The sequence below is a fragment of the Medicago sativa genome, chromosome 6, assembly GCF_051527215.1.
Source record: "Medicago sativa cultivar Bolivia chromosome 6, Bolivia_mono, whole genome shotgun sequence".
NCBI lineage: Eukaryota > Viridiplantae > Streptophyta > Magnoliopsida > Fabales > Fabaceae > Medicago > Medicago sativa.
Window position 1 is genome coordinate 56387006 of NC_140754.1, and position 72089 is coordinate 56459094.

General features: G+C 36.5%; 1 protein-coding gene and 1 pseudogene across 1 annotated transcript; both read right to left on the bottom strand.

Annotated features, from left to right (window-relative positions):
- Positions 1-16636: 16636 nt before the first annotated feature.
- Positions 16637-27626, bottom strand: LOC146915818 (uncharacterized). Its single transcript, XM_085721446.1, has 6 exons — positions 27557-27626; positions 24626-24901; positions 24441-24532; positions 18028-18087; positions 17552-17887; positions 16637-16978 (listed from the first exon to the last, which is right to left on the bottom strand). Exons 1-6 carry the CDS (start codon positions 27624-27626, stop codon positions 16751-16753), a joined length of 1062 nt encoding a protein of 353 aa, XP_085577572.1. The 3' UTR covers positions 16637-16750.
- Positions 27627-35060: 7434 nt separating this feature from the next.
- LOC146915819 (uncharacterized) lies at positions 35061-43730 on the bottom strand (annotated as a pseudogene).
- Between the last annotated feature and the right edge of the window lie 28359 nt (positions 43731-72089).

Here is a 72089-nt window from a genome sequence, read left to right on the forward strand (position 1 = left end):
TTAGATTTTTGTTCTCCACCCAGCAACTTTTACTCGCACCCTGCAGCCATGCCGAAAATGCCCATGCGCTAGTTAACTTGCGCAAGTGTAAGTTTCTGCGCAAGTTAACTTACGCAACGCAAGTTAAGTGGCGCAAGGATACTTTTTCAAATTATTTTTATTAACTTATTCGAAATTATTTTGTTTATTTTAACTTTATTCAAATTATGTTATTTTCTTAACTTTATTAACTTTATTCAAAATTATTTTATTAACTTTATTTTGAAATTGTTTTGTTTACATTAATCTAAATTATTTTCTTAATTTTATTCTAAATTATTGATTCAATATTATTCTTTAAATTAATACAAATATAAATAAAGGTAAATACAACAAATATAAAACAAAGGAACAAAATTGAGGCATAGATAATCTCTCATTTTATTAATAATTCATAAATTACATTACAATAATTCATATGATAAAAAATAATCTACTTATTCACTAAATCTACTTATTTTATCCTTCTTGGGGTAAAAAGTGAACAATCTTCGTGGGGTAAAATAGTGAGCAGCCTTCTTGGGGAAAATACATCATCAACCCTTGGGCTAAATTTAAAGCTGTTTTTTTTTACCACACGAAGTTCTTTTTACCCACGGTAAAAAGTTTCTGCGGTTAAAAAAACAGGTTTAAAATTATCCCAAGGGTCGATTATTTCCCCAAGTCGGCTACTCACTATTTTAGCCCGACGAAAATTGATCACCTTTTACCCCAAAGAGAATATTGAAAAGAAAAAGAAGAAAGAAGAGAAATAGAGGGAGAGAGTGATGAGGGGGAGAAAGTGAGATGGTGTGAGGAATTAGGGAAATATGTAGATGTATTTATAGGTAGAAATGGTAGTATATGTGGTAAATACCATTAATGTGATCAAAAAACGTGTAAAATTTGGTAGAAAACGTGTGGATTGAATGTTGAAACATTGACCACAGACCAAAAAAACGTTTGTTCTTCAGTTCTGACCACCGGCCAACGTGCGTGACTTAACTCACGCATGGCTTATAACGTGCGTGACTTAAGTCACGCATTGCTTACAACGTGCGTGACTTAAGTCACGCATTGCTTACAACGCGCGTTAGTTAAGTCACGCTGCGTGACTTAACTAACGCAAGGGTATATTTGGAAGCAGTGCAGGATGCCAGTAAAAGTTGCTGGGTGGAGAGCAATTATCTTAAAATTAGATACTAAGGTAAATATTTAAATCAAATTAGCGGCTACCTATTTCCTTTGTATGGGTTATTCTACTAACATCACACGCTCCAACGGTTAGGGAGGAAGATCCATACTAGTCACCATGATCTCATCTACTATCAACAAGAAATTGAGGGTGATCAATTCCTCAATTTCTCAGTAGTCAACAAGCAACCATGATGCTAGTCTAGCCCATCCTGCCCAACGGTTTTATCACTCACAAATATAACAAATTTTCACAATCTATTCATAACTCCATGGGTTCCAAAAATAAATCTAACTTCTAACAATAATGAACACCAAAAATTAAATGGCATGGTCAGCACTAATCAAATCACCAAGCAACAAAGAAGACCAGTGCACACAACATACAATATCCACTCCAACCACCTTACATATTTCCTAATATATAATGTTTTTTTTAAAGCATCTCTAAACTCTGCACCAAAAGGAAAAAAGAAAAAAAAAATTCTAAATATCATCCGAAAATATTCATATACATCAAACCATAACTCCTTTAATTTCCTCTCAATAGATTCATTCGATATTTAGCTTAACCAGTAAATGTTTATTTTCATCATCTTAACTTAATAAAGTTATTTTATTATCTATCACAAAAATTAAAATTAAAATAGAACCATCAATAGGATAAAGAACTCGATACATTACCAAACAAAAGTACAACCAATTAATAGAGTTAAAATAAATTGAAAATTTTCTCAAATATTGCAAAATAAAGAAAGAGGAAAGAAAACTTTAGTTTATACACCGCATAAACACCCCACAACCAGCAATCACTATTTTTTTTCTCTAGAAAATAACACTAGTGTTTCCTTAAAATCCATAATTAATGAAAAATACAAATTGCCACACTAAGATTTTTTTGAATAAAAAATTGCCACTCTAAGATAGTAACAACAATACATTTCACTCAATAATACAGACAAATAGATTCCAATTATTATATATTTTTTATATAAAATAGAAAAGTAAAGTATTTCCTCAAGGTCCAATAAAACTACATATCACAAAAAAAAAAATTTAACATCTAGGCACTTAAAAAAAATATAAAATAATAATATTTATCTCCGACAACTCTAAATTTTCTACACAATTTAATTTCCAGAGCTGTATACTTTAATAAGAAAGTTGTTCTTAAAGATAGTTTGAGGTCATAACAAGTTAACAACAATAGACAATTTATATTTACAAATTCATAAAACTATCCCGACCACTCAAAACCGAAATATACATCTTCAATTTTGTATTACTGTTTGTCTACTCACTTCTAATCTTCATCTCTTGATTATCAATTGCTTTCTATGGCATGATAGAGTCAAGTTATTCTTAGATTGGTCAAATATTTAAGCTCAACTTTTTATTTATTTATATGATGTTTGTTAGTCTGTAAAGGATATTTTTATTTTAATTTGGTTGCATCGTTGTTGCTCAAGAATAAGTTGATGAAAAATGGTTGTTCATCATCACTCTCTCTATGAAACTATTGGATGGTAGCTCTTCAATTTGGAATTATAATTTTTCTTCTGTTTTTTACTCTTCATCTCTTGGCTATTATTTGGTTTCTATGACATGATAGAGGCTCAAGTTCCTTTTAGATCGATCAAATAGTTTGGATAAAATTCATCAATTTATAAATATAAATTTGAATGAATTATTTTAATTTTTGAATTTAGTTTATATGAACATAGTGATAATTATTATCATCTATATTTATTTTCTTTTTATCAAAAAAATATGTATTTATTTGCACATTTATATTTTAAGTATATTTTATCTATTTATCATGTTTATATACTTTTGAAAAGTATAGAACAGAAACATGTTACAGTTCATTAAATAATAATAATTTTCTCATGAACTTTGCAACTTAGATATTTTAATATTATGTAAAATAAAATACAAAATGACAAAATAATTTTTGCAGAAAAATGTTACAAATGAACAAAACAAAACGATCACTCAAATAATATATTTAGTCAAAAAATAATTATATTTCTTAAAATATTAAGAACAGTTGAAAAAAGGTTGATGAAAGGTTGTAAGTTACAAATTAAAATAATTATATTAATAAACTCATTAGTTACATTTTTATTAATTACTAATGTCTTATTATATTTTTATAAAGACTTTGTCACACCAACCTTTGAACTTCTATTTTTCATATTCCCTAGCTATAATTATTTACTCACTCATTGTATTAATGAAATTTTTTAATGAATAAATTGGTTAATTAGTTACAAACTTACAATTGATTAGTAAGTTTCTATTTTCATTTATAACCCTTAGATTGACCAAGAATTCTAGCCCTACTTTTTTTTATCGATATAATGTTTATTAGTCTACTTTTCTTATCTCCTTTTGTTACTTGATTTGGATATGATAATATTTTCTTGTGAATTTGGAGAAGAGAATAAAAAAAAAATTTGAAGGAAGAAAAGAGGATAAATGAGACTTCTATTTATGAATTAAGTATAATATATTAAAAAATGAAAACTACAATATATTTAAGTAGTCTAAACTTAGAGTCTTTATGTAAATATCAATAATATAGAACATCAAGTAAAGGTTCAATTCATTTTTATTCAAATATTTTCAATTGAATATGGAAGATTGCATCTTACATAAAAACAGTATTTTAGTTTATAAAGGTGAAGACTACAAGTGTCTACCATTTTTCGTATAAAAACAATAACAAAGATATTATAATATAATTAAGACATGAATTGAGAGAAGGCTAAAGGATATGATTCAAGTTACACATTTGTAGCATTGGCTAATGAAAAACATTAAATGAATAATCAAATTTTAAATTTATTGCACATAAAGTTGAAGCAATTCATTGAGAAAAAGGATTCAACAAAAATAAATTTAAACCATTAACTACAATTGACTTGAAAAATTTATATATGAAGGTGGTTAAAGGAAAATTATAGTCTCGATTGCATGTATTGGGCTAAAATCATATTCAATATGTTTTTTAAATTCAACATTTTTATTTTAATAAAAAAATTGTTTTGTATTTAGCACAAAAACGCTAAATATAATATGCATCCTTCGTATATGCTTAAATTAAATAGTGAAACTATAATTATTCAAATTAAATTTTAATAAATAAATTATTTATAAAAGGGAGGAGGAGAAGATGAATAATTAATTTTTTTTTTATCTAAAAACTATGTTGTCATGAAGTGTTTGAATGGTACATATGAAAATGACTCATTTAATTTATTTATTTATTTATTAAAATTGAGTTATTTCCTTTTATTTTCTTTAAATAAAATAATTTCATTCACTCAATTTAGAATATAAATTTGATAATATCTAATTATAATTCATAATTTTTTTCTTTCTGAAATCCACAAATGTATTAAAATAAAGGTAAACAAAAATAGGAGATATAAACTAAACCAAGAAAATATATTAAAAGAATTTTTCACCACTAATACATTGTTTTCTAAAGAGCTGAATGACACACTATTTAAGTCAAAAGTATTTTTTTTTTGTGAGAAAATCAAAAGTAATTTTTCTATGTAATTGAACCTTTTACTAAATAAACGTTTTCCACAATTAAAGTGGACTTTGATATCTCTTTAATTGAATTAAAAACTTAATTCCTTTCAAAAAAAACTTGAAGTCTGAGAAAGATTTATATCTCAACTTTAATAAACATCCACAAATTTCAACACCTATAAATTTAGTCAAAACTTAATTCCTTTCAAAAAAACTTCAAGTTAGAGAAAGAATTTGTAACATCCCGCTCGTCAGTTAATGAAATATTATCAGTCAAATGTGTCAGAGGACCAATGTTCATGTAAAGTATGTAACGGGGAATGTTTATCAAACGGTATCAATCAAGTATGGACTTATGTATCAGTCTCAGGCTAAACACGATTAAGACCAAGAGCATTTTGGGTATTCGCACGCAAGGAGTATAAAAGCAAGTTTGGACACAATTTATTCATTTTTCACTTCTCCTTCTCTCTCTAGGTTTTGGAGATATGAATTCTCTCCTCCCTCTCTCTAGAAATCGCCCATCTCTCCCTCTCTAAGCCATCAAAGTCTTCCAAATTCATACAATTGGTGATCAAGCATGGATTATAGAAGCTTCATGAGCAAGAAACATCAAGGGTAAGAGGTTCTAGTGTGATTGTGGAACTTGAAGCTAGGGTTTAAACTAGGGAAAGATGGATTTAAGCTTGTTAGATGCTGCAAAACATCATGTGAGTTCTTAGATAGAACCCTCCTTTGGGATTATGTGATTAATTGTGTGAGAAAACATGATTTATGCTAGTTTATTTTTGATGAAACTTTAGTACCCCCAAAGCAATTCTTGTTGATTATATGTTAAGATTGCCATGAAATATGTTTATATATGTTTCTATATGTTGCTGGATGTTTTGGTGCATTGCAGGATCAATTTGGATGAGTTTTGGGTCAAAAATTGCAAATTTTGCACCACAGACCCGAAGAAACTCGCTATTAGCGAAATATTTTGCTAATAGCGAAATTCTTCAGAGCCTTGCCCAGAAAAAGTCGCCATTAGCGAAACTTGCTGTAGTAGCCAACATGCTTTTGGCTTGTTGGCTCTTTCTAGGGCCGGTGGTGCATTCCGAAGGTTTTCTTTCATCGTTTTACAACTTTATAACCCCAAAACAACATGTAGACAATGCACATAACATCAAATGATTCTTGAAAAGAAAATCATGGCAATCTTAGATTAATTGGCAAGGACGGCTTATGAGAGTTTTATGTGAATATGATGGGGTAGCGATGAAGTAAGAAAATGGAATGAATGTAGAGCCTCGACATAGTTTGTCGAGAACTAGAATGATAAGCATGAACCTTATGTAGGTTAAGACGAGAAGTATATTCTCTTCGAACATGATTAAGAATGATTATGCACGCATGATAAGTCGTGGATTGAAAGTTAATCTCTCCACTATGATAAAGTATGAACATGAAAGAACAAGTATTTAGTTACCGCTAAATGAGAAAGCATGTATAGGTTTAACCTTACATGAATGATTAAGAATATGAAAATTATGAATGATGTAGGTGCCATGTCTCTTGTGATCCACACTAGGTTGGGATCTCAAGGGGTTCTCATCATGGGAACGGGATAAACTCCGAAAGGGGGCCCCGCATGTCACTGAGTAAGTAAGATGTAGATGCCGTGAGCATGGGATAAGCTCCGCAAGGGGGCCCACACGTCACTGAGGGAGTTCGATGTGCCTTAGCTAGGTTTTCATCGGTATGTATGGGATTGTGCTCGGGGTTACTCCACCCGGGGCTCTCCGTAAAATGAATCAAGATAATGATTTTTTGTTCAACGCTAACATAATGAATGAATGAATGAATATGACTATGTATGATATGATGTTATCCATGAACAAGTCATGCATTAGAGAAAGATATGAATGTTATTTCGATGGCGACCCTTGGTTTCCCTAATCGTCCGGTGTAGAGTCGTGTCATGAATATGTTATGTTTAGGCCTCGATGTGTTTAGCATATCTTGGCATAGCGGTCTTAGGATCCCCTTAACCGCCATGACACGTATGATGATAGTAAAGACCTATGACAAGTATGATGACCCGTATGAACTACCGTCAAGGAAAACATGATCACACACGTATAATCAACCGTCAGGTTGTATTGTAGACATGTGGTTACCATAGGTTTCCCCCGAGGTTACCTATAGCCTAGGATTAGGTAGAACTCACTGAGACATTATGTCTCATCCCAATCCTTATTTGTTTCAGATAAACAGGTATGCATTGCAAGCTCGAAGCCGGATGGATATTTCAGCAAGTGCGCGTTCGTATTCCCGCAAGATGTTATGGATTTTAAGGATGCATTTTCTATGTTTAGATGAGATGTCCTATATGATTTATTGTAAGAACGCAGATTGTTGTATAAAATATTCATTCGATGTATTTATGTTGTAAATTTTAATGTATCTAGTACTAAAGATAACGCACATGCTAAATTTTCTAGATACGTTTAGTACGGGTGTTAGATTTGGTATCAGAGCAAGTCGATTCAGATCGTGCTATGGGTCATTAAGTTACAACTAAGGTAGTGGGACCATTGAGTTTTGGGTAAATGTTCTAATTGTTGTTGTTAGTTGAGCCTGAACAACTCAATTTAACACTCGACGGTTAGGACGGATGCCTGACAGCTGAATAGGACCCAGGAGGAACGAAGTAAGTGTCGGAGATGAACTAGAAGGTAAAAACTCGGAGTAAGTAATGGTAAGAAGTTAATCGTGCCAGAAGGTGGCCGTTGAACTGAGCAGTCGAAGTTTGTTTCCTCCGGGAGCACAAGTATTGTTCAGAGTAAGACGAAGTGCCCCGACAATGTCAGACAAGTTGTTAATAGTACTTCGTATACACGAAAGTGAGGAGTTGTATTCTGAAACTTAAGTTCAAGGTTACAAGACAAGGAGAGTTTCAGAATGGAGAAGTCGGCATACGTTGGCGAAATTAGTAGACTCTCAGGGATAGAAGTATGAGTAAGGTTCTGACGTTTGGAATGTAGTGTGAGGCGGAAGAGTAATGATATGAGCTATTCGTAATGGAAGAAGTTAAGGATTTATGTTAAGAGTTAAAACGACTAATGAGCAATGAGGTGAGTAATGTTTCCATGGATTGATGTTGATAAATGATGAACTCTGTCGATGACTTGTTTAAATATGTCTGTTATGCTATGATAATAATGTGATAGCTTGAGTTGCAAGTAATGGGGGATAATGATCATATGATACTAGTATTCTAGGAGGGATGGTTATGTATATGTGATATGTATGAATCCTTGAATGCTATGTTTGTATATGTTGATTATGATTAATGTAATGCTTACCCCCAGTGGTTTCGACCGCCTACCTGTCTGTATGGATGGGTAGACGTTGTGCAGGATTAGTCGTTTGGTGAGTTGCTTGTGGATGTTTGGATAGCAGGAGCTATCTCCGCTATCATTTTTGGCATCATAGTCTTGGGCTCTGATTAGGTTGAGTCGGTGTCCTAGTTTTGTTGGATTATTTTATTTTGAGATGTACTCATTGTTGAGATTTGGAGGATTTTTATGTTGATGTTATTTGACCATGGCATATGTATTGATGGAGATATATGTTTGTATCCGCTGCTACTGTTGAGATATTAGTATATATGCATGTTTGTTGTTTAGATGAGACGTAGCGTCTATTTCTTGAATATTTGTTATATTCGCGTGTTTTATCGCTTTAATAGAAATAGGGCGTTACAACATCTGTGTAGGCATCAGAGGGACATCTGACAGATGTCTGGGAACGTCCAGCACAAAGGAGAACTGCCTCTTTACCCGCTCAGGTAAATGACAGTAGACCCTCTCCTTCCCGCACATGAGCCATCCCGAGTAAGTGCACAAGATCTGAAATGGGTGCACGACTCTGTGATCACCATAGGTAGAAAATCTGACGTCATCCATCTTTATGCGATACAGGCGTGAGCGATAATGGTGCACACTCTTATGCCCTCTGCTAGTAAGCCATCTCCCAGCACATGGACTCCGCGGATCCCACTACGGGTTACGCTTTTAAATTCCGGCAAACTAGCTTTCACGTGTTTTATACGATGTTATGAACATAATGTCGAGAGAGATGTTTTAACATCGAGCTAGCAGAAAACAGACAGATCAAGCCAAATATAACAGATGTAGAATTATAGCATATTAGTTATAAGCAGTTTTTATGTGATGTTTCAGTTCCAGATCCGCAGAAAGGAGATGTTCCGTTTAATGTTCCAACATCATTCTAGAAGTAAGCATAAATAAACAGCAAAATAAACGACAGGGAAGTAAAAGGCACAATGAGTATGTTGACCCAGTTCAGCACAACACGCTTACATCTGGGGGCTACCAAGCCAGGAAGGAAATACACTTGTGTAGTCCTTATTCAATAGCTCTCAGCAAACTCCTCGTTTACACTATATGACCTAGGACCTACACTTATAGACTTCAACCTAGGAACTCCTAGATCTTAGATCCCATCTTACTATCGTAATGGTCAGTCACTGCCCCAATGACCTATCAGACCTCAAACACAACAAAAAGTAGAAGTTACCTTCCAAAACAATCTACCTAACACCTTGTTTCACAACTTTGGTGGAGTACACAATCTACCTAGCTCCTTGCTTCACAACTTCAGAGTAGTGAACACAGTAACCAGTCCTAAACTTGCATCACAAACGATATAAGAGAAGAATGCACAGGGAAGACGACTCAAAACCCTAAAAATCTATTCTTTTACAAATCTATGGTTTTGATACATTACAACTCAACTAAAGGTCCATCTCGATGCATCAAGGTGATACAAAGAGAGGCTCACAAATAACGCCTGAGTTGAAACCCTAAAAGACTCAATCCAATACTCTTGAATTGGTGAATAAAACTAGGGTAGAAGTCTTCCTTATATAGCCTTTCAAAGCATGGGTATTTTCGTAATAGGCTAAACATATATTTGTATCAAATATTCTCATCAGAAATATGTTGAAACAAATATTCTTCAAAAAATATATTTTCTAAAATCTGTTTTGAAAATATATTTTACAAGTATGGTAACTCCTAAAAAGTAGGAACATTTTTAGGAACTTCCATATACACCACCAAGGAAATCTAAAATATTGTTTATATTTTAGAAACAAATCTTCCAGTTTATTCTGGACAATAACGCGCTGCTTTGTGAACAAGAAATAAGGCGTGGTTTCCTTACTGAGATAAGGATTGCGTGAACCAAGCCACATGAACCGGGCACACTGAACAGTGCCAAGACGTTGGAACATTTTATCCAACATACATGAGTATTTGTTTTAGCAACAATGAAGCCAATACACAAATACTCAACAATCTCCCCCTTTGGATTTATTTGTTGTTAAAACAAATCTTAGACCATTCAGACAAGGTAGAGAGATACCACAAATACATTTCTCCATCCGCAACCATGAAGAAAAGTAACTGCAAAATGGACATGTTAAATCATCATCCAGCACATTTATCCAACATCTTGCAGAGATGCCTAACCTCATGTTAGAACATTGGTTCTAACTTACAGAATATGGAAATTTGTTTTAGCAATAATGCAGCCAACACAAATACCCAACAATCTCCCCCTTTGGCAAATTTTTGGCTAAAACAAATTAAGGCCAATACTTATAAAACAGAGGGATACAGAGATACCATTCCTCCAAGAGCATGAGAACACACCAATGAAGAAACAACTAGCACACAGAATCCAAAGAGACACCATAGATACACTTCCTCAAGTCATCACGAATACATATTCAAGAAGAAGAAGTAGCAGGTAGTATCACTCTAGAAAAAGTAAAAATGTGCATACATAGAATACCTCGCATATCTTCAATCTCAGCTTAAGCTGGCAGAGGTATTACACTGGATCAGAGACATGCAGCAGCGGATCAGATCAGTAGCATAGTCTCAAGAGTTGAGGAATAAATTCCTAAGCTACAACTAGGGAACATAAGTTCTTGTGCAGAAAGAGAAACAAGTTCTCTCAAGAGCAGAGGAAAAATAAATTCCTGTGCTACAGTCACGGAAGATAACTTCCAACACAGAAGTGGAGAGAAGCAAGATCTCTCAAGAGCAGAGGAAAAAACAAGTTTCCAATGCTACAGACGTAGGAAGTTCTAACATCCTTTAGCACATCAGACAGGAATACCTGCCACACATAGAGGCAAGGGAAAAAGTAAATTTCCCATACCTACAGAGTGCTGTCACCAACCAACCATAGAAGCATAGAAGAATAAATTCCTATACTTACATGTGACAGACTAGGATGCTTTCAGATAACTATTACCAACAGCAAACAGAAGTTAGGAAACACAGGTTCCCAAACTTACAAGTGGTAGACGCAGATGTTTAAACCTCTGACTCAACATCCTTCACCCAGCTTGGACTAGCACAAGCACACATAGAAGTATCACTCCCCCTGAATATATGAATTTATGAGTGACTACTTACAGGAATATTCCAATACTCCCCCTGAATACATGCATACATAAAGTTTGAACCTTTTAACAAGCTCCTAATGCATAAACAGATAAGATTCAGGATCTGGGCATAAAAAATTCTTAGGAATATTCACAAACTAGCAAACTATCAGCAGATATATGCTAGCAGACCTATCAAAGGTCACACATAGAACTTTGACTTAGGAAGTCATCCAGATAGGTTCCATAATATAAGATAGAAGTAGGAAACCTGTACACTAAGAATTCTAAGAAAAATAAATTCTCAGAACTACATCAAGATGTTGCAGCTGAAGTGCCAACATCTGCACAGAATCTCCTATACATGTTCCAACCTTGTATAGAGAATTTGCAGGGAACATGTACATCATCTGAGAAAACCAGAATATCAGAAGCATCACAGAGATGTTCTAGCACAAGTGCTAACATCTACATCAGTCTTCATAGACATGTTCCAACATATCAAAGGATGTCAGCAAGGAACATGTATAAGCAAAATTACTGAGAACATATTCTCAGATATCATGAAGACCTATCAAACCATCAAGATTTTGCAACATGAGGGGCAGCATCTACACATAGTCTTCTTAGACATGTTCCAGAATTCTAGAGAACATCAACAAGGAACATGTACAACAGAAGTTCTGAGAAAAGAGAATTCTCAGAGCAGAACTTTAAGATGTCTCAGCTTCAGTGACGACATCTTCACAAAGTCTCACAGACATATTCCAACTTTCTAGTGAACATGTACAATATAAAAGTGCTGAGAACAGATTCTCAGATCATCATTAAGAACAACAAGACATTGCATCATGAATCTCAACATCTGCACACACCAGAGAATAGTTGCAAAATAAATGCAACACCAGAGAATACAGGCTTACAACCATACCATTTTTCTCCCCCATTTTAGCCACAAAATATGCCAACAATACCAGAGTCTTGAATAAACCCCTAGGAGTACTTTCTCTGTCATCTGCACTGGCTGCCTAGTTAGCATCACAATATCCAATTAATTTGGAATTTTCACTTATCGAATGTCATAGTCACTATTCCCATTGATGTGCTTCAGATGACTCATCTTTCAGCTAAGCTTGATATCTGGCACAAACCCCTACAGCAAAGGTTATATCAGGTCTGCTTGTAGTAAGATCTAACAGACTTCCAATCATGCTTCAGTACATGATTTGATGCTTGAAGTGAGATATAACAGACTTCCAATCATGCTTCAGTACATGATTTGATGCTTGAAGTGAGATATAACAGACTATCAATCATGCTTCAGTACTTGATTTGATCAACATCAACCCCTTTTACATCTTTTGACAACTTCAAGTGAGCGGCGGCTGGTGTTCTCTTATGACTAGTGTTGTCCATGCCAAACTTCTTTACTCTGGGAAATAAATATGATGTCTTTCACCTATTTGACTTGCAGACCCAGATAGTAAGTCAGCTCTCCCACAAGACTCATTCAAATTCAAATTGCATTTGATTATCAAAATGTTGGACCATCTGTTTCGACATTCCTCCAAACACAATATCATCTACATATATCGGGGTTATCATAAGTCTCCCCTTTTCTTCTTTGAAAAACAAAGTCTTGTCATTCCCTTCTTTTCTGTATCCTTCATTGATCAAGAATTTTGTAAGTCCTTCTTAAGTTCTTCATGTATATATACTTCAGGAGGTACCAGAAGTCCACAAATTAGAATAATACCATATCGTCCAAGAAATGCACAGAACCAGAAGGCCAATCAAAGTACAGAATACCATAAGGAATATAGACAAAGGATGTGTTACAGGAAGAACTTCATGAGCCAAAATGAAATTTAGACAGATGAGATGTTTCAACTTCATTGGGCACATCAGTATGGCATTAGGAAAAATATGAATGTTCCAGAGTGCATACAGATAGAATACTACCATGCAACATAAATGCAGAAATGACAGAACAGAATACTTTCAACAATCTACTGCCAGAAGATATCAGACCTGCAACAAGAGTACTTCCAGATGTTCCAACAATGTCTGGAACATAATCCACACCACACAACTTATAGTGCAACATGAGAGGAGATTCCCTCTTCTCAGCAATAACATTGGCAGTCTTAATACTAGGGTGCTGGTCTAAAATAATACTACTCAACAAGGCAGAAAAGCTATGAGGTACTTAACAACATCAGGTTCGGTATGCTTAATAGTTTGTTCTAAGATATAACACAAAAATCCATTTTAGTCTTAGAAACTAAAACATAAACAAACTTACCCAACCATGTGGCAATATCAGTGGAATGAGTGGTAGGGAACCAGTTTGCTACAACAATCCTGTTGAGAATAGCATAGTTCACAGACAATTTGCAGAGGAAATCTTTTTCTTCTTAGGAAATACTTGGACCTGATTGGTAGCGATCTCCTTGAAAACCTGATTATCAGTCACCTCTAGCTTAGCTATATTGATCTCTTCAACCCCATGAAACTTGCAGAAGTTCCTTCATCAGCTTTCTTTCCCGGGCTAGCGACTCACTTCATTTATACAAGGTTAGAAAAACTGCCATCGACTGTTGTGTACTCAGATCCATCAGTAGATTGGGACACATAACAATGATTCTCATAGACAAAGAGATTTGATTATTTCTTGAATAGAATAATATGAGATCATATAGACAAACTAGTGAGAGGCAATCATACCTTCTTTCATTTAAACACCAGAATTCATCTTGAAAGAGAGTAACAAACTTTAGCATTACTTCAAAAGAACATCTTTAAAATAATAGTAATGCATAGTTGGTCATGTTGAAGCGTTTCCAAGAACATCAGAGGCATATACAGCAGAATAGAGATAGATTCCAGCCTCACAGTGAAACCCAAGGAAAAATGAACTCCAACAAGCAACCAATTTCAGAGAAAAATAAATTCTCACAATATGATGTTTGAACATATGGTACGACATCAGTTCACCAGAATACACATACCCACATCCAGCCATATTTTAATAAATCAGTATCATATTTTAATAAATCAGTATCATGACATCATCAGGTCAGTTAAAAGTAATGCTCCCCTTCAACAGCAGATTATCAACACAAAAGCATACTACTCCCCTTTAATAGGCATATATATGAATGAAAGAACAACTCAAATACCTCTTTCCTTGAATCTGTCCAAGAGTCCAGAATTTATCTTCCCTGGAGCTCACCCAGTTGTAGGTCGGGTGCCTGCTCTGATACCAATTGAAATTCCGGCAAACTAGCTTTCACGTGTTTTATACGATGTTAAGAACAGAATGTCGAGAGAGATGTTTTAACATCGAGCTAGCAGAAAACAGACAGATCAAGCCATATATAACAGATGTAGAATTATAGAACATTAGTTATAAGCAGTTTATATGTGATGTTTCAGTTCCAGATCCGCAGAAAGGAGATGTTCCGTTTAATGTTCCAACATCATTCTAGCAAAAAGCATGAACAAACAGCAAAATAAACGACAGGGAAGTACAAGGCACAACGAGTTTGTTGACCCAGTTCAGCACAACACGCTTACATCTGGGGGCTACCAAGCCAGGAAGGAAATACACTAGTGTAGTCCTTATTCAATAGCTCTCAGCAAACTCCTCGTTTACACTATATGACCTAGGACCTACACTTATAGACTTCAACCTAGGAACTCCTAGATCTTAGATCCCATCTCACTATCCTAATGGTCAGTCACTGCCCCAATGACCTATCAGACCTCAAACACAACAAAAAGTAGAAGTTACCTTCCAAAACAATCTACCTAACACCTTGTTTCACAACTTTGGTGTAGTACACAATCTACCTAGCTCCTTGCTTCACATCTTCAGAGTAGTGTACACAGTAACCAGTCCTAAACTTGCATCACAAACGATACAAGAGAAGAACGCACAGGGAAGACGACTCAAAACCCTAAAAATCTATTCTTTTACAAATCTATGGTTTTGATACATTACAACTCAACTAAAGGTCCATCTTGATGCATCAAGGTGATACAAAGAGAGGCTCACAAATAACGCCTGAGTTGAAACCCTAAAAGACTCAATCCAATACTCTTGAATTGGTGAATAAAACTAGGGTACAAGTCTTCCTTATATAGCCTTTCAAAGCATGGGTATTTTCGTAATAGGCTAAACATATATTTGTATCAAATATTCTCATCAGAAATATGTTGAAACAAATATTCTTCAGAAAATATATTTTCTAAAATCTGTTTTGAAAATATATTTTACATGTATGGTAACTCCTAAAAAGTAGGAACATTTTTAGGAACTTCCATATACACCACCAAGGAAATCTAAAATATTGTTTATATTTTAGAAACAAATCTTCCAGTTTATTTTGGACAATAACGCGCTGCTTGGTGAACAAGAAATAAGGCGTGGTTTCTTTACTGAGATAAGGATTGCGTGAAACAAGCCATATGAACCGGGCACACTGAACCGTGCCAAGATGTTGGAACATTGTATCCAACATACATAAGTATTTGTTTTAGCAACAATGAAGCCAATACCGAAATACTCAACAATCTCCCCCTTTGGATTTATTTGTTGTTAAAACAAATCTTAGACCATTCAGACAGGGTAGAGAGATACCACAAATACATTTCTCCATCCGCAACCATGAAGAAAAGTAACTGCAAAATGGACATGTTAAATCATCATCCAGCACATTTATCCAGCATCTTGCAGATATGCCTAACCTCATGTTAGAACATTGGTTCTAACTTACAGAATATGGATATTTGTTTTAGCAATAATGCAGCCAACACAAATACCCAACACGATTCCCTGGGTAAGGACCTGGCAAATGCTCCAAAATCCATCCCTGCAACAAAATAAATAATACAAAAAAATAATTATTCGAGTTAAATATTCAATAAATCTAAAACATTATAAAATAGTCTAACATGATAATAAAATTTATAAAATAAATTCATAAAGAAATTAAGATAAATATTAAATTATTATCATAAAAAGAGTCGTAGAACCAACGATCGTTCTGTTATTCAAGATAACAGAATCATCTAGATACGTATACAGGTAGGCTAAGGTCATCCCTCCGCATGACCACTTCCCGATCGCCCCCAAGTCCGCCATGCAATCAAGATATATCAAGTCAATGTGTCTGTTCGTTTTGTTAGTGAACAACGCACAACCGACGAGATATAGAAGGAAACTCCTCACACACCACGCCCTCCTCATGGCTCTCTCCTGCATCTCCTCCCTCGTCTGTGGATGCTCAAGCCGTCTAGCCTCTGTCAGGTGCCCCTCATAAACCCGCTTCAATGCGGGATAACTGATATGACCAGCAGACTCATTCCTAACCTCAGCCCTGGCATCATTATCTGACATGCCCAACAACCTGGTCATAAGATCATTCGATCGGTCCCGATCAATCGACTCGTCGTGGTCTAGCATGCAGCCATTAATCGGAATGTGCAGGAGATTATACACATCGTCTAAAGTAATCGTCATCTCCCCACAGGTAGATGAAAACTACTAGTCTCTGTGTGCCACCTCTCGCAGAGAGCACGTATCACTGCATGGGTCATAATGGAATACCCAGTGTGTATCAAACCCTGGAGGCCAGACCCCTCCACAGGCTCCCAAAACCACCTCAAACCCGCCTCCGGCTTATCAAGCTCTTGTAACCTTTTCCCTGCATTTATGCTCTTGTAACCCACTTCATCATGCCACATCTGAAATTCAAATTAAATAAGACATTGTCACTATTTTAAATGATTCAAACACTTACGCTACATAATATTAAATAAATTAAATCACTTACGCTACATTCTTTTAAATAAATAAATCACTTACGCTACATTATTTTAAATATATATATCACTTACGCTACATAATATTAAATAAATTAAATCACTTACGCTACATTCTTTTAAATAAATAAATCACTTACGTTACATTCTTTTAAATAAATTAAATCACTTACCTTACATTCTTTTAAATAAATAAATCACTTACGCTACATTCTTTTAAATAAATAAATCACTTACGCTACATTATTTTAAATAACTAAAACACTTACGCTACATTATTTTAAATAACTAAAACACTTACGTTACATTATATTTAATAACTAAAACACTTAAGCTACATTATTTTATTTAAATAAAACACTGACGCTGCATTATTTTAAATAACTAAAACACTTACGCTACATTATATTTAATAATTCAAACACTTACGTTACATTATATTTTAAATAATCACTTCAAAACATTTAAAGAATTTTAAACAATTTAAACACTTACATTATTATGGTTCACCCAAAGAGGGTTCGCCACGTGCCTCGTATAATCGGACAATAGTGACGTGGTCTCAGGTCCTCCAGGAAAGGGAGGCTCTCCAGCAGGATAGGGTGGTATCAACTGAACACGACGAAGTCGTGGCTGAGTCGCCGCCTCAGGCTCACCCTCAGGAACATGATTATCTGCCTCAAGATAATCCTCCATAACATCTTGTGACACCCGCTCATCCTCTGCCTCGTCCTGCGGCGGCGGCTGAAAAAACATGCTCTCCTCCTGCATCCGATCATATCCAACAAAACCCTCATCCGCATAATCATGCGCTGGTGTCGGATCAACAACCTGGGAGGAGTAATCCACATGTGCCTATGACTGTGAGCCCTCTCCATGTAGCCTCGGGTCCCTGCGCCTCCGAGTCTTAGTGACATACGAGTTTTCATCCCCCTTTTCTCTCTGAGCACTAGCGGTACTCGCCTCTTTACCTTACCGCATCCTATCCTCTCTAATAACCCACTGCTGCTCATCCGTATCCCTAGCCATATCTGTACAAATTTTTTTTTAAAAAACATAAATAAGTTGCCAAAAAATATATACTTTTAAGGCATTTATCATTCAACTTAGACATTTCACATATTCATAAAAAAAAAACCATATTAATATAAGTTTGGAAATCCAACATAACATATTCACATTTCACATAGTTTGTACATATTTCGCTTAGGCATTTAATAATTCACATATTCACATATTCAACTTAGACATTTCACATATTTAAAAAAAAACCATATTAATATAAGTTTGGAAAGCCAACCATATTAATTCAACTTAGACATTTCACATTTCACATATTCACATATTCAAAATCCAACATAACATATATACATTATTAAATTTAACATATTTGGAAAAGAAATCACAAAAAAAGCAAGATTATTTCACTTAGGCATTTCATCAAACACCTTAAGTGCATTTTAAAATACTAGCACAATTAGTGTTAATTCAACATCAAATTCAACTACATTGAACAAAAACCTACTCTAAACAACAATGTCAGCATAAACAAGCCTAAACAACATCTAATTATATCATAATTTGCAATTTTTAAACCTAACCTAAACCTAACCTAAACACTAAACATTTTGCTAAAATTATGAAAACTAACAACCTAAACAGCCTACATTACATGTTAATTACTTGAAAGGTACTTACTTGTTAATTACTTGAAGAAATTTGCCAAAAATCAGTGCAAATGAATGTTGGGTGAATTTTGAATGCTTTTGAAGTTGTGTTGAATGTGTTTCTGTAAACCAGAAACTGCAGTTTCTGCATTCTTAAGATGCAGAACGCAGCGGTAGTTAACAATCGCTGGGTCCAGCGGCAGTTAACTACCGGTGTGTTTATCAGCGGTAGTTAACTACTGTCAGGGGCATTAAGGTCATTTACTTGTGTCAATTGGAAGTATTCTTTGTCAAAAAAGCAATTTTCTTAGAATAATGAGGCTTTGGGGCAGAATTGGAATTAAGAGAAAATAAGTAGGTTAAGGATTTATATATAAAGAGGAAAGTCAGAGTTAGAAAATAAGGATTACGTGCAAACTATTTTTGGGAGAAAGAGGAGAAACATAGAGAAAGAGGAGAAACCTAGAGAAGAGAAGAACCAGAGAAGAGAAGTATGTAGAATCCTTGCAATCAATCAATCTAAGGTAAGGGTGGGACTATCATTCAATAATCTTGAGTCTATGATTCTGAAATTTCATTTAACATGTTGTATGTTTAGTTTTTGAGAATTGGAGAATTACGGTTAAGAGTGATAATTGATGATTTATGTTATGTTGTTGTTGATTTGTGGTTGTTGATGATTGTTGTTGTTAATGCCATATTATGAATTTGGTATGAATTATGTTGAGTTGTTGTTGTTGATTGTGATGATTTTGAATGAATGTGAAGTTTGAATAATATAAGTTGCTTTTCCTGATTTTTTCTTATGTCTGTCCCGAATTTTGAAATAGAAACTGGTATTGATCGGTACAGAATTTGTCTTAGGTGTGAACATGAAAGTTGTAGGTATGGATGTTAGCTTTCTATTGCCGTTGGTCTGATGTCAAAATGATTTATAGAACTTGAGTTATGGTCAAATTACTGCATGTAGGTCACAGTGAATTTATATGGACTTTCCGCACAACTTTTTTGAATTTGAAACGAAAACTGGTATTGATCGGTACAGAATTGGCCTTGGGTGTAAACATGAAAGTTTTAGAGGCTTTGGTTTGACGTGAATATGATTTTTAGTTTTTGAGTTATGATGAAAATACTCCAAAGGGGGTGTTAGCGAAATTTTACGGTGACAACATTGTTTTTTTCATGTTTTTGCGTCTGTTTCACAAGTTTTCTGTTTTGAATTGGTCTTTGGTATAAACATGAAAGTTTCTTGATAATTGTGATATCTTTCTAGTAGCCTTGGTTTGACATGAAAATTTGTTGTGTATAATTTATTTTGTTTTTACAAAGATGTTATATGATGAATTGTTGATGTTTAAATATGATGTTATATGATGAATTGTTGATGTTTAAATACGATGTTATATGACATTGTTTATGATTGATGAATATGAAATTATGATGTGAAGTCGCTGTCGTTGTCGTTACCACAGTTGTCGTCAATATCTTCAAAGTTGTAAGTAGTTTTTCAATGTCGTTTAAGTTGTAAATTGTTTGTCGATGTCGTTGAATTTGTTGGTCGTCAAAGTATTGTTGTTGAGTCCATGCATACTCATTTAAAGATGAGGGCTCATGCCCTAAGTGCTTTTGCTCAATAAAGACGAGGCCTCATGCCCTAGGAGCTTTTGCTCAATAGTGACGAGGGCTCATGCCCTAGGAGTATATTTATGCTCACAAGCGACGAGGGCTTATGCCCTAGAATGGTACCACATGCATGAGTAAAATAATAGAGTTGCATAATCGAGTTAAGTTGCATTGTCGAGTCAAGTTGTTAAGTTGAGTTATGAAGTTGATATTGATGTTGATTATGAAGTTGATTATGATGATGATAATGATACTACATGACTATTGTTATGATATGTTGATGATGTTTATGTTGTGAAATATAATTGTTGAATTATATGCTTAACATTATTGTTTGTGAATCTCACCCCTTCTGCTTGAAAATGTTGCTCTTCGTATGAGTAACTTGCAGGTGATCGAGAATAAGTAGATGTTGATTGTTGTCGTGAGTGGCTATCTCTCACTGTGTCTTTAGGTGGTCTGATACGTAACGGGATGGGAACCTTTGTGGCTATTTTCTATTCCTTACGTACTGCTTATGATTTTACATGACTATGATTTAGTTTTTGGATTTTTACGAGATGTTTTGATGAGGCCTTCGTGCCAAGACTAATTATGTTGTTGAATTAAAATCGGCTACGAAGTTTTTGAATATTTATGTTGACCAAATTGTGAAGGATGAATTGTTATTTATTCCATTTATTATTTTTAAGAAGTGTGACATTCCATTTATGTTGAATGACTCTGATTTATATGTGAATTTTTTATGTTGGGAAAACGGGGTGTTACAAAAGCCACACGTCAAACCAAAACCATTGGAAAGCTAACAAAATTATCTAAAACTTTCATGTTTACACCAAAAGCCAATTCAAAACAGAATCGTGTGAAAAAGACGCAAAAACATGAAACAGAGTATGTTGTCAGAGGTAGCTCACGGGAAAACTCCATTTTTCACCCAAAATCCCAAATTTCATCTACCCAAATCCCAAATTTGATAGGAAACCTAACCTATGATTATTCTACAACCTGAACATCGATTATACACAAATTCAATGGATTTTCTACTCTATTAACAACCAATTACGACTTCAAAACCTAATTCCTAAATTCAAAAATTCACAAACAACAACATGCTAAACTCAATTTCAGAATTATACAACCTAAAATTAGAAAAAGTTAATCCCACCCTTACCTTAGATTGGTTGATTACAAGGTTCTACATGCTTTCTCTTCTCTGGCTCTTCTCTTCTCTTGGTTTCTCCCTTTTCTCCCAAAAACTTGTTTTACGTGAAAAACTCTCTGACTCTTAGTTTTCCTATTCTTATTTCCTTAACCAATTCTCTTAATTCTACTTAATTCCACTGAACTCGTCTAAATTCTAATTCAGCCCTTCAAGTCTAATTATTCTATTTTTAATCATATTCTACTAAATAATAAAATAAAGCCATTTAACAAAATAACAACATACCACATAATCAATTAAATCATATAATTGGACTCTAAACCCAATAAAATAGTTAAATAGATAAATAGGGCGTTACAACTGTGCAATTGGTCTTTTCAAACATCACAACATAACCATTGTCACAAAACTGACTGATACTCAATAGGTTATGTTCAAGACCATCTACCAACCACACATTATTAATTGAGCTAGAGGAGTTACCAATAGTTCCTGTACCAATGATCTTGCCAGACTGGTTGCCTCCAAACTTCACATTTCCTCCTTCTTTCATTGTGAGGCTGATGAACATTGACTTCTCTCCTGTCATATGTCTTGAGCAACCGCTGTCTAGGTACCATGATTTTTGCTTTTCCTTTCCTCTTAGACATATCTGCAGTATTGACATTTTCAGATTTAGGTACCCATTGTTTTATGGGTCCTTTCAGGTTAGTACTGGAAGTTTTACTCTTCACTTCTTGTACCTTATGTTGTAAGTTTTTTAGCTTCTGGTTAATCATTACCTTAGGTTTAACAACCTTTGGTTTTGATTCCCCAGGAGCATTAACTGCTTTGTTCTTCTAATACTTAGACTTCAGGACCTCAGATTTGTGTTTCAACAGACTCTGAGGAATAGGTTCTGATCTCTTCAGAATCCTGATCTTTGAAGTTTTAGAATCAAAGTTTATCATTGCCTTTGGCTTAGAGTTCTTTGGCTTTAAAGTAATCTTAGCCTTAGAGCTGGAAGCTTCAGGTTCTGATTGAACCACAATTTCAAACTTAGCACCTTCAGGTACAAAGAAGGTTTTCAATCCTTCCTTGATGCATTCATTGAAGGTGAGAAAAACACAAGAAGGGGGGGTTGAATTGTGTTTTGGAAAATTCTTTGTTTCTCCTACAAACTGAACACACTTGATCAGAAGCTAAGTGAGACAGCTTCTGAAGTGGTAATCAGAATCTAAATGCAGCGGAATAAAACAGAGAGAGAGAAGAAGAAAGACACAAAGCAATTATACTGGTTCCTTCCACAATCCGGAAGTAGTCCAGTCCCCCTTGCGCTTCCAAGGAGATTTCACTAAGAGTAATATCTGATTACAATTGCTCAAGCACACAAGCAAGAGACTTCCTTTGCTCAAGCACACAAGCAAGATACTTCCTTTGCTCAAGAACACAATCAAGAGACTTCCTGCTCAAGCACAACTGCAAGAGACTTCTAACTAAACAAAATTACACAGAAAATTGTTTAAGGTTGAACACTTGATATACAATCAGAGGTGCTGACAATACAAATCAGATACAGACTCAATGGACTTGAGAATTTCTAAGATATGACTTTGAGACACAGAAATTCTAAGTGAATGCAGAACAATTTCAGCAGAGGTTTGGCACTTGTAATAATGTTGTGAGTCGTTTGTTCAGCATTGCCAAAACTCTAAGTCTTCACTCCTTTATATAGAGGTGTGAAAGAGACGTTGTGAAATTTCCAGCACATCAAAGAGTCGTTGTTGAAGCTTGATATTTCACCTTTGATCTTTTTCCTGATTTGGTTGTTGTCCTATGAAGAACCAATTTGAAATCCATTCCTTATCCAAAGGAACATCTATGCAGGCGAAGCCGTATTCTGGAGCTGCTTTCTTGTCTTGTAGCGTGGACACAAAACAGAGTAGTGGAGAACGTGGTTGTACAATTCGTACATCAGTACAATGTCAACGCTTTTGTCCAAATTGCAAGCACATGCCTTCAAACACCTTGGAAATGACCGTTGCAAAATTCCACTAATCTTTTGTTGTGTTTTCGAATCCAATAGACAGCTTTTGCAGTGATGATTCTTCAATTCTTGAATTTTTGCAAATCCAGTTGATATTCAGCTTCTGGTGAAATGACTTCTGATGAGGTAGCTTGATAACATAGCTTCTGATGATGCAGCTTCTGAATGATACAGCTTCTGATAACGCAGCTTCTGATGATGTGGCTTTTGGACCTCTTGTCTTCAGGAGCACTTTACTATCTTCAAGAGCGGCTTTACTTCAGGAGCGCTTTTCTCTTCAGGAGCGAGTTGCCTTCAGAAGCACTAAGCTTCATTTTATGTTGATTCCTTTTGCTCTTTATTTGCTCATTCAGAACCAATAAATGATGTATCCTTTTTAAATATGGTCATGTACACTTGAACAAATATTAGCTAGTCCAATTTACAATTTTTAATACCTTGTTATCATCAAAACTCTTTAAGGTTTATTGTTAAACACATTTTGTTCCAACATTCACAACATGCTTTGAGACTGATTTCATTAGGTTTCCCTCCAGAAAATCCAATCCCTTTACCATTGTTTCTGTAAATGCTGTAAATCATTGAAACAACTTTGCTTCTGTCAATACCAGATATTATAAAATCTTCAAGATCAATTTCATGTTTGCTTAAAGACTTTCCATTACACTTTTCCTGCAGCTTCTAATAAAGATACTTGAGCTTCTCTTCATAAGTTTTATAAATGAAGTCAGAGCCTCTAAGTCCTTCTTCAGAAGCTTTCAGATCCAATTGAGTTGATTCTTGTTGTTTCATTAAATCAACATATTTTTCTTTTAGATCAATCAACTCATTGGTTTTCATTTCAAAATGTGTAAGGAGTTCTTTAAGAGACTCAATAAGTTCTTCTCTTGGAATTTTAGAGTATACCTCATTTTCATCTTCAGAGTCTGAGTCAGTATTTGCTTCTGAAGTCTCAGTAGCCACTAACCCCACAACTACATTTGCTTCATCTTCAACTTCTTGCTTTTAAGACCCAGATTCACTGTCTAAATCTTCCCAGGATGCAATTAAACTCTTCTTAATCTGCTTTCTGAATTTCCTTGTGTTGAAACTTGATTTCTTTGACTTATCCTTTGATTTATCCTTCTGAAGATCAAGGCAATCAGCAATAAACTGTCTAGGCTTCTTACAGTTGAAGCATCCCTTCTGATCTTCTTTCTTGGAGCTCTTGTATCCACCTCTCTTACTCAGAAACTTCTTGTTCTTCCTTGCCAGATACTCAAGCTTGTTGGAAAGCAAAGCCATCTTCTCAGTAGGATCTTTTTCAGAGTATCCATCAGGCGACTCATCTTCAGATTCAATAACTTTAAAAGCTTTTGATGACTTCCCTTTAGATGGTAGAGCAATAGATTTACTCTTCTTAGCAGGTTCATTTTCATTAAGACTTATCTTATGAACTTTGAGAGAGCTGACAAGATCTTCAACAATTAAAGTGTTTAAATCGTTAGCTTCCTCAATAGCAATAACCTTAGGTCTCCATCTAGCAGGCAAGCTTCTTAGTATCTTGCTAACATGACCAGAAGCAACATAGCTCTTCTTCAGTATTTGTAGTCTAGAGACTAGGGTTTGTAACCTTGTGTACATTTCCTCAATAGTTTCATCATCATTCATCTCGAACAACTCATATTGATGAACAAGCATATGAGCTTTTGCTTCTTTGACCTTCTTGCTCCCTTCATAGTTAGAACAAAGAGAATAAAACATAGCTTTAGCAGTGGATTTGTCACTCATGTTCATGAACTCTGCTTTAAGTATAATAGTGACAAGTGCTCCTCTGATAATATGATGCTTCTTGTAAAGTTTCTTCAGAGCAGGAGTATGTTTCTTTCTGTCAACAACAACTCCATCTTCATCAAGGACCAAGTCAGCAACACCATCTTCAAGCATGTCCCATAGTTCTTCATCTAAACCCATGACATAGCTGTAGAAGTTGGTTTTCGACCAAGAAAATTCTTTAGGATCTCCATTAAACTTAGGAATCTTTCCAAAGTTAAATTTCTTGTCACCATAATCATATGGAACAGCATGATTGCGCGCAGGTCCAGAACTGGGGGAATCACCAGACATGTTTTTCTCAGATCTTTTTCTGTTACACTGTTAAGTGTTAAGACAACAGACCAAGGCTCTAGATACCAATTGAAGGTGAGAAAAACACAAGAAGGGGGGTTGAATTGTGTTAGATTTTTCTTCGTTTTCTCCTAAGCTGAAAACACTGGTCAGAAGCAAATTGAGTTATGCTTCTGAAGTGATGTTCAGACTAACTTACAGCGGATAAAAACAGAGAGAGAGAGAGAGAGAAGAAAGACACAAAGCAATTATACAGGTTCCTTCAACGAATCGGAAGTAGTCATGTCCCCCTTGCACTTCCAAGGAGAGTTCACTACAATGTAATATCTGATTACAACTGCTCACTGCTACAACTAGCAAGAGACTTCAAATGCTCAAGCACAACGGCAAGAGACTTCCTATGCTCCAGAACACAATCAAGAGACTTCTATTGCTCAAGCACAACTGCAAGAGACTTCTAATCAAACAGAATTACAAAGAAAAATGTTTGAGGTTGAACACTTGATATAAAATCAGTGGTGTTCACAATACAAATCAGATACAGACTCTTAACACTCTAGAATTTCAAAGATATGAACTTTTGAAACAGAAATTCTAAGTGAACTTTGAATGCAAAATAATTTCAGCAAAGTTATGGCACTTGTAAATTGTTGTTGAGTCTGATTTTATTGCCAATCTCTAAGTCTTCACTCCTTTATATAGAGGTGTGAAAGAGACGTTGTGAAATTGCCAGCACATAAAAAAGAGTCGGTTGAAGCTTTGATCAATCATCAACGATCTTTTGCCTGATATGGTTGTTGTCCTATGAAGGATCAGTTTCAAATTCATTTCCCATTGTGAAGGAACATCGTTGCAGGCAGAGCTATTTTTCTTGTCCTGTAGCAGAGACAAACACAGAGTAGTGGAGGTAGTGGTTGTACACTTTGTACAATTGTACTTTGTCAACGCTTTTTGAAGATAAGCATCCAATGCCTTCAAATCCTCTCAAAATGACCGTTGCTTTACATTTCCAGTCTTCTGCAGTGTTTAGACGAGTTTAAAACCAATGAACAGCCCTTGAAGCTTTAAGTCTTGCATCTCCTGATGAACTCCAGGTTCTAGTGATCCTCAGCTTCTGATGAGATGCTTCTGATAAACATGCTTCTGATGACGTCATCACTTCAGGAGCACTTTGTCTTCAGGAGCACTTTTAACTTCAAGAGCACTTCTCTTCAGACTCTTTAAGCTTCGTTTTTGTTGATTTCTTAGCTCTCTTTTGTTCATTCATAACCTATTTAAGATGTCAAATTTTGTCTATGCTCCTGTACACTTGAACAAATATTAGCTAGTCCAATTGACAATTTTTAATACCTTGTTATCATCAAAACTCTCAAAGATTTATTGTTAAACACATTTTGTTCCAACACAATGACTAATCCATATTTACTTCCATATAAAGATGTAGTGTTAACTGGTCCAAACAAATCAACATGGTAATTCTAAAGGTCTGGAAGTTGAGACAATGTCTTTAGTTTTAAAAGATGATTTAACAATCTCCCCTTTCTGGAAAGCACCACAGAGTGCATCTGAATGATAGTTAATGTTTGGTAGGCCTTTAACAAGTTATAACTTACTAAGCTTAGAGATTAATCTCCACTTAGCATGTCCCAACCTTCTGTGCCACACCCATTTCTTATCATTCACTGATAAAAGGCAAACTACTTTCTGATCATCCAGTTCAGAGAAGTTAATTTTATAGACATTATCCATCCTCTTTCCCTTGAATACTATGGAGTTGTCATTTTTGTTAACTACTGTGCAGTTGGTCTTATCAAGCATCACATCATAACCATTATCACAGAACTGATTGATACTAAGTAGGTTATGTTTAAGACCATCTACGAACCGCACATTATTAATAGAGATAGAAGAGTTACCAATAGTTCGTGTACCAATAATCTTCCCATCTTGGTTGCCTCCAAATTTCACATTTCCTCCTTCTTTCATTGTGAGAGTAAGTAACATAGACTACTATCCTGTCATATGCCTTGTGCAACCGTTGTCTAGGTACCATGACCTTTGCTTTTCCTTTGCTCTTAGGCATACCTGCAACATTGACAATTTCACATTTAGGTACCCATATCTTTATGGGTCATTTGAGGTTAGTACTGGAAGTTTTACACTTCTTTCCCTGTACCTTGTGCTGCAAGTTTGATAGCTTCTGATCATTCAATACCTTAGGTATAACACCTTTTGGTTTTGGTTCCCAAGAAGCAGCAACTGTTTTCTTCTTCTGAAACTTAGATTTTAAGATGCCAGACTCTGGGTTCATCAGACTCTGAGGTACAGGTTCTGATCTCTTCAGAATCTTGATCTTTGGAGTCTTAGAAACAGAGTTTGTCACTGCCTTAGACTTAGATTTCTTTGACTTTGAAATATTCTTAGCCTTAGAACTAGAAGCTTTCGATTCTGACTGATCAACAGTTTCAGAGCTAGCACCTTCCGGTACAAAGAAGGTTTTCAATCCTTCCTTAATGCATTCACAACATGCTTTGATGCTGATTCCACTAGGTTTCCCTTCTGTGAATCCAATCCCTTTACCATTTTTCTTGTAATTGCCATAAATCATAGATGCTACTTTGCTTATGTCAATGCCAGATATAATAAAATCTTCAAGAGCAATTTCATGTTTACTTAAAGATTTTCCATTACACTTTTCTTGTAGCTTCCTACAAAGATACTTGATCTTTTCTTCATAAGTTTTTCAAATGAAGTCAAAGCCTCTAAGTCCTTCTTCAAAAGATTTTAGACCCATTAGAGTTGATTCTTGTTGTTTTATTAAATCAACATATTTTTCTTTTATATCTTTCAACTCATTGGTTCTAAGTTCAAAGTGTGTAAGAAGCTCTTTAAGAGGCTCAATAAGTTCTTCTCTGGGAATTATATAATATACCTCATTTTCATCTTCAGAGTCTAAGTCAGGTTCAGCTTCTAAATTCATTGTAGCCACTAACCCCATAGCTACATTTGCTTCATCTGCAGGTTCTTCCTTTTTAGACCCAGATTCACTATCTAAATCTTCGCAGGTTTCCATTAAACTCTTCTTAATCTGCTTTCTAAATTTGCTTGAATTGAAGTTTGGTTTCTTGGACTTATCCTTTGATTTCTCCTTCTGAAGATCAGGGCAATCAGCAATGAAATGTCCATGCTTCTTACAGTTGAAGCAACCCTTCTGATATTCTTTCTTAGAGCTTCTGTAACCACCTCTCTTGCTCAGGAACTTCTTGTTCTTCTTAGCCATATACTGAAGCTTGTTGGAAAGCATACCCATCTTCTCAGCAGGGTCTTCATCAGAATCTCAATCAGGTGATTCTTCTTCAGATTCAATAACTTTGAGAGCTTTAGATGACTTTCCTTTAGATGGAAGAGCACTAGATTTTGTCTTCTTAGCAGACTCATGCTCATTAAGACTTATTTCATGAACCTTGAGAGAGCTTACAAGATCTGCAACACTCAAAGTTTTTAAATCTTTAGCTTCCTCAATAGCAGTAACTTTAGGTCTTCATCTAGCAGGTAATCTCATGATTAAGTCACGCTTAATATATTATTACACGAACTATCTATTCTAAGGACTTTATTAACATTACACAAATATAATAAAGAGTGCCATATATTATTCAATAATAAAAGTCATGATACATAAGATAATGTTTAACATAAACTATTGGCCTCTAGGGCTTACACCAACACCTCCACTACTCTGTTTTTGTATCTGGTACAAGACAGTAAAAACAGCTCTCCCTGCAACGATGTTCCTTCACAATGGGAATGGATTTGAAATTGATCCTTCATAGGACAATAACCATATCAGGCCAAAGATCATTGGTGATTGATCAAAGCTTCAAACGACTCTTTTTGATGTGCTGGCAATTCACAACGTCTCTTTCACACCTCTATATAAAGCAGCGAAGACTTGAAGACTCAACAACAGTTTACAAGTACCAAAACTCTGCTGAAATGGTTCAACATTCAAAGTTCACTTAGAATTTCTGATTCGAAGTTCATATCTTAGAAATTCTAGAGTCTTAAGAATCTGTATCTGATTTGTATTGTGAACACCACTGATTGTATATCAAGTGTTCAACCTCAAACATTTTTCTTTGTAATTCTGTTTGATTAGAAGTCTCTTGCAGTTATGCTTGAGCACTAGAAGTCTCTTGATTGTGTTCAGGAGCATAGGAAGTCTCTTGCAGTTGTACTTGAGCAGTTTGAAGTCTCCTGCTAAGTTTAGCAGTGAGCAGTTGTGTTGGGTATTTGTGTTGGCTGCATTGTTGCTAAAACAAATATCCTTGTTCTGTAAGTTGGAACCAATGTTCCAGCATGTGGTTAGGCAACTCTGTAAAATGTTGGATACAATGTTCCAACATCCTGGCACGGTTCAGTGTGCCTGGGTTGCTGCCTTATTTGTACGTGCGTATTTTATCGTTTAAGGAAACCATATTTCCTTTACTTACTGACCAAGTAACGCGCATATCTTATAAGAATCAGCTGTGGAATATTACTAAAATAGATATTTTATTTTAGGAAATATTTGTTATGATTTGGAATGTTTCTAAATAGGTTCCAACATATTAGGACTTTCCAGAATTGTTTCTGATTCTGTTTTGCAAGTTTGCTGAACCGATCTACAAGTTTACTTAAGCCCAATGAATTATTTAGCCCAAGCTGCTTCAGTATAAAAAGAAGACTTCAAGACCTAATTGATTATTCAATCCGTCATTCTAAAAGTTAGATTTTTAGCCCAAGTTGATTCATGTATTCTGTTCTTGTGTCGTTTGTGATGCAAGTCAAGAATCTTTACTGTGTGCCTTTCTTGTGACATGTTAGATACTTGTTTAGCACTGAGTTTGTGAGTATTGATACTCTTGTGCATCAAACCAAAGTTGTGAAACAAGGTTTGGTTGTTTGTGTTGTAAGGTAACTTCTATCTTGTTGTGTTTGAGGTCTGATAGGTCACTGGGGCAGTGACTGACCATTAGGATAGTAAGATGGGATCTCAGATCTAGGAGTTCTTAGGTTGAAGTCTATACAGGTAGGTCCTAGGTCATATAGTGTAAACGAGGAGTTTGCTGAGAGCTATTGAATAAGGACTACACTAGTGGATTTCCTTCCTGGCTTGGTAGCCCCCAGATGTAAGCGTGTTGTGCTGAACTGGGTTGACAAACTTCTTGTGTTCTTTATTTTTTGTCCTTTATTTGTCTTGTTTTATTTCTGTTTATCGCGTGATGTTGAAACATTAATCAGAACATTGCAAACGTTAAAACATCTGGCAGAACGTGTTAAAACAAGTACGCGAGAATTTTAATTGGCATCAGAGCAGGCACCCTACCTGTTGTAGGGTGAGCTCTAGGGAGTTCTATTCTAGCACTATGGACAAAGAAGGTGGATTTGTTAACAAGCCCCCTCCGTTGGATGGCTCAAACTATGATTACTGGAAATCACGCATGAGTGCCTTGCTCAAGTCTATTGACAACAAAACATGGAAGGCAGTTCTGAGAGGTTGGGAACATCCAGTACAACTTGGTGATGATGGCAACAGGACTGATGTGTTGAAACCTGAAGAAGAATGGAGTGATGATGAATATGAATTGGATCTTGGAAACTCAAAAGATTTGAATGCTCTGTTCAATGGTGTGGACAAAAATATGTTCAGACTGATCAAGCAATGCACTGTGGCTAAGGATGCTTGGGAGATTCTCAAAACTGCTCATGAAGGCACAACTAAGGTAAAAAGTACTAAAATCCAACTTCTTACCACTAAATTTGAGAATCTGAAAATGTTAGACGATGAGAGCATTCAGGATTATCACTTAAATATCCTAGACATTGCAAATTCGTTTGAGTCCCCTGGAGAGAAAATCTCTGATGAAAAGCTTGTGAGGAAAATTCTCAGATCTCTACCTAAGAGATTTGACATGAAAAATAAAGCTATTGAGGAGGCACATGACATTTCTAGCGTGAAGGTTGATGAATTAATAGGTTCACTGCAAAACTTTGAAATTACTGTAAACAGTAAGACTGATAAAAAGGGGAAGGGTATTGCCTTTACTTACAGTGTGAGTTCTAATGATGCACAAGCAAGTTTTGAAGATGATGAAGACATGGCAGAGTCTCTGGCACTACTTGGGAGATAGTTTAAGAAGATCTTCAAAAGATTTGACAGAAGGTCCAGATCAAATGGGCAAAACATCCGACCCAAAATTGACAGTCAACCAAGTAAAGAGATGATGACTAGACCTGATGAAGTAGATTCTCACTACAAAGGGGTACAATGTCATGAATGTGAAGGATATGGTCATATCAGAACAGAGTGTGCCACTTTTTTGAAGAAACATAAGAAAAGTTTGATAATCTGGCTCATATCTCAGAACAACTGTTTTTGGCCATCAGGCCATGGTAGGATATAGCAAGCTCTTCATAAGACATTTCTTCCTCACAAGACTCAGTGTCTGACATTATTCTACCAGCTATGGCAGAGACATGATTTGTAGATTCAGCTTTCACTTCATCATCTGAGTCATCCCCATCTGACCAAGACACAACCAAACTTTTCTTATGTTGAACTATATCCTACCATATCCTGCGTTGAATAATGTCAGAGGACTAACTACAAACTTGATTAGCATTAGCCAGCTGTGTGATCTAGGTCTGAGAGTAAACTTCACCAAACCAGAATGTCATATCTCAGATGAGAAGGGAGAAGTTCTTATGAGAGGTACAAGATCCAAAGACAATTGTTATTTCTGGGTATCTCAGGAAGAATCATTCATCTCAACATGTCTCTTGAGCAAAGAGGAAGAGATCAAACTATGGCATCAAAGGTTGGGACATTTGCATCTGAAAGGGATGAGGAAGGCCATGTCATCTGAAGCCATCAGAGGCTTACCAGATCTGAAGATTGTTGAAGGTAGCATATGTGGTGAATGTCAGATTGGAAAACAAACGAGGATGTCTCATCCAAGGTTGGAACATCAAACAACCTCTCAAGTTCTTGAACTTCTGCACATGGATTTGATGGGACCTATGCAAGTTGAAAGCATTGGTGGAAAGAGGTATGTTCTTGTAGTTGTTGATGATTTTTCTAGGTTCACTTGGGTTAACTTTATTAGAGAAAAATCAAACACCTTTGATGTATTTAAAGAATTGTGTACAAAATTGCCAAGAGAAAAGGGTTGTGGTATTGTTAGAATCAGGAGTGATCATGGAAGTGAATTTGAGAACTCTAGGTTTAGTGAATACTGTACTGAAGAGGGAATCAAACATGAATTTTCATCACCTATAACTCCTCAGCAAAATGGTGTGGTGGAAAGGAAGAATAGGACTCTTCAAGAATCTGCTAGAGTCATGCTTCATGCTAAACACTTACCATATCGTTTATGGGCTGAAGCCATGAACACAGCTTGCCACATTCACAACAGGGTGACTCTGAGAACTGGTACAACTACAACACTCTATGAGCTTTGGAAAGGAAGAAAACCTACTGTTAAATATTTCCATGTGTTTGGTAGCAAGTGCTATATTTTGTCTGATAGAGATTACATAAGGAAGATGGATCCTAAGAGTGATGAAGGAATCTTTCTGGGCTATTCTACTAACAGCAGAGCCTACAGGGTCTACAACACCAAAATTGAATCTATGATGGAATCTATCAATGTAGTAATTGATGATGTGCCTAAAAAGAAGGTTCCGGATGTTGATGATGATGTTCCAACAACTACTCAGGAAACTAATGCACCTACCCAGGTGATTGAATCTGAACCAGAGAAAGAAGAAGATGAAGATAATGAGCCAGATCAGATGTCCACTAAGAAGGGTCCTTCAACAAGAGTACAAAAGAATCATCCAATAGACCTTGTTATTGGAAATCCTGATAAAGGGGTCACTACCAGAAGATCAGCTCGGGTCATTGCCAACTCTTGCTTTGTGTCCAAGATTGAGCCTAAAAATGTTAAAGAAGCTCTGACTGATGAGTTCTAGAATGAAGCAATGCAAGAGGAACTTAATCAGTTCAAAAGAAGTGAAGTGTGGGACTTAGTTCCAATACCTGAAGATGTGAATCTTCCAGATCAAGTCTGATGAACATGGGATTGTGACCAGAAATAAGGCAAGACTAGTAGCTCAAGGCTACATACAGATAGAAGGTCTGGATTTTGATGAGACATTTGCTCCTGTTGCTAGACTGGAGTCTATAAGATTTCTGCTAGTTGTATCTTGTATTCTCAAATTTAAGTTGTTTCAGATGGATGTTAAGAGTGCCTTTCTGAATGGGTACTTGAATGAGGAAGACTATGTTGAGCAACCTAAAGGATTTATTGATCCTAGTTTTCCCAATCATGTGTACAGATTGAAGAAAGCTTTGTATGGATTGAAGCAGGCACCTAGAGCTTGGTATGAGAGACTCACTCAATTTCTTGTCGGTCAAGGCTACAAGAAAGGAGGTACAAACAAGACCTTGTTTGTAAAAGATAACAATGGTAGACTGATGATTGCTCAGATATATGTTGATGACATTGTTTTTGGTGGAATGTCGAACAAGATGGTTCAACATTTCGTACAACAAATGTGATAGATCTCTGGCAAGTGCACCAAATACTATCGAAGTAGTAAAAATATCGATCCCACGAGGACTGTTTTTAACTTCAATAATTCAATTTCGTTATATAATTAGGATGTGTAAAGTTTATTTTTAGTTTGCCACTAGGCAGAAGATTTGGTTTGATTTTATGAAATCAAATAAAAGAAATTAGATTTGATTAAGAAAATATGAGAGAAAGATGAGATCAGATCCGTCGAATCCTCTAAGTTCCCCTAATTGGTCTACTGCACCTATTTGTTATGAACCCTCTTCTAGTTTACGATGATTAACAAATTAGCCCTAATCAATCCCTTGAGTTAGGACCCTCTTCTTAAACTACAGACCCTAATTCCTTAGGTGGTCTAATAATTCTTGAAGGTTTTACCGAACGTTAACCTATTATCACTAACAAACGATTATCTATTCCTAGACTAACCCTATTTATTAGAACAATTCAATTAGGTCTAAGTTGAAAGCCATGGTCAGTGGTCATTCATTCTCACGAAATCAAGTTATATGTGATCAAGATATAAAAAGCATTAAGAACAATTGAATTGAATAAACTAGAATTGAATTCATAAACAAAATAGAGTTTCACAGCAACATGTGTCAATTAGGGTTACAAAGATTCATCTCGGATCTAATCTCTAAGAGATTTAGCTACTCATAATCGAGTTTACAAATAGCATAATCAATGAAATAATTAAAACATACATGAATTGGTAAAAGGATGAAGAAATCGCCCTTCTAGCCGTCTCCGATGTCTCAAAATCGCACTTTGCTCTCCAAAATCGTAACCCTTGTTCTCACCAAAGAGTGCAGTATTTATAGGCAAATAACAAACTGCCAGCACAAAATCGCGCCGCGCCACTTTTTAGCCGCGCCACGATTTTGCCTTTACAGAACATAGTGAATTTTTCAACCAAAATCGCGGCAAGGCTGTAAATTGGATCAGCGCGATTCTTCTTGGCAGCACACACCAGTTTTTCATCATTTTGCACTCCAAAACAGCTTAAATTGCATCAGAACTCTATCAAAATGTCACAATAAGTCCCTAATATTACGTAATGACAGGATGTCATCACAACCCCAAACTTAAACCATTCCTTGTCCTCAAGGAATTTGCTTGCAACAGTGACAAACGATAGTAAAATAACAGTTACCTGACAAAACGATAGTACCCAAAAGTTCATTATCCTTCTAGCTAAAGATGAGCTAGTTTGACTTGTTCGCATCCACCAATTCACAACTCCACGCATTCAAATTGAAATAGGGTTCTACCAGTCGACATGTAGGTCTACATATTACCATACGCTTGAAAAGTTTCTAAACATCAATCAAAGTCAATATCATTACACACTTTTGAGGTCTTTAGGGTTATAACGGGGCTTAGGTGAAGGTGGGATATATTTGGATAAGTAGGCTACACAAAATTTGAGTTAGGCATTCCTACGTAAGTTAAGGCACAAAATTCAATCCTTCATTCATTCACCTTGTGGAAATACAATCAATGCAAAGGTACTAGAGAACATTTTTAACATTTAGGGACAATCGAGTTTGAAGTTACTGAGATTTTCAATGTTTTGTCCCTTTTTCATCATTCAATTTCTTTTTTTTTTTGATACACCATTTTTGTGTGTATTTTGCGTGACAATTTCATATTTCTTTCATTTTTTGTTCTCTTATTCTCTAGTACCCCCACCCCAAACTTAGCTGGTTGCAAATTCCAATAGCAACCCCAAACTTAATCTTTAGCAACATTCTACAATGCCTTAACTCAGAAAATACATTAAGGGACAAGTCCTAAAAGTCTCTAGGCTTGTAATGTAGTTTGTCACCGAACAAAAAGTTCTAATCCTACCGGCTCACAATTGGTTAAGAAAGGATAAATTCAACAAATTAAAACAGGGTAGGCTTCAAAAAGGCTCACAGGACCAAGCACTTTTGCCTCAGTGTGTAATTGACAAAGACCAATCAATAATAGAGAAACAATGCAAGTTCTAGAAATGTAGTTGCATGGAAAACTAATCTAAATATAAGTAAATTGAAAAACAAATTTGGCAATGAACCTTATGGCTGAGATTTCTGGGAGTATGTGACTACCTAGCAACGCCGTACACTTCGCCTTTGAATCAAGTCACCCCTCCTTTAGAACTTTTGGAATACCGTTTCATCAAACAACTGTTACTAAACTAGAATAGGTCACATGAAACAAAACAAATTCATTAATTAAACAAGTGCAGGAGCAATTACAATAGGGAAATAAGTTCAATGGAATTCGACATAAAAAGAAAATAAAGAAAATACATCAAAAGAAAAATAAGCAAAAATAAAATACAAAGCAGGAAATGCTAATCCATAGTAGATCAGCCCATGTTCACATCATCATCCGGGTGTCCAGCCCCCGGTGTCCTAAATCCCTCAAAGATGCCATCCCCTTGATCTTGCTTGGTGGCATTGAAATCGTCAGTGATTTCCCTCCTCAGTTTCTCAACCCAACACTCCTCCGGCGGTTGAACATTCAGCAATGCATTAAGGGCTTCAGGGCTGAAATCAATGATCTTGCCCCAAACAAAAGATTGAAAGGGTGTATCGGAAACCCGTGCATTTGCAAAGAATTCGACGATCACGGTTTTGTTGTTCGCTTCATAGATCATCTCATTCAACTTCGTCCACCCTCTCCTTCGTAACTCAGCCTCAAAGAACGGATAATTCACAAGCTTTGTGAATTCAAACTTCCTCTCCCCCACAACTTCAAAATTTTTCATGGCTTTGTGGAACTCTTGGGCTTGGTCATTGATAAAATGAATGGCGTTTTCGGGTGGTTCGTGTAACACCCTATTTCTATTAAGCGGTAATACGCGCGAATACATCAGAAATATTCTAGAAATAGATGCTACGTCTCCGAATAACCACAATTCATACATGCATAAGGATCATGTTATACCACATAGCAGCAGAATAATATATAATTCATAAACACTCTGGATCTCTAAACTAAATACAAATGTATCATCCAAATCTCAAATAACAGAATATCTCAACAACTCCAAAATACAAAGTCAAATAAACAACATGCAAAGACTATCCTAGATCAGAGCCCTAATCTAGACACTTGCATGAACAAGAGGAACTCCACTCCTCGGCATCAACTAGCAACAACTAAGCATCCTGCACTCCATCTACCCGTCCATATGGAAAGGTAGGTGGTAAACCACTGAGGGTTAGCGTTACATCATCATAATCCACTTAAAATTAACAAGAATCTTTGAGAATGAAAGATACATTTAAGAACGATGAATAACAAACTACACATGTATTCACAGGTATTTCTTAACATTCACATCATTCAATATCAACATCTCAAATTCATATCCACAAGTGTATCATACACACATCACAAAATCAACCATCTTAATCAACAATTAACAAATTCAATCATCATTCGCAACTCAAATGTATTCCAATTCACCAACAAGTATGCAATGGCTCTAGACTCATCTAGATGCATGTGGTACCAATTCTCCTCAAGGTCGTCACCCATGATGCAACAAAAACATCATTATCAACGGCTATAGTCAATGGCAATATGGATATAACATCCGACACGACATATGATGCATGAACATATGACTCAATTCACTATGCATATGTTCACAACAATTCAACGGCTATAATCAACGGCTATAAGTCAACGGCTATAATCATCATTCAACTATATCATATAGTTCATATATCCACATAGTTCCTTACATTCCAAATAAAAGAACAATTACAACATATGATCACAACATCATATTAATCACCTAACAACCATTCATACATCATCTCATAATCATATCAATCTAATCATAGAGGGTTCATAAGCAATTGGCCTTCAATGATCATTATCAATCAAGTTCGTCTCAAAAATCACAATATTGAAAATAATTGAGCACCTAAGCCAAAACCAGGTAAACAAGTTCAACTGCCTATGCCATGTATTCTCATAAGTCACATATGCATGCAATAGGGATTACATAAGCAATTCATCGGCCAAACACAACGAAATTATACGATTCACTAAGTTCGTCTCTTAATTAATTCATTTCAATGCCAAGCAACATAAGAACTCAATAGACCCCTTTAAACAAAGTTATTTCCTTCATAAAACACCCCTAGATGGTTAGGATAAAGCCCCTACACTATGGAACAAGTTTGGAAGCAATTGGATTGAAGAAAAATGCATTTTTAGGGTTCCTTGTCAAACAGGATCGTGGCACGTGGGTCTCCCATCGTGGCACGATTTTTCCAGAGTCAAAAACACTAAAATTTCTGGGCAGAATCGTGGCACGTTGGTCCCGCATCGTGGCACGTTCTTAGTTTGACAGACAACATCAGATTTTTAACCTTCACGTTTTCGAGCATAAAAATCAAACCGTTAATCCGTTTTCGATGCCGTTTTCGCCTACATTCTCCTAACACTTAGCTCTATCATAATGTACAGAAAAATTCAAGTTTCAAGCATCCCAAAATCATTGTCCAAAACCTCACATCATACTCATTTTTCAAAACGGTTAACACTCGAATTTTCACACGAAAATCCCGTTTTCTCCCAAACGACTCGACTAACAAAATCGCAACATGAAAACAGAAATTCTACCAAGTTCAGTTCATCCATCAACATCAAAAACTCAGCCAACAACTTCATGTATCAAAATTTCATTTTGGTCCTTCACATGAACAACTTAACACAACTTCACAAATTTGAACCACAACAACAAATCTCATCATAATTCTCCAATTCATGATACCCAATGCATCAATTCATCAACAACACATCTAACAACAACAACAACAACATCTAATCATGAAATCATCCACAATTTAACAACCACAACTTCATTCTTCATCAATTTCACACAAAATCATATCATATTCATATATATCCATTTTGACATACAAATTCAACAACAACAACACAATTATCATACAAATCATGTTCTCAAACATAACAACAACAATTATGCACGAATTTACATCAATTAAAACCAATTCATCAATTTCATGAAAATGGGTAAAAGAGAAAAGTTATGAAGTTATGAGTGAAGCCTAACCCTCTTACCTTAATTCTCCACAGTCAATAGCTAGTGCCTCACTTTAGCTCCAACCCTTGATTCTCTAGCCTCTTCTAGCTCTCTCTAGTCTCTTCTCTTCAAAACCCTTTTTCTCCTCTTGAGCTTTTCTCTCTAACTCTCTCTCTAATTGTGAAATGAAATGAAATGAAAATGTTTGTAACCCTATCTCTTCACTAACACAAGTTTATAAAGGCTCACTTAATGGGCTTATCTCACAAACCTTAATGGGCCTAACCCATTTCTAATTCAACCTCAAAAATGTTACTACTCACTTACCTGTAAAATATAACACCAACGGTCACTTAACGGTAAATAAAATAATTACTACACTCTCCGACACTTAGTAAAATAAAACCCTCACTAAGCACTAAAAATAACCTTCGGCAAAAATTACAAAATTACCCCTGCCCTCAAAATGACCAAAATACCCCTAAGTCCAAAATGACTAAAATATCCTTCTAACACCGAATTCTACGAACCCCAACCAAAAATACACACAGAGGCAATTAATCACATAAGAGCACATATAACAAACACAAATAAATAATAAAATAAATCTAACGAAAATCGGGCTGTTACAACTCTCCCCCACTAAAAGAATTTTCGCCCTCGAAAATTACCTGAAGGAAACAACTCCGGATACGAAACCTTCATCCTACTCTCCGATTCCCAAGTGGCACTCTCACCCGTCGGTCCAACCCAAATCACTTTAACCAAAACGATCTCCTTGCCACGCAAACGCTTCACTTCACGATCCTCAATCCTAACTGGCCAAGTCTCAACAGTCAAATTATCCATTACTTCCAAATCATCCACTTGGATCACATGAGACGCATCATACACATACTTCCTCAACTGAGACACATGAAACACATCATGAAGATTCGACAAAGATGGTGGTAACGCAATCCGATACGCTACAACCCCAACCTTCTCAACAATCTCAAAAGGTCCAACAAAACGAGGAGCTAACTTCCGACACTTCAAAGCACGTCCAACACCGGTTACAGGATTCACTCTCAAAAACACATGATCACCAACCTGAAACTCAAGGTCTTTCCTCCTCTTATCATGATAACTCTTCTGCCTACTCTGAGATGCTTTCATCTTCTCTTGGATCATCTTAACCTTTTCCGTAGTCTCTTGCACAACATCCGGTCCTAACAAAGCACCCTCTCCTGACTCATATCAACACAAAGGAGTTCTACACCTCCAACCATACAAAGCCTCAAACGGTGCCATTCTTATACTAGAATGAAAACTGTTGTTGTAAGTAAACTCAATCAACGGTAAACATTCAACCCAACTGACACCTTGCTCCAAAGCACAAGCCCTCAACAAATCTTCCAAACTCTGAATAGTCCTCTCCATCTGATCATCAGTCTGGGGATGATAAGCGGAACTCAACCTCAACTTAGTCTCCAAAGCAACTTGCAAACTCTCCCAAAACTTAGAAGTAAACCTCGGATCCCGATCCGACACAATACTAGAAGGAATACCATGCAATCTAACAATCTGCTCAATGTAGATCTCAGCCAACTTCGCCACAGACATACCGGTCTTAATAGGAAGAAAATGTGCCGACTTCGTCAACCGATCAACAATCACCCAAATTGAATCAAAACCCTTAACAGTCTTCGGCAACGCTCCCACAAAGTCCATTGATATACTATCCCACTTCCACTCTGGCACAAACAACGGTTGCATCAAACCTGACGGTCTCTGATGTTCAATCTTGGACTTCTGACAAACCAAACAAGCATACACAAACTCTGCGATCTCCTTCTTCATTCCAGGCCACCAAAACAACCTCTTCAAATCTTGGTACATCTTAGTCGCTCCTGGATGAATACTCAAACTACTCCTGTGACCTTCTTTCAAAATCTGCCTCTTAAGCTCAAGAACACTTGGTACACAAACACGATCACGAAACATCAAAACACCGTTCTCATCCAACCTGAAGTCTCCACCCTTACCTTGGTTAACCAACACTACTCGATCTACGAGTTCCAAATCTCCCTTCTGACCATTCTTGATCTCCTCCAGAATATTACTTGTCAGCTTCAACATTCCCAACCTCACACCATCCGGTGTCAACTCACTAACCAAACTCAAATCTCGAAACTGTTCAATCAACTCTAACTCTTTTACCATCAAAGCAGACATATGCAACGACTTCCTACTCAACGCATCAGCAACAACATTAGCCTTCCCAGGGTGATAACTCAGCTGAAAATCAAAATCCTTAAGATACTCCAACCACCTTCTCTGCCTCATATTCAACTCTTTCTGGTCAAACAAGTACTTCAAACTCTTATGGTCACTGAACACTTCAAACTTAGAACCATACAGATAATGCCTCCAAATCTTCAACACATACACCACGGCTGCTAATTCCAAATCGTGAGTCGGATAATTCTTCTCATGCACTTTCAACTGCCTCGAAGCATAAGCCACAACCTGACGATTTTGCATAAGCACACCACCAAGACCCATCTTTGAAGCATCACAATACACAACAAACGATTCCTTCGGATTCGGCAAAATCAACACTGGAGCTGAAGTCAACCTCTTCTTCAACTCTTGGAAACTCTTCTCACACTTAGCATCCCAAACATACGCTTGCCCTTTCCGAGTCAACTGCGTCAATGGCAACGCCAACTTAGAGAATCCCTCAATGAACCTCCGATAATAACCTGCCAACCCAAGAAAGCTTCTAACTTCAAAAACAGACTTAGGTGATTCCCACTGCAACACTGCATCAACCTTCGACGGATCCACGGCAATACCACCTTTAGAAATCACATGACCAAGGAAACTCACTTCCCGCAACCAAAACTCACACTTCGACAACTTAGCAAACAACTTATTCTCCTTCAAGACTCCCAACACAATCCTCAAATGCTCGGCATGCTCTTCTTCAGACTTCGAATACACCAAAATATCATCTATGAACACCACCACAAAACGGTCCAGAAAAGGATGAAATATTCTATTCATATACTCCATGAAGACACCTGGCGCATTAGACACTCCAAATGGCATCACAGAATACTCATAGTGTCCATACCTCGTTCTGAACGCAGTTTTGGATATATCTTCCGCCTTTACTCTAATCTGATGATATCCTGACCTCAAATCAATCTTACTGAACACTTCTGCACCAACCAACTGTTCCATCAAATCATCAATCCTCGGAAGCGGATACCGATTCTTGATTGTCACCTTGTTCAACTGCCGATAATCCACACACGATCTCATGCTACCATCCTTCTTCTTAACCAACAATACAGGAGCACCCCACGAAGAAACACTCGGTCTGATAAACTGTTTCTCAAGCAACTCTTCCAATTGCTTCTTCAATTCACCCAACTCTGATGCAGACATCCGATAAGGCGCAATCGAGATAGGACTCATTCCCGGAACCAAATCAATTGCAAACTCAACTTCCCTCTCCGGCGGTAATTCGGTAATGTCGTCCGGAAAAACTTCTGGAAACTCTTGCACTACCGGCAAATCACCAACTCCTTTCTCACTACTTTCCTTCAAGGAAGCAAACATCATGAACACACTAGCTTCACCATCCAAGGACTTCTTCACTTGCTCCGCGGTCAAGAACTTCCCACCTTCCTCAGCCACCGGCTTAGAAAACGTTACACTCTTGGTCAAACAATTAATGTTAACACCAAAAGTCAACATCCAATCCATACCGAAAATTACGTCCATATGCTTCAATGGAAGACACACAAGATCCAACTCAAAATCCACGTTACCAAAACTAACAGGACACTTAGCACATACTAAGGAAGTAGTCACCGAACCACTAGCCGGGGTATCGATAACCATCCCTCGCGACAACGGAGTCACAACCAAACCCAAACGCTCAACACAACTAGCCGCAATAAAAGAATGAGTAGCACCAGTATCAATAATTGCAATCAAAGGAGTACTATTGATGAAACACATACCTCAGATGAGATTATCCGGATGCTCCACCTCTTCCGCATTCAATGCAAACACCTTCCCCGCCGCCTTCTTCGGGTTGGTACACTTAGTACTATGATGACCCTCTTCACCACAGTTGAAACAAGTAATATCCTTCTTGCACTCAAATGCCTTGTGACCCTTCTGTCCACACTTGTAGCAACTATCACCCTTGCGACAATCACTAGAGTAATGACCCAAGATTCCATACTTGTAGCATCTCACATCAGCAACATTCGGCTTAGAGCCTCCACCAGATTCCCTCTTCTTTCCTTTGTCCTTGTTGTACGGCTTCCCAAATCCATGACTTTTTCCTTTCTTCTCATTCATCGCCTTATAATGATTCACCTTGACCTTTTCAGCTTCATCAAACATGCGACACTTATGCACCAAAGTATCAAAGTCTTGGATCTCCTGAATACACATGTACTGATAGATATCAGGCCTCAAACCGCTCTCGAACTTCACACACTTAGAGACCATAGCATCCTCCGCATTGATGTACGGACAAAACCTCGAAAGCTCCTCAAACTTTGCTGCATACTCAGCCACTGAACGGTTCTCTTGCTTCAAGTTCAAGAACTCAACTTCCTTCTTAGTCCTCAAATCCTCAGGAAAGTACTTCCTCAAAAACTCAGTCTTGAACCTAGCCCAAGTCACAGTTCCACCAGCCTCAAGCCTTCCCTTAGCATTGGTCCACCAATACTCAGCCTCTTCAGCAAGCATGTGAGTAGCCAGTCTGACCTTCTGATCCTCACTAGTCACCATAGCACGAAAGATCCTCTCCATGGCTTGCACCCAACTCTGAGCTCCATCCGGGTCATATCTACCCTTGAACGTCGGCGGACTGTTTCGCAAGAAACGATCCAACCTTCGCTCCTCAGCCTCACCAGGATCACGATGACCAACCGCCGCCTGCTCATTAGCCTGAGCCAACACCTGAGCCATCGAAGCCAAAGCCTGCGCAATTGCCGCATCATCTCTACCACCAGCCATCTCACTTCTACACAAAACCAACCAACAGATAAGAACAACAGCACAACAACACAAGAACAAGTACCGAAGGTAACTCATTACCATTCGCATACGAACAGGGTAAATCAACAAACACTAGTCTACTAGTCTATTAGTCCAGACAAGACTGACCACGGCTCTGATACCAACTTGTAACACCCTATTTCTATTAAGCGATAATACGCGCGAATACATCAGAAATATTCTAGAAATAGATGCTACATCTTCGAATAACCACAATTCATACATGCATAAGGATCATGTTATACCACATAGCAGCGGAATAATATATAATTCATAAACACTCTGGATCTCTAAACTAAATACAAATGTATCATCCAAATCTCAAATAACAGAATATCTCAACAACTCCAAAATACAAAGTCAAATAAACAACATGCAAAGACTATCCTAGATCAGAGCCCTAATCTAGACACTTGCATGAACAAGAGGAACTCCACTCCTCGGCATCAACTAGCAACAACTAAGCATCCTGCACTCCATCTACCCGTCCATACGGAAAGGTAGGTGGTAAACCACTGAGGGTTAGCGTTACATCATCTTTGAGAATGAAAGATACATTTAAGAACGATGAATAACAAACTACACATGTATTCACAGGTATTTCTTAACATTCACATCATTCAATATCAACATCTCAAATTCATATCCACAAGTGTATCATACACACACCACAAAATCAACCATCTTAATCAACAATTAACAAATTCAATCATCATTCGCAACTCAAATGTATTCCAATTCACCAACAAGTATGCAATGGCTCTAGACTCATCTAGATGCATGTGGTACCAATTCTCCTCAAGGTCGTCACCCATGATGCAACAAAAACATCATTATCAACGGCTATAGTCAACGGCAATATGGATATAACATCCGACACGACATATGATGCATGAACATATGACTCAATTCACTATGCATATGTTCACAACAATTCAACGGCTATAATCAACGGCTATAAGTCAACGGCTATAATCATCATTCAACTATATCATATAGTTCATATCTCCACATAGTTCCTTACATTCCAAATAAAAGAACAATTACAACATATGATCACAACATCATATTAATCACCTAACAACCATTCATACATCATCTCATAATCATATCAATCTAATCATAGAGGGTTCATAAGCAATTGGCCTTCAATGATCATTATCAATCAAGTTCGTCTCAAAAATCACAATATTGAAAATAATTGAGCACCTAAGCCAAAACCAGGTAAACAAGTTCAATTGCCTATGCCATGTATTCTCATAAGTCACATATGCGTGCAATAGGGATTACATAAGCAATTCATCGGCCAAACACAACGAAATTATACGATTCACTAAGTTCGTCTCTTAATTAATTCATTTCAATGCCAAGCAACATAAGAACTCAATAGACCCCTTTAAACAAAGTTATTTCCTTCATAAAACACCCCTAGATGGTTAGGATAAAGCCCCTACACTATGGAACAAGTTTGGAAGCAATTGGATTGAAGAAAAATGCATTTTTAGGGTTCCTTGTCAAACAGGATCGTGGCACGTGGGTCTCCCATCATGGCACGATTTTTCCAGAGTCAAAAACACTAAAATTTCTGGGCAGAATCGTGGCACGTTGGTCCCGCATCGTGGCACGTTCTTAGTTTGACAGACAACATCAGATTTTTAACCTTCACGTTTTCGAGCATAAAAATCAAACCGTTAATCCGTTTTCGATGCCGTTTTCGCCTACATTCTCCTAACACTTAGCTCTATCATAATGTACAGAAAAATTCAAGTTTCAAGCATCCCAAAATCATTTTCCAAAACCTCACATCATACTCATTTTTCAAAACGGTTAACACTCGAATTTTCACACGAAAATCCCGTTTTCTCCCAAACGACTCGACTAACAAAATCGCAACATGAAAACAGAAATTCTACCAAGTTCAGTTCATCCATCAACATCAAAAACTCAGCCAACAACTTCATGTGTCAAAATTTCATTTTGGTCCTTCACATGAACAACTTAACACAACTTCACAAATTTGAACCACAACAACAGATCTCATCATAATTCTCCAATTCATGATACCCAATGCATCAATTCATCAACAACACATCTAACAACAACAACAACAACATCTAATCATGAAATCATCCACAATTTAACAACCACAACTTCATTCTTCATCAATTTCACACAAAATCATATCATATTCATATATATCCATTTTGACATACAAATTCAACAACAACAACACAATTATCATACAAATCATGTTCTCAAACATAACAACAACAATTATGCACGAATTTACATCAATTAAAACCAATTCATCAATTTCATGAAAATGGGTAAAAGAGAAAAGTTATGAAATTATGAGTGAAGCCTAACCCTCTTACCTTAATTCTCCACAATCAATAGCTAGTGCCTCACTTTAGCTCCAACCCTTGATTCTCTAGCCTCTTCTAGCTCTCTCTAGTCTCTTCTCTTCAAAACCCTTTTTCTCCTCTTGAGCTTTTCTCTCTAACTCTCTCTCTAATTGTGAAATGAAATGAAATGAAAATGTTTGTAACCTTATCTCTTCACTAACACAAGTTTATAAAGGCTCACTTAATGGGCTTATCTCACAAACCTTAATGGGCCTAACCCATTTCTAATTCAACCTCAAAAATGTTACTACTCACTTACCGGTAAAATATAACACCAACGGTCACTTAACGGTAAATAAAATAATTACTACACTCTCCGACACTTAGTAAAATAAAACCCTCACTAAGCACTAAAAATAACCTTCGTCAAAAATTACAAAATTACCCCTGCCCTCAAAATGACCAAAATACCCCTAAGTCCAAAATGACTAAAATATCCTTCTAACACCGAATTCTACGAACCCCAACCAAAAATACACAAAGAGGCAATTAATCACATAAGAGCACATATAACAAACACAAATAAATAATAAAATAAATCTAACGAAAATCGGGCTGTTACAGTTCGGATGCTGTACGAGGGCGTTTGGCTTTGCTTGTGGATGGCTTGGGGTTGGTGGCTTTCTTTGAGCGGGTGTTTCGTGGATTGGAGGCCATTTGTGGTTAAGGAAGATGGTGAAAGGGAAGTTTTGTGAAGTTTGGGAAAATTATGATGGATTGTGATGGATTGTGAATGATAATGGTTTGGATTGATGAATTTGTGATTGGATTGTGGTTTGATGATGTTTAGGAAGTGATAAGGTAGATTAAGAATGGAAAAATTCGTGAATGGGAAGTCTAGGGAAATTTTTGGCAGAGAAAAGTAGGAAAAATGGAATGAAAATGATGATGAATAGTGAGGTTTTTATAGGCTGAGGAGAAAAATTGCGCTGCGGCCATATACAGGCGCGGCGCGATTTTGTAGAAACAGGGAGTTCTCTCATTCCAAAACTTGTTTTCTTGAAAAATGCCTGAGTCTTATTGAATTTTTTGAAAAACTTTTGAAGAGAGAATCATGCAAGACATCAGTACCTTGCATGATTTTCTTGATAGGAGGTACTAGAACAAATTTTCGAAAACTTTCCTGCCTCATATTAAAAAGAAAAGAAAAATATTTTTGTGTTTTTATTTTTGAAAGCAATAAAATCATACCTGAAAATTAAACAGTGGGTTGCCTCCCACCCATCGCTTTCTTTTACGTCATTGAGCTTGACGCTTCAACCACTGTTAGGGTGGCAAATATGTCAGAAAGAATATATCATCCTTCTTCTTCCTCTTGTTTGGTAGGAATTCCATGAATTTGTAGCAAAGAAGTAGATGCTCCCATGCTCTCACTGTTAAACCTTTAGAGTTTAAGCTCTCCCACCGTAGAGAAGGACGTGCATCCATCTGCACACGAGTGATTTCCTCAACCTCTGTTGGTTCAGACTTTGGGAATATATCAACACTCCTCACTTTGGGTTTTTCTTCCACCTCTACCTTGTGACACTCACTCTTCATCTGAACCAACTTCCTCTGAGACTCATGTGCTTTCTCAACAAGATCACCACACTGAACATCAAACTTCTCAAATGAAACTTGATTTGACACCAAGAAATCATCTAAAATATTCTGAAGTTGAGTATTGTAATCGATGTTGATCATCTCTTTCTTCCCTTCACCATCACTACATGGTTGATTTGCCTCATGATGATCACAACTCGAGATTTTGTTGTCCAAAATTTTGATCTTAAAAGATAGCATATATTTTTCATACTGCAACTTAGCAATCTCTTCTGTGTCATAGAGGAGTACCCTGTCTATCATAGCTGCAAAACTTGGATAAACTTTTCAGTAGCACAGTACAATGAGAAGAAAACAAAGAGCATAATATTTTTTTTTTAAATATATATATATATATACAAAAATATAAAAGACAGAAATCCTAAATAATAACGTAATTGCCTTGTTGAAATAATTCAACAGTCCCCGGCAACGGCGCCAAAAACTTGATAGATCTCTGGCAAGTGCACCAAATACTATCGAAGTAGTAAAAATATCGATCCCACGAGGACTGTTTTTAACTTCAATAATTCAATTTCGTTATATAATTAGGATGTGTAAAGTTTATTTTTAGTTTGCCACTAGGCAGAAGATTTGGTTTGATTTTATGAAATCAAATAAAAGAAATTAGATTTGATTAAGAAAATATGAGAGAAAGATGAGATCAGATCCGTCGAATCCTCTAAGTTCCCCTAATTGGTCTACTGCACCTATTTGTTATGAACCCTCTTCTAGTTTACGATGATTAACAAATTAGCCCTAATCAATCCCTTGAGTTAGGACCCTCTTCTTAAACTACAGCCCCTAATTCCTTAGGTGGTCTAATAATTCTTGAAGGTTTTACCGAACGTTAACCTATTATCACTAACAAACGATTATCTATTCCTAGACTAACCCTGTTTATTAGAGCAATTCAATTAGGTCTAAGTTGAAAGCCATGGTCAATGGTCATTCATTCTCACGAAATCAAGTTATATGTGATCAAGATATAAAAAGCATTAAGAACAATTGAATTGAATAAACTAGAATTGAATTCATAAACAAAATAGAGTTTCACAACAACATGTGTCAATTAGGGTTACAAAGATTCATCTCGGATCTAATCTCTAAGAGATTTAGCTACTCATAATCGAGTTTACAAATAGCATAATCAATGAAATAATTAAAACATACATGAATTGGTAAAAGGATGAAGAAATCGCCCTTCTAGCCGTCTCCGATGTCTCAAAATCGCACTTTGCTCTCCAAAATCGTAACCCTTGTTCTCACCAAAGAGTGCAGTATTTATAGGCAAATAACAAACTGCCAGCACAAAATCGCGCCGCGCCACTTTTTAGCCGCGCCACGATTTTGCCTTTACAGAACATAGTGAATTTTTCAACCAAAATCGCGGCAAGGCTGTAAATTGGATCAGCACGATTCTTCTTGGCAGCACACCAGTTTTTCATCATTTTGCACTCCAAAACAGCTTAAATTGCATCAGAACTCTATCAAAATGTCACAATAAGTCCCTAATATTACGTAATGACAGGATGTCATCAAAATGCAATCTGAGTTTGAAATGAGCTTAGTTGGTGAATTGACCTATTTTCTTGGACTTCAAGTTAAACAAATGGAGGATTCAATCTTCATTTCCCAGAGTAAGTATGCCAGGAACATTGTGAGGAAATTTGGCTTGGATAATGGTGGTCACAAAAGAACTCTAGCTGCCACTCATTTGAAGCTGACAAAGGATGAAGGAGGCATATCTGTTGATCAAAGCATGTATAGAAGCATGATTGGGAGTTTATTATACCTTACGGCTAGCAGGTCAGACATCACCTTTGCTGTAGGGATGTGTGCAAGGTATCAAGCTGACCCAAAGATGAATCATCTTACTCAGGTGAAGAGAATACTAAAGTACATCAATAGCACCAGTGACTATGGGATTTTGTACTCATCCTGTGGTAATACTAAGCTGATAGGATACTGTGATGCTGACTGGGCTGGAAGTGCTGATGACAGGAAAAGTACCTATGGAGGATGTTTCTTTCTACGAAATAATCTGATTTCCTAGTTTAGTAAGAAACAAAATTGTGTGTCTTTATCTACAGTTGAAGCTGAATACATAGCTGCTGGGAGATGTTGTTCTCAACTTGTTTGGATGAAGAAGATGTTGAAGGAGTATAATGTGGAACAAGATGTTCTGACCTTATATTGTGACAACCTAAGTGCTATCAACATTTCAAAAAATCCCATTCAACATAGCAGAACAAAGCACATTGACATTCGACATCATTTCATCAGAGATCTTGTTGAGGAAAAGGTTGTGACACTTGAGCATGTAGACACAGAGGAGCAACTGGCAGATATTTTTACTAAGGCTTTGGATGCTAAACAATTTGAACATCTAAGAGGCAAGTTGGGAATTTGCCTACATGAGGAAGCCTAATCATCTGCAGTGTGGGGCGTGCTGACAAACTTCTACTTTTGCACGTCTTTGTTATGTGGGGTATACAAACAATGATGTACTCCTAATGCTCTAAACACTTTTGTTTGGCATATCTTGTGTCTAAAACGGGGGAGAAAAATTTAAATTGATATCTATACTCCCTATCTGTTCTGTATATGTGCTCTTGCATGTATCTATAATATGCCTGTTTCTGTATGCCTGAATGTTATATTCATCTTCTATGTGTTGCATTTATTTTGCAACCATTTCAGGTTATGTGTAGATGTTGGTCCTCATGTTGCAACATCTTGAGGTCTTCATATTAATTTTGGTTTGTACATGTTCCTTGCTGACATTCTCTGATATGTTGGGATATGTCTAAGAAGACTAGTGTAGATGTTAGCACTTGTGCTAGAACATCTCTGTGATGTTTCTGAGATTCTAGTTTTCTCAGATGCTGTACATGTTCCCTGCAAATGCTATATCCAAGGTTCGAACATGTCTGTGAGACTCTGTGCATATGTTGGCACTTCAGCTGCAACATCTTGCTGTAATTCTGAGAATTTATTTTTCTTAGAATTCTTAGTGTACAGGTTTCCTACTACTGTCTTATATTATGGAACCTGTCTGGACGACTTTCTAAAGTCTCAGTGTGTGTGTGACCTTTGATAGGTCTGCTAGGATGTATCTACTGATGGCTGCTAGTTTGTGAATATTCCTTGAATGTCTTTGTCCAGATCCTGAATCTTTTATGTCTATGCATTAGAAGTTTATCTGTTCAGATTTCATGAATGCATGTATTCAGGGGGAGTAATGGAATATTCCTGTAAGTAGTCACTCATGAGATCTTATATTCAGGGGGAGTGATACTTCTATGTGTGCTTGTGATTAATCCAAGTTGGGTGAAGGATGTTGAGTCAGAAGTTTAAACATTTGCGTCTATCACTTGTAAGTTTAGGGAATTTGTGTTTCCTGACTTCTATATGTTGTTGGTGATAGTTATCTAAAGGCATCCAAGTCTGTCACATGTAAGTGTAGGAATTCATTTTTCTGTGCTTCTATGGTTGGTTGGTGACAGTACTCTGTAGGTATGGGAAATTTATTTTTTCCCTTGCCTCTATGTGTGGCAGGTTCTCCTGTCTGATGTGCTAAAGGATGTTGGAACATCCTATGTCTGTAGCATTGGAACTTGGTTTTCCTCTGCTCTTGAGAGAGCTTGCATCTCTCTACTTCTGTGTAGGAAGTTATCTTCCCTGACTGTAGCATTGGAATTTATTTTGTCCACTGCTCTTGAGAGAAGTTGGTTCTCTCTTCATCTTCTGTACAAGAACTTATGTTCCCTAGTTGTAGCTCAGGAATTTATTTTTCCTTAGCTCTTGAGACTATGCTACTAATCTGATCCGCTGCTGCATGTCTCTGATCCAGTGTAATACCTCTGCCAGCTTAAGCTGAGATTGAAGATACGTGAGGTATTCTATGTATGCACACTTTTGCTTTCTCTAGAGTGATACTGTCTGCTACTTCTTCTTGAATATGTGTTCGTGATGACTTGAGGAAGTGTATCTATGGTGTCTCATTGGTGTGTACTCATGCTCTTGGAGGAATGGTATTTTTGTATCCCTTTGTTTCACAAGTATTGGCCTTGATTTGTTTTAGCCAAAAATTTGCCAAAGGGGGAGATTGTTGGGTATTTGTGTTGGCTACATTGTTGCTAAAACAAATATCCTTGTTCTGTAAGTTGGAACCAATGTTCTAGCATGTGGTTAGGCAACTCTGTAAGATGTTGGATACAATGTTCCAACATCCTGGCACGGTTCAGTGTGCCTGGGTTTCTGCCTTATCTGTACGCGCGTATTTTATCGTTTATGGAAACCATATTTCCTTTACTTACTGACCAAGTAACGCGCATATCTTATAAGAATCAGCGGTGGAATATTACTAAAATAGATATTTTATTTTAGGAAATATTTGTTACGATTTGGAATGTTTCTAAATTGGTTCCGACATATTAGGACTTTCCAGAATTGTTTCTGATTCAGTTTTGCAGGTTTGCTGAACCTATCTGCAAGTTTAATGAAGCCCAATGAATTATTTAGCCCAAGCTGCTTCAGTATAAAAAGAAGACTTCAAGACCTAATTGATTATTCAAGCCGTCATTCTAAAAGTTAGATTTTTAGGGTTTAAGTCTTCATGTATTATGTTCTTGTGTAGTTTGTGATGCAAGTCTAGAATCTTTATTGTGTGCCTTTCTTGTGTCGTGTTAGACACTTGTTTAGGACCAAGTTTGTGAGTATTGATACTCTTGTGCATCAAACCGAAGTTGTGAAACAAGGTTTGGTTGTTTGTGTTGGAAGGTAACTTCTATCTTGATGCGTTTGAGGTCTGATAGGTCACTGGGGCAGTGACTGACCATTAGGATAGTGAGATGGGATCTCAGATCTAGGAGTTCCTAGGTTGAAGTCTACACGGGTAGGTCCTAGGTCATATAGTGTAAACGAGGAGTTTGCTGAGAGCTATTGAATAAGGACTACACTAGTGGATTTCCTTCCTGGCTTGGTAGCCCCCAGATGTAAGCGTGTTGTGCTGAACTGGGTCAACAAACTTCCTATGTTCCTTATTTTCTGTCCTTTATTTTTCTTGTTTTATTTCTGTTTATCGCGTGATGTTGAAACATTAATCAGAACATTTGAAACGTTAAAACATCTGACAGAATGTGTTAAAACAAGTACGCTAGAATTTCAAGTTGTAATCAGATATTACATTATAGTGAACTCTCCTTGGAAGTGCAAAGGGGACATGACTACTTCCGGTTTGTGGAAGGAACTTGTATAATTGCTTTGTGTCTTTCTTCTTTCTCTCTCGTTGTTTTTATCCGCTGCAAGTTAGTCCTGAACATCACTTCAGAAGCAGAATTCTATTTGCTTCTGAACAGTGTTTTCAGCTTAGGAGAAAATAAAGAAAAAGCTAACACAATTCAACCCCCCTTCTTCTGTTTTTCTCACCTTCACACATGATCAGAAGCAACATAGCTTTTCTTCAGTATTTGTAGTCCAAAGACTAGGGTATCAAATCTTGAGTACATTTCCTCAATACTTTCATCATCCTTCATCTTGAACAACTCATATTGATGAACAAGCATAAGAGCCTTTGCCTCTTTAACCTTCTTACTACCTTCATAGTTTGCACAAAGTGAAGCAAACATTTCCTTTGCAGTAGATTTGTCACTCATCTTCATGTACTCTATGCGAGGTATAGATGCAACAAGAATTCCTCTCATCTTGTGATGCTTCTTGTAAAGTTTCTTCTGAGCAGGAGTATGTATCTTTCTATCAACATCAGCTCCTTTTTCATCAAAGACCAAGTCACCAATGCCTTCTTCAAGAATATCCCACAGTTCTTCATCTAATCCCATGATGTAACTGTACATATTGGTTTTCCACCAAGAAAATTCTTCAGGATCTCCATTGAACTTAGGAGCTTTGCCTGACTCAGATTTCTTATCAGTGGTACCATAATCATATGAGACAACATTGTTACTTTTAGGAATGGGATCTTCACCGGGCATGTTTTTATCAGATCTTTAACTGTTACACTTTTAAGTATTAAGACAACATACCAAGGCTCTATATACCAACTGAAGGTGAGAAAAACACAAGAAGGGGGGTTGAATTGTTGTTTCTTTTTCTTCTCCTAAACTGAAGTCACTGTTCAGAACCTGATAGAGTTCAGCTTCTGAAGTGATGTTCAGAGTCTAAATGCAGTGGATAAGTAAAGAGTAGAGAGAAAGAAGAGAGACACAGGCAATTATATAGGTTCCTTCCACAAACCGGAAGTAGTCCTGTGCCCCTTGCATTTTCAAGGAGAGTTCACTAAAATCAATATCTGATTACAAATGCTCACTGCTAAAACTCGCAAGAGACTTCAAACTACTCAAGCACATCTGCAAGAGATTTCCAATCCTCAAGAACACAATCATGAGACTTTCTATGCTCAAGCACAACTGCAAGAGACTTCTATTCAAACAAAATTACAAAGAAAATTGTTTGAGCTTGAACACTTGATATACAATCAGAGGTGTTCATAATACAAATCAGATACAGACTCTTACGACTCTAGAATTTCTAAGATATGAAAGTTGAAAAGAAATTCTAAGTGAACTTTGATGTGAAACAATTTCAGCAGAGTTTTGGCACTTGTAAAATTGTTGTGAGTCTCTTGGAAATCTTCAAGTCTTCAATCCATTATATAGAGGTGTGAAAGAGACGTTGTTGATTGCCAACATATCAAATAAAAAAGTCGTTTGAAGCTTGATCAAATCATCAATGATCTGTTGCTTGATTTGGTTATTGTCCTATGAAGGAATAATTTCAAATCCATTCCAAGAATAGAGGAATACCAGCGTAGTCACAACTGTTGTTCTTGTACTATTGCAGACACAAAATAGAGTAGTGGAAATAGTGGTTGTACAATTGTACTATTGTCCTTTTTCAAACGTTCTCCATAGTATAAGCATCCAACGCCTTCAAAATTGCTCTGAATTAGCCATTGCTCCAGGCGTCTATTCTTTTGCAATGATAGGCGTGATAATAACAACATTTAACCACTTTTGAAGCTTCCAGTCTTCTAGCTTCTGATGATCTTCAGAACCGCTGATGATGTCAAATTCTGGTAGGCAGCTTCTGATGAGAGTGCTTCTGATGACGTCATCTTCAAAACCTCTTGTCTTAAGAACATCTTTTCTTGAGAACCTTTTGTCTTCAGAACCTCTTTTCTTGCAACACAAGCTTCCTTTCTGTAGATTCCATTGCTCTCATTTGTTCTTCAGAACATATGCTTTTAAAGACACTAAATTTTTGTCTATGGTCCTGTACACTTGAACAAATATTAGCATATCCAATTAACAATTTTTAATACCTTGTTATCATTAAAACTCAAAAGGGTAATGTTAAACATATTTTGTTCCAACAATCTCCCCCTGTTTGATGATGACAAACACTAGTATTTAAAAACGTTCAATTGTTATTAATAACAAGATGACTAATAGGGTCTGAGGTTTGTAAGCTCCCCCTAAGTCCAATAGTCGTTTAAGGTGAGGTTTGTAAGCTCCCCCTAAGTTATATACAAGTTAATTAAATTCATTTTAAAAACATAGAAACACTCAGAATAATCTCACATTAAATCAATAGACTAAGAGATGAGAAGCAGGTTCTCCTAATTCAATTTAATTCAAATTAAATTAGTGGGGCCCAGAGCCTATAAATAAATACTACATCTACTACCCTTTTTGTCATCAATAAAAAAGTTAAAATAAAGACAAAAATAAGAGAAGTAAGAAAACCAATATGAGAAAATTCTATACCAGTAAAAATGATTAGAGCAAATAAATATAGTTAGAAGCATATATAACAGAAGAAAAATAGTAAAACACCAAGGTTCAGAAGCAACAACAAGGACAAAACAAGCAACAAAAAATATATGAGTCCAATCTAAGGCTTGGCTTGTTTCTTCATTAATTCCATCATTTCTTGCATCATGATGTTTGTCTTCTCAGATCGCTTCTCCATAGACTCCTTGAGATCACTGTAATTCTTGACCAGTGCTTCTTCTTTGATCTTTGTTTCCTCTTGCTGAGCAAACATCTTCCTTTTCAGTTCAGCATACATTAATATTTGCTCAAAGAGTTCTTTCTCCAGCTTCTTGATTCTCTTCTCCTGTTCAGAATCAGTCTTCAACTTCTCAAGAATTGGAGTTTCAGCTTGAATCTTCAGCTTTGTTAACCAGGTGGGATCAGGATTCTCAGATTGCACACTTTCAGAGATGATACTTGAAGCATCCAAGTAGAACGGTGTGTCTGAGATGTATAGCTTGCTCATTTCCTGATTCCTGTTAGCATACACTTCTTCCATACTCTTCATAACTTCTTTAAGCCATTCCTTGAAAGATTTTAGAGCCAGATTATGTGCTTCTAGATAAAGTTTCTGAAGTCGACACATCACATAATCAACTCTCTCTTTAAGATTTGTCCATTGACCAACATAGTTTTCCTTATGAACAAGGTTAATTCTGGTCTTCACCAACTTGTTCAGATCTTTGAAAATATTCTCACAAACATCTTGTAATATAGTAGAGTCAAGTAAAAGGGTAGGAGGGGGGTGAGACATTTGTAAGTTGTTGAGTATTTGTAGTTGAGAAAGAAGGTGCATTTATGGTTGAAATTTCAATAGCAGCAGATTGGTTTAAAGGAATGAAGGGTTCATCATGAACTGATTCCAAAACAAATGGTGAAGATGAGTCTAATGTAATACCAGTTTGAATAGGTTTCTCATCGTCAGCATCTGAATCTGATGTAATCATATGGTCAGGTTCTTCTAATAGAAAAGAGTTATTATCAGAAATAGATTGTTCATGAAAGGATGACCTTTTATTGGCTATGTTTCTCAATTCAATGCTAAAAGAAATGTTAGAGTGAGTTGCATTGAGGTGGTATGGTTTGAATTCAAGGTGAATGATGATTTCAGAATAGGTATTGATGGCCATTTCCGAGTTTGGCTGATGTTGTTAGGGGATTTCTAAAACAATTTCATCAGAAGCTATTTCAGAGGATATCTCTAAGTTTGGCCTAAAACCTGGTAGTTCACCTTGATAGTGATTAGTCAGTTCCTCAAGTACGGATAGATCACTGGTTTGGGTTGTTGGTTGAGGTTGAGATGATGATGATGTAGGAATGTTAGACTCAGGCACTGCTTGCTCACTTTCAACTTCTGCATCAGCAGGAATAGTTTGAATCGGCTGAATGAATGGTGGTTGAAAAGGATGATTAACATGCAGTCTTGAACAAACATCAATCCTCATTTATGCCATTTCACCTATACATTTCAGAACAGATGGATAAATAGGCACAAATTCCTCATTATTAAGCTTTTTCTGGTGTTTGGTGGATGGTGATGGGGCTAATGATTTATGTAGATTTTCATAGACTTTATTCAAGGGAATATCATCTATGTCTGAAGAGGTTGAGGTTGACGTAGACTCTATTTCTACTACATCATCAGAGATATTGTGAGAATAAGTGTTACGTCTTGTAGCTTCTGCAGCATCAGCTCCTGAAGTTCCAGCTTCTCAACACGCAATATCCTCCGTTTGAGCTCCTTCAGCAATGTTGAGTAAATCACCAGCCACTACCAAATCTTGAATACCTTTTGTAAGCTCAACTACCTTCTGAGCAGCTTCAGCAGTTGATTTCTTCATCAATACTTTAGCAGGCACATCTATTTCTTTTGCAATCTCAAGTGCCTCTGCAACTGCTCTCTTCTTGTGTCTCTCCGTCCTTGTGACTAAATCAGTAGCAGCTTCAACCTCTGCATCCTCTTGAATCACATAGTCTGATACTTTCAGTTTCTTGATGATCTTCTTCTTCTTCTTCTGAATCTTTAGTTGAGGAGGTATGGCTCTTGAAGATTCAGTTTAAGTTCCACTTATAGTTCTCTTGCTTAGAATCTGAGCAGGTTCTAATTCAGCTTCTTCTTCTTGAATGGATGGCAAGGAATATTCAACTTTCACCTTTGGAGCCTTCTGAGATTGCTTTGGCTTCTTTGGCTTAGGTTCAGATGCTTCTCCTTCAACAACTTCTGAAGTTCTCTTGTTTGACTTTCTTTTCTTACTAGCAATCCTTAAAGGAGCTCCACCAAGTGTGTTAGGCAGCTGATCAATGTTAAGAGCTATACCTGTTTCTTTAAAGTACCAATCATCATATTTTGCATATTCTTCCATTGAGTCAGAGACAATCATTGACTCTTTAAGATCAGTTTTTAGCTTTTTGACCTTCTTGATCATCTTCATACTCTTCAAGGTATTGGCATTTATATATTTACCAACCATAGGGCCCAGCTGGTCATCAGACAATGCGCCAATGGTCTGAAGAGTTTTTAGAATCCTTTCTTGATAAAAGATTTCTGATAGAAGCCTTCCATAGGGAATGAAGCTTCTATTACTTTCTTGATTTTTTTTCAGTGCCCAGATCATGTGACTGAAAATGTATCTTGGAAGATTTACCTTATTAAATTTCATAAAGAAGTGTAGAAACACTTTGTGATCCAGAGATAGTGTGTCTACTCCACCAGTCTTGGTAGAAAGCATTCTTGCATAAGCTTCTGAAGTACCTTATGCTCCTTCTGCATATCACAATATTTTCCCTTAAGATCACCTTTGATAAAAGTATTACAAACAATTGTTTTCCAGATGCTTGTTTTACTGTTCAAATTCCATTGAAAATTGTTGGAACAAAATGAGTTTAACATTACCGTTTGAGAGTTTGGATGATAACAAGGTATTAAAAATTGTCAATTGGATAAGCTAATATTTGTTCAAGTGTACAGGACCATAGACAAAAATTTGAAATCTTAAATAGGTTTTAGAAGAACAAAAGAGAGCTAAGGAATCAACAAAAAGGAAGCTTGAAGCATATGAAGAGAAGTGCTCCTGAAGTAAAAGTGCTTCTGAAGTGATGATGTCATCAGAAGCAAGTTCATCAGAAGCATCTCATCAGAAGCAACATCACCAGAAGCTGAAGTTCATCAGGAGATGCAAGACTTAAAGCTTCAAGGGATGTACAATGGATTTAATCTCGTCTAAGCATTGCAGAAGACTGAAAGAGTGAGGCAATGTCTATTTTGAAAGGATTTGAAGGCATTGGATGTTTGTTCTTTAAAGAGCAGTGACAAAGTACAATTGTACGAAGTGTACAACTACTATCTCCACTACTCTGTTTTTGTCTCTGGTACAAGACAAGAAAAACAGCTCTTCCTGCAACGATGTTCCTTCACAATTGGAATGGATTTGAAATTGATCCTTCATAGGACAATAACCACATCAGGCAAAAGATTGTTGGTGATTGATCAAAGCTTCGAACGACTCTATTTTGATGTGCTGGCAATTCACAACGTCTCTTTCACGCCTCTACATATAGGAGTGAAGACTTAGAGATTGACAAGGACACAACAACGATTTACAAGTGCCAAAACTCCGCTGAAATTGTTCTGCATTCAAAGTTCACTTAGAATTTCTTTTTTAAAGTTCATATCATAGAAATTCTAGAGTCTTAAGAGTTTGTATCTAATTTCTATTGTGAACACCACTGATTGAATATCAAGTGTTCAACCTTAAACAATTTCTTTGTAATTCTGTTTGAATAGAAGTCTCTTGCAGTTGTGCTTCAGCACTAGAAGTCTCTTGATTGTGTTCAGGAGAATAAGAAGTCTCTTGCAGTTGTGCTTGACCAGTTTGAAGTCTCTTGCTAAGTTTAGCAGTGAGCAGTTGTAATCAGATATTACATTTTAGTGAACTCTCCTTGGAAGTGCAAGGGGGACAGGACTACTTCCGGTTTGTGGAAGGAACCCGTATATTTGCTTTGTGTCTTTTTTCTTTCTCTCTCTCTCTCTCTCTCTTTGTTTTAATCCGCTGCAAGTTAGTCCTGAACTTCACTTCAGAAGCAAAACTCTATCTTCTCCTGATCAGTGTTTTCAGCTTAGGAGAAAACGAAGAAAAATCTAACACAATTCAACCCCCCTTCTTGTGTTTTTCTCACCTTCAATTGGTATCTTGAGCCTTGGTCTGTTGTCTTAACACTTAACAGTGTAACAGAAAAAGATCTGAGAAAAATATGTCTGGTGATTCCTCCAGTTCTGGATCTGGGAACAACAATGATGTTCCATATGATTATGGTGACACCAAGAAATCTAACTCTGGAAAAGTTCCTAAGTTTAATGGAGATGCTGAAGAATTTTCTTGGTGGAAAACCAACATCTACAGCTATGTCATGGGTTTAGATGAAGAACTATGGGACATACTTGAAGATGGTGTCGGTGACTTGGTCCTTGATGAAGATGGGGCTGCTGTTGATAGAAAGAAACATACTCCTGCTCAGAAGAAAATTTACAAGAAGCATCATATTATCAGAGGAGCACTTGTCACTGCTATACCTAAAGCAGAGTATATGAAGATGAGTGACAAATCCACTGCTAAGGCAATGTTTGCTTCTCTTTGTGCAAACTATGAAGGCAGCCAGAAAGTCAGAGAAGCAAAAGCTCTTATGCTTGTTCATCAGTATGAGTTGTTCAAGATGAAGGATGATGAAACTATTGAGGAGATGTACTCAAGGTTTCAAACCCTAGTCTCTAGACTACAAATACTATAGAAGAGTTATGTTGCTTCTGATCATCTTAGAAAGATACTAAGATGCTTGCCTGCTAGATGGAGACCTAAGGTTACATCTATTGAGGAAGCTAAAGATTTAAAAACTTTAAGTGTTGAAGATCTTGTCAGCTCTCTCAAGGTTCATGAGATAAGTCTAAATGAACATGAGCCTGCTAGGAAGAGTAAATTTATTGCTCTACCATCTAAAGGGAAGTCATCAAAAGCTCTTAAATTTATAGAATCCCACTACAAAAAAAACGTGAGAATTCCGTCAGTTTTATTATGCCGGTTTTTAAAACCGCCATTATTCACGGTTCATTCTGGCAGTTTTTTTGAACGCCGTTATTAACTGCATATTACGGCGGTTTAACACGCCATTATCAACAATATTTTCCTTAACAGTTTATATTGTACAATACGTCGGTTTGAACCGCCAGTATATACAATTGTTTGATTTTAGATTGGCGCACTATTTTTTAGATTGGCGCACTAACATTTCAGCTTCCCTCTTTTTCCTTTAATCCTTTACTTTTAATATTACCCTTTTTATTGGGTATTTGTGTTGGCTGCATTGTTGCTAAAACAAATATCCTTGTTCTGTAAGTTGGAACTTATGTTCCAGCATGTGGTTAGGCAACTCTGTAAGATTTTGGATATAATGTTCCAACATCCTGGCACGGTTCAGTGTGCGTGGGTTTCTGCCATATCTGTAGTTTATCGTTTAAGGAAACCATATTTCCTTTACTTACTGACCAAGTAACACGCATATCTTATAAAAATCAGCTGTGGAATATTACTAAAATAGATATTTTATTTTAGGAAATATTTGTTACGATTTGGAATGTTTCTAAATAGGTTCCGACATATTAGGACTTTCCAGAATTGTTTCTGATTCTGTTTTGCAGGTTTGCTGAACCAATCTGCAAGTTTACTGAAGCCCAATGAATTATTTAGCCCAAGCTGCTTCAGTATAAAAGGAAGACTTCAAGACCTAATTGCTCATTCAAGCTGTCATTCTAAAAGTTAGATTTTTAGGGTTTGAGTCTTCATGTATTATGTTCTTGTATCGTTTGTGATGCAAGTCTAGAATCTATACTGTGTACCTTTCTTGTGTCAGTTTAGATACTTGTTTAGGACTGAGTTTGTGAGTATTGATACTCTTGAGCATCAAACCGAAGTTGTGAAACAAGGTTTGGTTGTTTGTGTTGCAAGGTAACTTCTATCTTGTTGTGTTTGAGGTCTGGTAGGTCACTGGGGCAGTGACTGACCATTAGGATAGTGAGATGGGATCTCAGATCTAGGAGTTCCTAGGTTGAAGTCTAGATGGGTAGGTCCTAGGTCATATAGTGTAAACGAGGAGTTTGCTGAGATCTGTTGAATAAGGACTACACTAGTGGATTTCCTTCCTGGCTTGGTACCCCCAGATGTAAGCGTGTCGTGCTGAACTGGGTCAACAAACTTCCTGTGTTCTTTATTTTTTGTCCTTTATTTTTCTTGTTTTATTTCTGTTTATCGCGTGATGTTGAAACATTAATCGGAACATTGCAAACGTTAAAACATCTGACAGAACGTGTTAAAACAAGTACGCTAGAATTACACTTTTTTAAGCCATATTTGTATTACCCTTATCTCTCTCAAACCCTTTCTTTTTCTCAGATTCAGCCTCACCACCGTCACTCTACCTTTCCATCGTCACAAACCCTTTCACAAACCCTTTTTATGTTTCTCACATAAATCCCAATCATAGATCTGATCTTAGTATTTGGATCTGACGGTGGCGAGGGTTGGTTTTTAGGATATGACGACGGCGAGGGTTTATCAATCTCGGAATCTCTTTCCTCCGTCGCCGTCGAAGGAGGACAGGTAACTACCTCCCTCTTCTCTTCTTTCATTCAAATCGATAATTTTTTTATAAATCTAATCTCAAGTTTTGTTGAATATGTATCAGAGTTCAGGGAAATATTCTGTGTTGGAAACTGTTGTTGGAAGAGACTTTCTTCCTCGTAGATGTGATATTATCCAGATCTTATCTATTTCCTTTTGTGTTTATTTTGCCTCTCTTTGTTTTAAAGCCTTTCACTTTTCATTTTGTTGTTCTATGTTTTTGGTTTCTGCTGTTTTGGATAATCCTAAGTGGCTTGTTGATTAGAGAACTGTTTTTTTAGTTGATAATCCTAGCTTTGGTGTGGTGTTGGGCTGAATTCGTTGTTTGTAATTTTGAATCCTTCTCATTATTTAGTTTTTGCAATTGTTAAATGTGTTATCTCTTTTGTTGTCTAAATGCCTACACTAACATGTCTAAACATTCTTCTGAAATTTATTTCCCTTCAACTTTTTATAATTTATTCACGTTGTTCGTGTGTTTCCAATTGGTTGCCCTGTTCTTTTTTTTTCTGTTTTCTTTTTCTTTTGTAGCCTTTGTTGACAAATGTGTCTTTTCCTTTTGATGTCTATACATACTTGGTGCATCTGAAAAGGAATTTTTCCTCATTATCGTTAATCTTCAAGTGAGTTCTTTTAATAACGACTGTGAATGAATGAATATAGAACTACAAAGGTGTAGAGTTTTGAAGTAAATGAATGTGTTTTGATTTGCATAATGTTTTGGCCTCTATTTTTCCATCAACATTTTCACTTGTTTTTCTTGTGTTGAACTTAACTATTAGGTGACTATGTTTTATTATTTCAGCCATTAGGTCCATCATTTGGTTGAGATCATAAAGGTATTGGTTTATTTACCTCTTCTTGGAGTTGCTTTCTGTCGGTTTTTGGATCTGTAATCTGATTATAATTAACTACAGGTATGGGAACAAAACTACCTCTAGTGAATAAGTGAAGTGCAGGAATCCAAATTACATCAAAGGTGCAAGGTTAGTAATTTGTTTTGATTGATGGAGAATGGGTGTCTTGTTTGATTTACATAAATCTTGGGTTAATGATAAATGGTTGCCTTGTCTGATTAATTTCATCTCAGGTTATGCTTGAAGGCTAACACCTATATATGTGTTTTGTGGTTGTACAAATATGGATTCTTGTGAGCGAAATCCTAGAGATAGAAATGCAAGTGATTTGAGTTTATGTTCCTTATTCTTAAAGGTATATCATCCAATGGTAATATCTCCTTTTTAAAGTGTTTTGTTGTTCCTTATTCTTAAAGGCATACTCTCCAATGGTAATCTCTCCATTTTAAAGTGTTTTGTTAAAACAAGTCTATGATTTCACTCTTTTGTTGACGATTTACAACATCTTGGGGAATAACATCAATTTTTTACCCTTGAGTAAGATGATGACTTTAGACTTGCGTTTTTATGATATTTTCAATGGTGAAGCTTTCTTGCACTATTCTTTGTTTACAAAGACAAGCAACAAAAATTCAAGTACAACAAGGGTTACATGTTCTTAGAAAGACAATGTTTTAAGCATGTTTATGATTATAATTAAAATATTGAACATGTTATAACATTCTATATTGTTGTTACTTAGTTTTTTTTTCTTTTCTGTATTTGCTATAGCATGTTGGTGGGGCCTAACTTGTTCTAATTATGCAGGATTTTGGTTCTATTGCAGCTATGGTGTTGGATTTTGTAATATCCCGCTTGTCAGTATCGGTATATTACATGTTAATCATGCCAGAGGAAATAATTCATGGAAAGTGGGTTAATAGTTAATATTTTAAGACATGTCAGCACAATACGGGAAAAGTATCGGAGTCGTTTTAAACAGGCTTGAGGCAAGGGCATAATTGTAATTTCACAGTAAAGAGATATTTATATGTTTTGGGTGGAAAATATCTTATTTTCCCTTATCCTTTCTCTCTCATGATGGAAAAGAATTCTCTCCCTTTTCTCTCCTCTCCTCTCACGCCCTCATCCTCTCTTCTCACCACCAAGTCTTCTAAATTCTTTTCTTTTCATGGCAAGTCTTAAGAATATGTTTTCTCATGATCCTTCAAGTCAAGAGAAGTTTGATTCATGTTTGATTTCCTCTACTTCTCCTCTCAAGAAGTGAATCAAAAGTCTAGGGTTTGGATTGTAACATGAAGTTAGGGCTTTTGGTTGTGGATTTGGAGCTTATACTAGTCATATTCCATGGAGTTGGAGAGTGAAGCAAGAAAACAACCTTGAAGTTGAATTTGTCTTGAAGTCAAGAGTTGGGGTTTGGCTCTTGGTAAGACGAAAGAGGATTTAAGATAGGTTTTCTTCAAGATCAAGAATCATGGTGCTAGGGTTGCAAGAAAGAACAATAATATGGATTGGTCTAAGTCAAGGAAGCATGTGTTTAAAATTAGGGTTTTGGCTTGAGTGGGCTTGGAACTTTGTGATGCTTCAAGAACTTGATTAGGTGAGTTCCTTAGATAGTTTTCCATCCTTTGGGATTATGTGATTATCTTGTAAGAATAATATGCATTCTAGGGGTTACTCCACTCGGGACTAATCCATAAAATGTATTCAGATAATGTTGTTTGTTACACGCTAACATAACCAATGAAGCTGACTATGCATATTGTTCATACATTTATATGTTATGTCATAGAGCCTTCACGCAGATCGTCAAGAACAAGTAGAGACTTGGCGTAGTTCGTCAAGAAGTAGTAAGATAGCAAGAATCATTTTGCGATAAGAGATGATATGTTGTAGATACAACATATTAAGCAAGTAGAAGCAAGTATAGAAAGATATGCCGCTGACGATCTTAGGTTTCCCCTAATCGTCCGGTTTAGAATCGTGTCATGATAGAGGTATATGACAGCCTTGATGCATAGAGTGTATTCTTGGCAAAGCGGTTTTAGTTTCCCCTTGACCGCCATGACACATATAGAAGAGAAGCCGATAACAAGATAAGAATATTATGACGGCACTAGTATGCACGACCGTCTAAGAAAGCAAGTCCCCACACACGTATAATCAACCGGCAGGTTGTATTGTAGACACGTGGTGACCGTAGGTTTTCCCCCGTGGTTGCCTATAGCCAAGGGTTTGGTGGAACTCACTGAGACATTATGTCTCATCCCAATCCTTATTTGTTTCAGATATCAGGATGGTTTAGCAAGCTAGTAGTCGGATGGATGTTTCAACAAGTGTTCGTTCGTACCAGCTGCAACATGATATGGATGATCAAGGATGCATTTATCATATTTTAGAAAAACTGAGTTGTAATCTTATTGTACGAACGCATTTGTTGTATACGATATTCATTCGAAGTTTTTATGTTGTAATATTTTAATGTATCCAGTACTAAACTAATACACATGCTAGACTTTCTAGATACGTCTAGTATGGGTGTTACAGATTTATATGTGCTTGATGAATGCCTATTTGGTGTTGTATGCTACATCAGGGTCTGGTTGTTTTAGTCTATGCTGGTTGACAGTGTTGCATCTCTGATTTAAGGGCTTCTTTGCAAGTTCTGTTTTTGCAGCCAGTGCATAGTCTGTGCTCTTGTTTATGTGTTATCAATTTTATTAGTTGTAAAATAAACAAATACAAGGTAGCATAATTTGTTGAACTATTTTTGTTACACTCTGTAATATTACAATCTATGTATGAAAAATAATTTATATCTGTATTAGGAATTGTTGCAACAAAGGTTGTGGGACCATTGGGTTTCGGGTAAATGTTCCAGTTGTTGTTGTTAGTTGAGCCTGATCAACTCAATTTAGCATTCGACGGTTAGAACGGATGCCTGAGAGCTGAATAGGACCCTGGAGGAACGAAGTATGTGATGAAGATACACTGGAAAGTGTGAGCTCAGAAATGAGAATTCAGATTGAGTATTGATAAAAAGTTGATCGTGCCAGTAGGTGGCCGGTGAACTAAGCAAGTAGAAGTATGAATCCTCTGGGAATGTAAGGCAATGTTAAGAAGGGACGTTCCGGTAGCGTTGGGTAAGATGTTAGTAATACTTCGTATACCCATAAGTAAAGAGTTTGGAGGTATCTAAGTATAATATGAAGCTTCGGTAAGAGTCGTTGTAGGAATTGTATTCTGGAACGCAAGTGCAAGGCTATAAGATAGCAAGAGGTCGATGTAGGTTGACGGAATCAGTTGGCCCTCAGGAATAGGATATGCGGTTGAAGTAGTGGACTTGTATTGTCAGAGTGCACAAGATTCTAGTGTTCGGGAAGTTGCGTTAAGCGGCAACGTAATGAGGTAAGCTACTCGTAGTGGAAGAAAAATAAGGATTTAAGTGGATGTTTTATGTCGTCAGGACTAAGGCATTGATTTCTGACGTGCTGAGAACTGTATCGAAGTAGGTTGATGGTTGCCGTGCATATATAGTAGAATATTTTACGATGATGGGAATGAATGATATGCATTGGATTACTTGTGAAATAAGAATTTTCATGTAAAGAATGTTTTTGGGAAAATTGAGCTGAAGAAACCCGTCAATAGCGAACCTGGGGCGAAATTCTATGTTTTTCTGAAAACTGTTAATTCGTCTCTAGGATCTATAGTGGCTAATGGGGAGTTGTCTTCTCAATCTTTTATGCAACAAAAACCTTTTATGACATCAAGTAATGAATGCATATCACATCCTAAGATTTTCAAAGGAAAAAGGCATGAGCAACTATTAACAAAAAAATCGATACGGTTAAGGTAGCTTTAGAAGTTAATGTGTCAAGGGTCGAGAAGGAGTTCAGACCAAGAGTTTAGAGGTTCTGGTATCGAGAATGGACATCACGGAAGTGAAGACATGAGTAAGAATTAAAGTGGTGCGGAGTTAAAAGAAATCCCAAGTTTCTTGGATTTTGTGAAAATATGACGTATCCCTCGAATCTATGTTTTTCTTGATTAACTTGCTGAGAATCGTTATGATGTTGAATAACGAGGTTACATGATTTTAGAAAGATATATGTGTATGGGTGATTGAAGTTGATATTTTGGAAATTCAAAAGAATTTTTTTTTTTGCAGGTACCGGTTGTTACGACTCGCGTAGAGTATACTAAACTCACTAGGACTAAGATTTGATGGCACGTATGTATTGTCAACTCGTCCTGTGAATTTAGAGTAACAACTCGGGCATAGGTTCAATATATTTTATAAATGTATATAGTGGAAAATCATCAACGTCAATAACCCATGTGCTAATTTACGAAGTTTCCTTTGAAAGAAAAATCAACGAGCAAGCATAGGTACGATTAAGCAAAACGTATAGTAAGAGAGAATACGAAGATACCGTGTTAGATGCATAAGGCAGATACATTTAAGTGCGAGATGAGTTTACCATGGGAAGTCGGAAGGACAAATCATGGAAGTAGTAAGTATGTAGTAACAAAGATGTACTCTATGAGTTGAGATTTCTCGAGAATAAGTGTAAGTAGGGCATTTATATGTCAAGAGAAAAGTTTACTTTGAGATTCAATCTTACGAGCAAAAGGTAGAGCAAGGTTGCAGTGTTGGTTGCAACATAGAAAGTTTTGAGAAGAGTTCAAGAAGATATTATTGAAATGATAGAAGGAGTGTCAAGTCCACTCGTTTCAATGGACTAGAGTAGTGTTTAAGGCCAACCGGTGGGAATCAGAGTAGTGCCGCAGAATTAATCGGTAAAGTTGTGGACGTTGACCATAGTACTTGGTAGTAAGAATCTTCACGAAAAATGTTTAAGATAATAATACGGTTTTAGTGAGAAGTACTATGAGATGAACGAGGAATTCTCGATGTAACAAGTAAGTATTGATGCTTATACGGTCAGTGGTGATTAAGCGAAAAGTATAAGAAATGTATCATCACTTAAGCAAGACAAAGAAGACTAGAGTTACCACAGATGAAGTAGTCGGATTGCCTAATCGATGTTGTCGAATGTGTAGAAGAGCATATGCTATAATATTGGAATAAGGTTCATGAGATTTATACGATGAAGTACATACCCTCCTATATCAAACTTGTTAAATGATAACGATACTTGTTAGAATAGTGTCAAGCTATGAGTATAACTTTCTTAAATTTAAGAATGGTATCAAGGAACTTGGGAACGAAATTGTTTTAAAAATATGATTTTAAACATTGATGAAACCGATGAGTTGCGCCGTAAGTGAGCAAGCTCACTTAAGACGTAAGGACTTCAGGACCAACTTGATATAGACAAGTTTGGGGCGAGTTGTAAATCCTTTTTAATAAAATTTAGAGACTCGTCCTGTGGTTCTGAGGTACCATTACAAACTTGGTTTCAAAATGAGATTTTCTTTATTCAAGTAAATGTTTGTTCCAAGAACTTATGTACCAAAGTTTAGAAGTTTCTTGAAGCAAAGTACTAGACTGGGTATCGTTATTAACTAACAAGAAGCGGTATTTGGAAGTATGCAAGTATTATGAAGATAAAGTTTAAAGAGGAGATGGCAATGTTCGTGTGATACCAATATCATACGGGATGCACGGTTTTGTACTAAAGTATTAAATGCAAGTGCAAATGGACTTAGTAGAAAGTTTTAAGAGAAAGTGAACCACAATAACTGGTTAATAAGTTGTCAGGTGAATCGACGTAATGGATTTCGCTTCTTCATGTCAAGTTAGAAAGGTTTTTGAAGAACTTGAAAGAGTTAAGAGATTTGTTTAATCACCAAGATAAGTAACATAGGTAAGAAATATATATCGCAAGATGCGGTAAGAAAGATTATGTATGCATAGTAAGATGTACGCATGATAAGATGTTTCAGATGTAAGAAAGCACTGCAGAGCAAACCTGGATTCCGGTAGGACCCCAGTATAAAGGCAAATCCTGAGTGTTTTAGTTAGTGAAAGGTTACTTACGTGAATGGTTATGCTAAACAGATGAGATATGGAATAGAGGCAACTAGTCCACATGTAGCAAAAATGTGTTTCAAACACAATGTTCTGAGATAGTTCTATGATTTTGAGAAAGATATTAAAATTGAGGAGATCATATTCGTTTATGTGAATAAAGAAAGAGGATGAGTTATATGCTTCGAACCCTTTGGAGTGAGTGCGAACAGACTTTGTTTAATTAAAAACCGAAGAAGACGAGTTTAATCTCAGAGATTGGTAGATGGTTTCTAAATTTCGAGGACGAAATTTATTTAAGGGGGGTAGAATGTAATATCCTGCCTATCAGTATCGGTATATTACCCGTTAATCGTACCAGAGGAAATAATCCATGGAAAGTGGGTTAATAGTTAATATTTTATGACATGTCAGCACAACATGGGAAAAGTATCGGAGTTGTTTTAAACACGCTTGAGGCAAGGGCATAATTGTAATTTCACGATAAAGAGATATTTATATGTTCTGGGTGGAAAATATATTATTTTCCCTTATCCTTTCTCTCTCATGATGGAAAAGAATTCTCTCCCTTTTCTCTCTTCTCCTCTCACGCCCTCATCCTCTCTTCTCATCACCAAGTCTTCTAAATTCTTTTCTTTTCATGGCAAGTCTTAAGAATATTGTTTCTCATGATCCTTCAAGTCAAGAGAAGTTTGATTCATGTTTGATTTCCTCTACTTCTCCTCACAAGAAGTGAATAAAAAGTCCAGGGTTTGGATTGTAACACGAAGTTAGGGTTTTTGGTTGTGGATTTGGAGCTTATACTAGTCATATTTCATGGAGTTGGAGAGTGAAGCAAGAACACAACCTTGAAGTTGAATTTGTATTGAATTCAAGAGTTGGGGTTTGGCTCTTGGTAAGATGGAAGAGGATTTAAGCTAGGTTTTCTTTAAGATCAAGAATCATGGTGCTAGGGTTGCAAGAAAGAACAATAAGATGGATTGGTCTAAGTCAAGGAAGCATGTGTTCAAAATTAGTGTTTTGGCTTGAGTGGGCTTGGAACTTTGTGATGCTTCAAGAACTTGATTAGGTGAGTTCCTTAGATAGTTTTCCACCCTTTGGGATTATGTGATTATCTTGTAAGAATAATATGCATTCTAGGGTTTTAAGGTATAAAATTAGTTGCCCTTTTCTTACCATGCTTGCCATACTTGTGTACACTTGTTCCATGACTGTTTTACAGGTTTCTAATGATCCTAAGGGTCATATAGCACTTGGAGATGCTTGGTTTGAGGTTTTTAAGTCAAAAATATCAATTTTGAGGTTTCAGGACTGTCACAACTCGCCACGGCGAGCAAATTGCTCGCTGGGCGAGCTAGAAGGCAGAATAGGGGGTTCTGCTCGCCCCCAACTCGCCATGGCGAGTAAGAGCTCGCCTCCCACACAAAAATCACTCGCCTAGGCAAGAAACACAGTGGGGAAACCCATTGTTTTGTTCGCCTCAGGTCGTTTCGACGTTTCACGAGCGGTTTTTCTTGTGCAGTCTTTTTAAGAGAAATAAACTCCTCAAACCAAGATCCTAATTGTTAAACTTTGAAAGGAGACTTTCTTATAAATGAATCAAGTGTTTGGCAAGTATGGTAAAGCATGGTAAAAGAGAGAATTATGTTATGGATCGGGTAGCAAGATAATCTTTAAGAAAAGGGAAGAAGTTAGAGCCTCGGTATAGTTATCGAGAACTAGAATGTTTAGTAAGAAATAGAATGCTATGTATTAGTGATATGCTTGATAAGATGCGAGGTAATAAAGAGTATTATCTTCGCATAGAAGCAAGTGTCATACGAGTATGGCAAGATGTGAATCGATTTCATATCCATTCACAAAGTAAGTTAAGCAAGCATATAGTTACCTCTAGTGGGATCGTTTTAGGATCCGAGGTAAAAGAGTTAGTATGATTAGGTATAACCTTTATACATGCATAAGACCAAGTTTTTAAGAAGAGTGTTATGTCTCTTGAAATCCTTCCAAGGTTGGATTCAAGGGGTTCCCCAAGGGGAATGGTTAAGACGAAAGGGAGCCACATTTCACTAAGTTAAGGTTCCGTGTCTTTTGTATTCCTTCCAAGGTTGGATATAAAAGGTTCTCCAAGGGGAACGGGGTAAGCCGTAAGGGACCCGCATGTCACTAAGGGAGTCAAGTGCGCTCTTGCTAAGCACTTCACCGATAGTAAGGGATTAACTTCTGGGGTTACTCCACTCGGGACTAATCCATAAAATGAATTCAGATAATGTTGTTTGTTACATGCTAACATAATCAATGAAGCTGACTATGCATATTGTTCATACATTTATATGTTATGTCAAAGAGCCT

Bases quoted from the DNA above. Each gene is read 5' to 3' on its own strand.
- LOC146915818 (XM_085721446.1), bottom strand. From the start codon at position 27,626: ATGAAAGAAGGAGGAAATGTGAAATTTGGAGGCAACCAAGATGGGAAG. The intron at 24,902-27,556 runs GTAACTCTTCTA...TACCATCTAAAG, and splicing joins TATTGGTACACGAACTATTG to GGAAGTCATCAAAAGCTTTT. The intron at 24,533-24,625 runs GTTTCAACACAA...CTTAAAAGCAAG, and splicing joins GGATAAGTCAAAGAAATCAA to AAGTTGAAGATGAAGCAAAT.